Raw genomic sequence first — 72,089 nt, forward strand, 5'->3', positions numbered from 1 at the left:
ATCTTTCATTGGGGCAACATTTTCAAACTTTCTCAAAACCTCTTTCATTCATTCATTCACTTGAAAAATCATTTTTTTGAAAGAGAGTTTTTATTTAGGGCATTTACTTCATCAAAAGTATTTTACTCTCATTATTTCTTTCATTGTTTTAAAATCATTCTTGAGAGTAATCTTGGTTCTCTCCATATGACTTCTTGAAAAACATTTAAAGGAGAATATTTTTTTTAGGGTCAAAACCTTTGAGTGATCATTATACAAATTATTTTCAAAGGTTAAAATATTATTTAAAAAAAAAAACTTACTCTACTAAGCATATATTTCATATCATACTAGAGTGTTTGTATTGATCTTAAATGTGTACATTTTTACTTGTATTTTTTAGAAGCATTTTCATGCACAAAACTATTTTCAATGTATCGGTTGGGTTCAGCCTAGAATTGAACTGGGGAGTCTCAGCCCCATAAGTGCAACCGGTTTGGTTAAGTTCGGAAATTGAACTGGGGAGTCTCAGCCCCATAAGTGAGACTAGTTCGACTCAGCCTAGTAATTGAATTGGGGTTTTCCTTGCCTCGTAAGGAGAGGATGTAAATGGCTTCTGCTCCACCCGTTTAAGCGAGCAGGTATGGTGTAATCCTTGGGGGGTATGCCCAAGGTGGGGACGTAGGCTAGTTTGGCCGAACCTCGATAACAAATATCGTGTGTCACTCTCTCCCTATCTCATTTACTTTCCGCACTTTAATTTCAATATGTGTATGTTTGTTCATGTTTTGTTATAACTATCTTGCATGCAAACAAAACTAATTTAAATGAGATATGTAGCACAAGTGTATGTATGTACACACTAATAACTTAATCGTTGTACGTACACGTTTTCAATATTGAATGGGATATGAACTGTGGTGAATTGGCATAATTGTTTAAATTAGCAAAAAATATTTTAAAACCCAATTTACCCCCCCATCTTGGGATCACACCAATTTCAACAATTGGTATCAGAGCCCAGTTGTAATAAGCTTAACCGCTATTTGCATAAAGATTGCAACGGCTCATATTTCGGTGTATCCCTGTTTTGAGGGTCAAGTCTTTGCAAATCCTCCCCTAGTTTTAGTGTGTAGATTTTATGGTTTGAAATTTGAAAATGATTTTTGTAAAATCAATTGATTGGAGGATTTGGGAAGTATTTTTCAAAATTATCATATCCTATTGAAAATGATTTTAAAATGCATAGTTTTTCCCATATCAAAAAATATTTTGAAAAGGCATGACATTGCCTTAATGCATATCATTCTAGTGCCATGCATATTTTCTCACTCTACCTTAGTTACTAATGCTCTTATAAAGTTTATTCTTTTGAGTGTTAAGGTCCTTTGGTAAACATAAGAGGTATAAGAAACCAAGAGAGAGAGAGAGAGAGAGAGAGAGAGAGAGAGAGAGAGAGAGAGAGATGAACACCACTCCGAGCTTAAATGACTAAGAAGGAGTAAAACTCAAAGTTATATTTGTCCTCCTTCTATTTTATTAATTTCTCAATGACGTGATTCATACTGTTTATGTTGTGTTATATCTTTTTATGAATCATGTATTTTGATTTTATGACATCTTATGAGAAGCCATATAGGAATACTTGTTATACTCATAGGATGTCTATTTTAAATGAAAAGGGGGGTTATGAACTTTAAACGCCCAAATAGTGTTTTGTGCTTAAAATTCTAAATTTTGTATACACTATTATCATACTAAAGAAAACCAAACCAATACATGAGTTTGTGTGATCACATCCAATCTATTTTCCTAATATATGTACGTCACTATATTTGGATAATTTGAAGATATTGGCTACCCCCTTCGAATGGATGAAATGTTTTAAATTGCTAAACCTTTTTAAATGCTATACATTTGCTTAAAGTTTAAAACTCTTGAATATAGCATGACTTGTCCATCACACAGATTTTAAGTTTAGGGAATTAATATTTTATATATCATATAGTCCTAAATTTCACAATGGAACTTAAAGCTCATCCCCATATTTGAAAATTTTGTTATGCCAAATACTATTATTGAATATGAAATTCTTTGATTGCATAACTGAGGGGGAGTAAGGAATTTTTGTTTAAATCTACTATTTAAGCTGAATGCCAATATCTTGTGCTTGTTAATTTTTTGCATTATTTAATGGATAATTTATATCTTATTTGATATATTGATTGAACCACCTAACTGCATGCTTAGTCTAGAATGTCTCCTGCATGGCGGATGCAGTTGATGAGAATTGCACGCTAGTAGTGGATATAGGTTCTCGCATGCCTTTAACTGAATGGTTTTTACATGATGCAGATTATTTTATATTGCTTGCTTGAATCTATCAGTTTTCAGGTACATGAATATTTGGGAAAATGTTCAATTTACATACAAAATGTTGTCGAAATTTTGGTAGAATTTTTTCCATAAATGAAACCATGGATTAGGATAGATAGTTTAATGCATGCCCAAACATTTTTGAAAGAACGAGGGAATCATAATGAAATTATTATTCTCAATCTTTGTTGAAAATGCATGCAAATTAACTATTTAGGTAAAGTACATGTCAAATCCAGACCACTATGTAAATCAAAAACATGTAACATTTCGTCATCCAAGGAGGGATTAGTTCATAGACACTATTTGGTCCAATTCTTTGGGTTATGCACTTTCACTCAGGACTCAAATGGTAAAGCATCATCTTTTTAATTAAATATACCATATTTTGATGATGGTCCATAAACTTGGTCAATCGCATGACTTGGGGGAATTTTTCATTTTGCACACTCTCATCGTGTTTTGAGGTGTGCCATTCTCTTTGATCCCCTATTGCATTAGCCTTGAGTATAGCCTTGATTGGCTATTATGTATTTAAATTAAAATGCAATATGCCATGTTGTGTGCTAAATGTTCAATATTTGCTGCATACTGAAATCCTTAGAAAGGATGAAAATATGAGGAATGTTTTTAAATGATTGTCATCCTTGAACTTTAATGCAAGCATGTGTGTACGTAAATATACAAGGGGAGGTTAAGCCCCACTTTTAGGAAAAAAAAATTAGAACTTAATGCCTATAATCTCTTGCATGCTAAGTAATATTCAGAAGGATGAACATGTGGAGTGTGCTTAAATGAAATTCATCCTTGAGCGTAAATGCACTTATGCATGTGTGAGACTATACTAGGGAGTTTAAGCCCCGTCCTTGAGAAAAGGATTAGAAATACCTGACCCATGGACTCTCGCTATTATTGTTTCTACTTTTTGAGTCTGAAGCTTTTTAGGTACCTCAAACATTATATCCTGTCTTTATTAAATCATCTTTGATATGGATTGTTCCTGGTACGCACGAACACTGCACATAACTTAATGTTTGCATTTTCTGGTGCATGTGTTATCCATAGTATCTAAGCACAAACTCAAATTGATAGGGGGAGCATCTAAAACTAATTGTCCATCTTGTTATGCTCACCAACACTTTAGGCTTAGATTTGTTTTTGTATTTTCTGTGGCTTATGCTTAAATATGATGTTTATATTGAAAATTTTTGAATTAAAATGTTGCTTGACCACAATTCTTTATTTTTTCATATGATCCCTATTTTTAAATTTATTTAATATTTTTACGATCTATATGGTTGTTTTCTGGTCATATCTTTTTGGAATATGCTTAAATGTTAAACCAAAAAAACATTGTTTGTTTGGTCTTTTAATTAAAGTTTCTTTTTCAGCAAGCATAGCCCTTAGCATTTATTGATAATCATAAGAGGGATATATATATATATATATATATATATATTGACTTATATACATTTATATATATTTATATTCTTATGGTAAGAAATGATTTTAAGTAATACATACCTTATTTCTTGCTAGTGTGCTTAAATGTCTTCATGGTTGTGCTTTTCTTGTATTAAAATTTTATGTCATGAAGATTTATTGTTTATAAATTTTAAAAGGGTGTTGCATAACTAGTTCATGGATGTTTCATGAAATGCATTTGAACTTGTTAGATAATGTTTATGCTTAAACCTATTTTTTTTCATATGTCGCATGTTTTTAAATTCCAATCTTTGAAGGGCCTTTCGTTGTACTTAAATTAAAATGGTTTGTGTATATTTCTTATTTGGTCTTGTTCATCATGCCATTTTCTTTTGACTAGTTATAAAAATCATTGTGTGCTTAATTGTTATATTTTTTTTAACGAGTTATAATTTCTTTTATGCCTAACTATTATATCAAAAAGGGGAGAGTTTTTTCAAAGAAAATTAAAAATTATCTTAAAAGGGGAAGTTCTCTTTGCTAAGTCAGTTTCTAAATGATCAAAATGTTTTCTACTTAGCTTAACCCTTTTGCTGATGACAAAAGGGGGAGAATGTTTTTTAGCAAAATGATAATGATCGAATGGGAAAATTTTAAGGGCAAATATTTGAGCTTGTGCTTTAACGTAAAAATTTAAATGCATAATTTCTTATAATGTCTTCTTTCGTGAATATGCCTAAGTTTTACTATTTATTTTTACATTATACATATTCTTAGAGGGAGTCTTTTCAAGCTGTACCCATTTTACTCTTAGGTATTTGTCATCATCAAAAAAGGGGTGATTGTTGACTTTTTGAGTCCAATCCTTGTTTTGATGATGACAAAGCACATATATCTTATGTGTGTGCCTAGTATTTTGAATAGGTTTATAATTAAGAATGCACACACAGAAGAGGAAGATGGAAGCTAGAAAGCCCACATCAACTGGTGTTTTCCACGAAAGATAGAAGAGTAAAGAAGAAGACATTTGTTTTGTAATTGTATTGCATTTAATTTTTTATCTTTGGTTTGTAATAATGCATGCATATTCATGATATGGATGAATGCTCAAATCGACCGCAGATTGACCACAGGGAACCAATTGACCATAGAGCAGTCGACCAACGCCGAATCTTTAGAGTGTATGCTCAAAGGACTTAGACTAACCTTAGGACCCTCATTTCTGCATAAAAAAAGTGTCCTATTGTCTTAAAATTAATCTTCGTGTGATTAGGGACATTGTATAAGAGGAAAAGGACCGAAATGCCCAAAATTGGCATGTTCGGTCGACCAAACCCTAGTACTTAGGGCCCTACGATCGACCAACCAGAAATGTAAAGCAACGCTCTGGTCGACCGAAAAGACACGTGGAAAGTCCCAACGCCCTGGTCAACCGAACCACCAAGTTCAAAAGGACTTGGTCGACCAAAGCTCATAAAGTTCAGTCAACAAAACTCAATTTGGTCAATCGAACCTCGGAGGGTTCAGAATCGCCTTTGGACGGTTGACCGAACCTGTAGTTCAAAAATCCCCTGGTCGACCGAACTTAGTGAGACGGCCGACCGAACCTTAAAAATGGTCGACCAATTGTCTCGGGTTGGAAATATTTTAAAGGACTTAAATGTCATTAAAATTTAATTAATCTTTTCCAAAATATCGAGCCTGTTCCTCGATGGTCAGATTTCCTAAAAATCTATATATGCCCTCTCCATAACTCATATTAGAAACTTTGATTAGCCAAATTTTTCTCACTAATATTTTGAGCTAATTTTTATCAAAGTTCCCCCAAACTAGTTTTTCAATGCAAAAATCTTTCATTGGGGCAAAATTTTCAAACTCTCACAAAACCTCTTTCATTCATTCATTCACTTGAAAAATCATTTTTTTGAAAGAGAGTTTTTATTTAGGGCATTTACTTCATCAAAAGTATTTTACTCTCATTATTTCTTTCATTGTTTTAAAATCATTCTTGAGAGTAAATCTTGGTTCTCTCCATATGATTTCTTGAAAAACATTTAAAGGAAAATATTTTTGTTAGGGTCAAAACCTTTGAGTGCTCATCATACAACTATTTTCAAAGGTTGAAATATTATTTTGAAAAACACTCTTACTCTACTGAGCATATATTTCATATCATACTAGAGTGTTTTTATTGAACTTAAATGTATACATTTCTGCTTGTATTTTTCAGAATCATTTTCATATACAAAAATATTTTTAATGTATCGGTTGGGCTCATCCTGGAATTGAACTTAGGAGTCTCAACCTCGTAAGTGAGACTAGTTCGACTTAGCCTAGTAATTGAACTAGAGTTTTCCTCATCTCATAAGGAAAGGATGTAAACGGCTTCTACTCTACCCATTTAAGCGAACAAGTATAATGTAATCCTTAGGGAGTATGCTCAAGGCGGGGACGTAGACTGGTTTGGCCGAACCTCGATAAAAAAATATCGTGTTTTACTTTCTCATTATTTTATTTACTTTCCGCACTTTAATTTCAGTATATGTATGTTTGTTCATGTTTTGTCATAACCATCTTGCATGCACACAAAACTAATTTAAATGAGATATGTAGCACACATGTATGTATGCACACACTAATAACTTAATCGTTGTACGTACACGTTTTCAATATTGAATGGGATATGAACTGTGGTGAATTGGCGTAATTGTTTAAATTAGTGAAAAATATTTTAAAACCCAATTCACCCTCCGTGTTAGGATCACACCAATTTCAACAAATGTCTTGTCCTCCTCCTTGAACTTCACATCAACTCACCCCAGATCACTAATAATCTAATTAAATGTGTTGATGTGCTAATTCAAGTACGAAACCCTCCGCCATCTTAAGCCAATAAAGCTTTTTCTTAAGATACAGTTTGTTCGAAATTGATTTGGACATGTATCGGTGCTTCAATTTCAACCAAACCGCCGCCGGCGAGTCCTCATCCAAGGCGTGATACAACACGTCATCGACTAGACATAACTTGATCATGGAAACCGCCTTTGCTTCAAGCTCCTTCCAACTTGCGTCGTTCATGTCGTCCGATTTCTTTCCATACAAAGCCTTCACCATTCGTTGCTGCACTAACAAGTCCTTCACTCTTCGATGCCAAAGCCTAAAATTAAAAGTTTCATTGAACTTGTTCACATCGAACTTAATCTAAAAGACCTCAGCCATTGTAGAACCAATATCTCTTATACCACTTGTTGACGTTCGTTCAACTTGAACACGCACAGCGGAAGCACACAATCAAACATGAAACAATCAAAAACCACTAATGCAATCACTCAATGATAAAATATACTCAAGAAGCAATCAAAAAATAATAAGAAGAATTTATAACACAACTAGAACACACAAGATTTACATGGTTCAATAATAACCTACGTCCACAGGAGTAGCACTTGGGTTTCCACTATGATCAATGTCAAAGCTCACACTTTTAGGTTACAAATATTATTTATATAACAATCCTATGCATACAAAAAAGTTCTAGTAAACCTAAACAACTTCTGTAGCAATCCTCCCGAGGAAAATCCTCCAAAAAAGCCCAATCTACAAGCCCCTAATTCAAAAATACATTATCTGCACTGATGGAAACCGTTGACGGTTTGGAGTAGAATAAAACACCTTGCTTCAGTCTCTTGGTCTTTCACTTCATGTAACTTTTTCCGGTGCATGTGATCCGCTTTGAATATAAGCCACATCCCCAATATACATACATACATACCATCATGCATCATTCATCTATGCTCTCCATAAATTTACATGCATTGAAATGCATACCCATGCATACTTCCATACATACTTAGATCATACATGCATGCATACATCCATGCATATCATCATGCACACATATACATGCATGCATGCATGCATACATCACACACAACCGTATACATACATTTGTGCCCTAATTCACATGCGTACATGCCCCCCCCCCCCCCCCACACACACACAACACCACTCGTACCCACAAAACACACTTACACACAGCACATACCCAAAGCACACATGCACCGATAGGGGAAAACAAAGAGGGGATAAAAACAAAGGAAGAAGAAAAGGGAGGGGAGAAGAAGAGAAAGAATAATGAGGGAGAGAGAGAGAGAGAGAGAGAGAGAGAGAGAGAGAGAGAGAGTGTGTGTGTGTGTGTGTGTGTGTGTGTGTTTGTGTGTCGGCCAGCTAAGACCTCTCCTATGGCCCAGCCCCTTCAGGGCTTAAATAGTAAGGAGAGGGGAAAATAAAGAAAAAATGAATCAACATATTTTAAATATATATATATATATATATATATTATTTTTTAATTATTATTATTATTATTATTATTATCATCGTTGTTGTTGTTGTTGTTGAAAGCCCAAAGTCTTTTGTCATTTTTGATCTGAGGGTATTTTGTACTTCATGAGTTCAAATGAGTTAATTGATTACTAATACCATGATTTTAAGATTTACTAGAGGTAGTCCTTTCCACAATATTTGCAAACAGCCCTTCATTTCCATCTTCATAATTATTGACTTTATCAAAATGACCCCAAGTCATGGATTTTTTTGTACAAGCACTCATTTGACTAACCTTGGCATCGTTACTACTAGTAATAATATTTTTCAACTAAAGAGACTTATGTGATTGGAGTAGTAACAAAATTGTTTTCTTTTCCTTTCGAGTCATCCATCATTAAAATCAAAAAAAAAAAAAGAAAAAAAAAAAAGGTAATTTGATATATATCATTTTGGGCTTTCTAGCCCTTATCTAAATATAATTTATCTATTGTCTTTATCCTAATATACTAGATTGTTTTGTCTCTCTAAAATTAATTAATTAAATATTTAAGTGGTTGTCAACGTCCTGGCTTGAGTGTTTCCTTAAAATTAATTTATTAAATATTCTGCTGCCCTTAGTCAATCTAAAGAGAAATATAAAATCAGGAATTGTATTAAATTATTATGATGTGATAGTACTTTAGCTTATACATTGCCATGTTCTCATTTCACATAAAACAGAGAGAGAGAGAGAGAGAGAGAGAGAGTTACTACTTACCAATCCTAGCTACTATGGAAGAGGAGTGAGGCAAAGCGGTGTGGGAGGTTGCTACCCTAATTCTATACGATCAATATTCAACATCAAAGGTCTCATGTATCGTGGGCCATTATTATATATATATATATATAGCAAGTGGGTTGGATTGGGTTGATGGGTTTAGATGCTAAACCCACAAATCGATTCATACAATTGGGTTATGCAAAATGGAAAACCGTCAATCAATCCACAAATCATTTAAATTTGATTTATTGGGTTGGTCTAGTTTGAGTTAGTAGGGTTAAGTAGATTGTTGTGCACCCCTAATAAGCCACACCGTAGTCATAGGGGATTCTCTTTACTGTAGATAGTTGAGCGTATAGTAGGCAAGCAAGTCTTGAGCTCTTTGTCGATCAATTTTACCATTGCCAACAGTTTTAATCTTTTAAAGAAATATAATAAATTGTCTTTCTCTAATACATTCAAAATATCCAACATCAGAGTTAAGAACTATTTGATATATCCTCTTACCTTACCAATACCATAGCTTAACGTCCCTTCTCAAGCACATAGTAACCATGGATATTTTCACCTCCTATAAGACAACTCTAATTACACAAAAGTATTGTACCATGTGTAATAAGTTCTCTAACTCAATAGTTTTGCAAGACCAACTATTTGTTATTGGTTTTAGTTCCTTTACTATCACATCTTCTACCTAAGAGCATAAACCATTAGGTTCATCTTGGTAGCAAACTCACCCATATGGTGTTGCAGGGCCTCCATCATAACTAAAAAGCCTTCTGATAATTCATCAATGGAACCTTATCTCTATTTTTAAGTTCGCTCCAATACACCAATATGTTTCATAAATTGTGCCACTTTTATGGCCACATAGCTAACGGTTTTAACATAAGCCTCTAGCAAATCGATTCTTTCTATACTAGTGCATGGCTCTCCTATTGATACTTCACTCAATCCTTAATTTAAAGATGGATGTATTATGAAGCAACTAACCAAGTTAAGATATCAATGTCACAGGTCAAACACTTCATATTTTGTGAAGAGTCATGTGGCACTAGTTCTAGCACACAAACCTAACTAATCAATGAAAAGTAAAGCATGGATGCACCATTCACACAAGTTCAAAAGCATGAAATACAAAATAAAGAAAATCAAGTAGCAACCGTGAAACAAAATACGAGTTATGCAGTAAATTGTTAAGTAACACTATTCATTTCCTTCATAGTGTATTTAGTGATGAAGGCAAGTAGGTTAAGTGCGTTTAAAATAACTACTAAGTTTTACAAGATTGATGAACGCTTACTCTCTCCTAAAGTGCTTTCTAAATAATTCCTACTCTTAACATGAAAAAATATCAATGTGCATTTCATCTACAAAAGAAAGTGCGGCCACCAAAAGTCAATATCCATGAGCTTACAAATGTTAATATTGTTATCGAGCTTAGTTTTTCTAACGGTTGGTCCTTGAAGCCTCATTATTGCATTGTGAGAACCTAAAATCATTGAGTTGATTTATTATGGTTGATCGTGTAGACATCCATATAAACAAAAGAGTCGATTATTAGAGTTATTAACAAGCTTAATTTATTAGGACTACGCAATTTTTTAGGAATATTCGATTAAATTTATTTTCTCCAAACCTTTAATCACACAGGGTTTTCATTCGACTATTCCCTACAAGAATCCCCTTGAAACTCATTAGGCTTTTACTGTTGCACTAATTTAGTGCTCTATGGATCATTTTTTAATGTTAGATAGAGGATGGAGTATTAACTCATGTGAGTAGTTTTTTTCTTTCTTCTTCTCATTTTTCATTTGTTTTTTCATTGAGCCTTCGGTCTTGAATTCTTATTTGACATGGATCACTCGTGAGATTACTTGAATATTAAAATGATACAAGTGTTTATATAGGCTTTAAAAAATAATGTAAGCTAGGTTTGTATTATTAAACCACAACTAGGATTAGTTTCGAGTTCATGAAATGCAGTATTGAGGATTCTAAATGACTACAAAAAGGCAGACAAACAAAAAAGATTAAATTTAAAAAAAAAAACACGCACACACACACCTTTGAGACTCTTTTGAAAATATAAAATTTTAAATTAATTTAAAATAATTTTAAATTTTATCAGATCCTATACAAAACTGAATCTAACGCTTGAATTTGTGACATTCAGGAAGGTTGGACAAAGAAATACTTGAGCTCATTTTCTAGATGCAAGTGATTCAAACTAAGGTGAAGGAGGGTTCATAAGGCCATTTTACTGGAACGTGCAAGTTTGACAAACTGCATCGAGATAGAACCATAGGGGGAGGAAAATAGCATAAATAGGAAATAAAAGTAGCAATGACCATGTAATGTTGTAATACATGGCAGAATAGCCACTTCAATCCTTCTTACAAATCGACCCAGTTACTGGGTATCATCAAAGCAGCTTCCCTGTTCTTACATCTGTGTTCTCCTACATCTCTTGCGTGCCTTCTCCACAGGCTAATATTGTTTCCAGAGCTTCACATCCTTGGAGGCGGCCTTTTTATTCTAATTATTCAACATCAGCATACTTCTAGGCTACTGTAGAACCCCCAAACAATCCCTCCTCCGCTCAAGAAGTTCAGTGAGAGCACCATCAATTTGGGCAAACACATCCTCCTTTGAAACGCCTCCATTTACCTGCAATGAACAAAAATGGTTCTCCAACCTTAGATTTCATGGAAGATATCCAGATACAATTTGTCTACATAAATTACACACACACACACACACATATATATATATAAGGAAGACAATAGTGACTTCAAGCATATATGGTATTATTACAATTAAAGGCTAACAAGTAGCCATCCCTTGCGTCCAAACCAAAATCAATCGGCAGGAGTTTTTCCATAATGACTACAATGGGCATATGAATACAAAGATAGCTAAAATTGAACAAATTATGATTTCCAAACAATCTTGAAAGATAGATATCTAATGCAAGAAAGCCTTTCCAAAAATTATGACCCCTAATCACGCACAACAATTCCAACATCTCACAAGGTTAGAGAGCTCCAGCCTCCAGGCATAACCCAAGCATGCTATGCCTAAGAACAAATTTCAATTAACATAGCCTCCAGGCTTGAACCAATCTTGCATGAGAAGGAACAAAAAATTAAATCACATGAAGGGAAAAAAAAAATGAACAAGGTATATTTATTTGCATTCATGACAACCATGACACATATATATAAACAAGACATGCTACCATATCAAGATCCGAATGGCAACACATTGACGTAGCCACAAAGAGCATCAGTGGAAACTGCACACACTTTTTTTTTTATACATAGAATTGATGTTATGAATGCTAAATAAAGGGCCACAAAATGGAAGAAACTGTTTTCCTCTATTTTAGGTGTTCTTGTACTTCAAGTAATTAAAGATCATATCAATTATTATGTTACCGCTAGCATTTATAGCAATTGCTTACCTAATATGCCAATATATAAAATGTAAAAAGGAATAGGAGATTCCTGTTGTTCTCCAACTTTGATCATTTGCTAGAAGATCACATCAATGGTGCAGGCTCCCCAAGCCAGTCATCTAACAGCAAACAATCCTCTTCTGCAGCTGTTCCACCATGGCAAGAAAGGGGTTCAGGTGATAAGATCTTGCCCTCACCAGAGTCGCAGCATCAACACCTCTGCCTCTATACTGATCACAGCTACTACTAAGCGCCAGGAAATTCCCTAACCAATACTTTGGGAATCAATTCATCCAACTGAGCATGCAACTCCTCATTCTCCATCACGTTCATCCTATATTAGGAAGATCAATACAATGCCAAAAGTTTCTTATAGGGGTAACCTAGACAGAATATCATGAGTAACATTACTCAACTCCCTTCTCAAGGGTTGTAGTAACAGACTTGCCATTCTCAATTCTGTTTCTTAAGTTTTCAGCATCAAGGTATTCTCCATAAAGGATTTATCAACTTCAGTGCTACCTGCCCTTTTAAATGCTTGAGAAGTTGTTCCGGATTTAAAGTAGCTAAAACAATTTTACTCTTATCTTTAACAAAGTGTAAGTGATTTTAAACCCATTGTGCCCATCCATTGGCAAGGTCTACCCAAAAGCAATAACAAACACCCGAGGGTACAAGATCAAAATAGATATTGTTGACACCCATTTTGTCTAGGCTAACTCCAAACCTTAATTTTTGAAATCCAGCAAATTAGAATATTTTGCAAGTCTCCAAGGCCCAAATTGGGCTAATGTGGAACTAAACTTTAATAACTTATAATGAATGTCAGCAAGGATTAAGTCTTCAAGTTCATTATTTGGCAATTTGGTGAAAAGATAACATTTTAAGGATATTATAGGAAACCTAGGCTACTTAGACCAAAACCCTAGCCCTTTGTCTTATAAAAGGAAGCTTGGAGGCAAGGAGAGAGGAGGTTGAATCCATATCTTGGAGGGGTTCTCACGTTGGAAAAGTGGAAGTGGCTCTAGGGTTGTTGAGTCCTCCCTGTACTCTTTTATTATCCTTGGCATTGTTGAAGGTAAACGAAGACCCAAGACCAAAGAGGAGAGGGAGGAGATTACTGCATGAATGTTAGAAGGTGGTTGGTTTCTTTGGATCTTCTTGGCTTTCTTGGATTTCGATTGCTCTTAGAAGATAAACAAGGAAAATTTTAATCTTTGTTAATTGTTTTTTGGTCTCTTCGCAAGATAAAGTATATGCTTGTTAGATATCAACTCCTTTTGGGAGCTTCATTGTTGTCCTGGTTATGTTCTCTGATTATTTCTGATGTTTTGTGAATGTTCCTGGTTGCAATTGCATCAAGGAGAGTCCTAAGATTGTTTTATGAAGTGACTACGCATGTGCAATGCTAAGAGTTCCTTTAGAGCTTTGTTTATTCTTCTTGTTATACGCATATTGTCATGGCTCCAAAAATCTGTAGATTTGATTGAATGGAGAAAACAAGTGGGAGGAAATAGGCCCAAAAAAGCTGCCGCTTTATACAGTCTCAGCATCCTCAGATTACAGTGACACCAAGGTGGTAGCAGGGCTCTGTACAGGCATGACATGGCTACAAGCGGGCAGAAGAAGAAGAAAGAACAGTCACCAGTGACTTTTCTGGCGAGCTTTGCAGGCATTCAGGACGGCTATAGGCAACATCCAGAAATCGGACGTAGGTTCAGTGCTGGCCATAACCAGGTGCCGCCATGGTTGCAGCAACAGTGCAACTATTCCTACGAGTGCCCAAAAGAATGTTGGGATACTGGAGAATAGTGCTCAGTGCCTGAGAAGCGACAAGCTGTAGTGGTCGATGTCAAGTGACAACTGGGGTGGCAAGGTGGCTTGATGATTGGGCCAGCAAAGCCAGCAACAATGTGTTACAGCTACAATTTGCTCTAGCTGCACAAAGATGGGCTTTCCCTGCACAAAGCTAACTAAACCAGTCGACCGGTTCTCCTTTTTAATTTATTTTTTTCTTCTGTTTTATTTTCTGTTATTAATTAAAATTAGTTTAAAATGCACAAAATTAATTAAAATATAGAAAAAAAAAAACCTAATTTGGCTGTTCTTGTTATTTTTTATCTCTCTTAAATTGTATTATTATTATTATTATTATTATTATTATTATTATTAAAAATTAGAAAATAAATAAAAAATAAAATGTTTTTAAGAAACTAAAATAAAAATCATCTTTTCTATGTGCTTCATTATTAGCCCCAGGTTGTTATTATTATTATTACTACTATTAATATAATTATTATTTTTATTATTAATATTATTTTCCATTTTAATTGCTTTTTAATAATTTGAAAATCCAAAATAAATGTTCATAAAAATTGCAGGAAATCTCTTGAAATTTCTAGGGCATTCTTTTTAGGTTTTTAATGGTTTCTAGGGCTTTCTTTTCATAGATTAGGATTTCCATGTCAGCTAAAAATTACCCAAAAATAGATTTAAAAAATATTAAAAAATCAGCTTCCTCAAACATAAAGTTTTGATTTTCTTTGATAGAACATTTTAAAATTAGGAATTACGGTTTAAATTTACTTATTAGCCATTTATAGATTAGGAAACTATTACATGTGACTTCATTTCTTTATTTCATGGGAATAATGCAATTTTCCCTTACATTATTTTACGTGGCTTTGATTTAATTGAATATTGGCTTTGATCGTTGGACTGCAATACTCACTTTCGACTAACCTTTTCTAGCATGATTTGGCACATATTTCTCTATTGTGTAATTTATTCTCATATATTGTACCCTAACATTAAAAACATTTAACTAAATTAATCCTCCGATGGACACCATAGGGGAAAGCACTAGTGCTCTCTATTGGTTTTCGTGTGTTCCATATCAAACTATCGTAAAGAAAGCAAGGTGGGCCGAAATTAAATGGAAAGGTAATAATACTCAATTAAAAGACAATGAATGCAATTTGGTGATTATATTTGGCTAAGTAGGTACTATTCGTGTGACGGGTGTGTGTGACGGGTGTGTATAGGGCTCTAGTACCTTCCTCCCTAATAATCGTACTCCCAAATCTTACTCTGATTACGCAAACCATGACTATTGCTTTTTAAACTTAGGTTAACTTAGAGACCAACCAATCGATAGTAATTAGGTGACCTAACCATAACTAAGGTAAATAGAAGTTTTGTGGTGACTGCATGAAACCCTTAACACCATTGAACACCCTTCAAAATCATTTTAAGGTCACCATCCTCATTGAGGCGCCAAACCCACGGGCCGCACATGTTGACAACTTGGCGACTCTACTAGGAACATTAGAGAGTCGAGTTGAAACCGCCATTTATAATCACCAATTAATTAATTGTCCTTTTACTTGTTTGGCGAGAATGTTGTTATGCTTAAAGGGTATGAGAAATCTTAAGATTCATTGCACAAACATAAGCCTTCGACTCAGGCTCATTCTTGTAGGATTAGTTAGAGGGCAAAGTAGTGATTAGTCTCATGAGATCATAGTGTCCTTACAGGCTCATGAAGTTTCATCCCCACTCAAATTGAACCCTCTCTGCATGTGAGTGAGGATTGGGGACCCTACTAGCTTATGTGGGTGACAGTAAAAGGCAATTTGGGAACCTTTATCATTCGGGCTTAGAACCTAACCATGCATGCTCGTTTCTCTCTTTTTGATAGAGTAGGCCTTTACTCACTTGAAGTTGGGGCTTCCCTTTTGAATAGTTTCTATTCATACACGCATACACTCATGTTGCCTTAGGGCACAACTAGGTCCCTCACATCATTAGGTTTAGGACTTCAGTTACATAGTCCATATCAGTTTATTTGCATCATTCCTTGAATAAAGGTTTGAGGTCTTAGTCATGCATGCATGTGTTCACAAAATAAAAACAATGTTTTCAAAATTTGAACCTCAGTAAGGCCACGTTTTGATTTATCACCTAAGCCTTTCCTTTTATCATAAACATCCATGATCAATTTTTTAAAAATAAAATTCCCTGTTTCAAAATTTTTCCTTCTGAAAAAAACAAAGAAAAATCTTTCAACCAAAATTGTGCTCAAACAAAAGCATACTTCTAAGGTCTTCTTCTGTTGGCCTAACTAAGCTTTTCAATCTTATTTTGATGATAACAAATGAAGGATATATTAACATATGTTGTTAAGTGATAATGTTTCAGGATTGAACAAAGTTATCATGGAAGGAAGCTTAGCAATTAAAGCCAATCAAATGAAAGCTTACCGGAGTATAGAAGCAATACATGTCAAACTTAAAGGTTAAAGGCACTTGGGACTTGAAATCAAGTTGAACCTCAAGAGATGGACAAAAAGCTTGAAGACTTAGTGCTTAAAGAGTTTATATTTAGAAAGTCGTTTGTAAGTACTTCAGTTCAAATATAATTTAGAATTATGAAGCTCATTAGGATGCATTATAGACTTAGAGACGGGTTTTTTTTAAAAAACCCTAAAAATGATTTTGAAAAATTACATTTGAGTCTTTCAAATAACAAGGGTTTAAAAATAAAACAAATGAAAGTTTTTCAAAAAATTGAATGGTCAGCTGACTGACCAGAATACACTGAATTTTCCCAACTGACTGACAAACATATCTGTTGAATAACTGCCCAGCCGACTGATCATTTTGAACTGAGATCAGTCAGCCGACTGACAAGCCCAGCCGACTGACTCTTTTTTAACTATGTTCAATCATCCGACTGACAATTTCTTGGAATTTATTTCTGGCAAACAGAAGGGTCTCAGCCACCTGTCCAGCCGACTGACCCTATAAAAATACCTACCCAGTCGCTTGTCCAGTCGACTAACTCTACAGGATTTTTAAATTTTGAACTTTAACGGAAAAATTCTAAAAATTAGTTTTTCAAATATGAACGTTATAAAAATTTGGTAGACACTCCAAGTAACTTGGGAAACAAGGGAACTCATCCTAAAAAGTCTATAAATACTCCTTTAAACCAAAGAAATCAAATCACCAAGCAATCACATAGCATTCAAGCATTCAACTCTCAATCTCTCACAAAGCTCTTTCTTGCTCACACTCCATCTAGGAGAAGTCATCTAAATTGCTGCTTATTCATAAGCCTGTGGTTCTAATACTGAGTTTTCTCAATCACTAAAGAGCCCTTGGTGATCTCTAATCTTGAGCTTCATACTTTCTATTTTTATATTTGATTGAAGTATATTTAAGTGCTCTAACTTGTACAAATCTGCTCTGTTTTGAGAGTTATCTTGTACACAGATTCTTGTACCTTTCCTATTGTACTTTGACGGTTCAAGACTGATTTGGATCGTTGAACCAAGCGTGGATTGATCGCTTGAAGAGGTTTCTCTTCCTGAAAAAGAGGGATTTTTGTAAAAGGTTTGCTCCACCCGGAAAGGAGCATTCATAGTGGAATCCTTTGGCGGTATTGGTCAAAGGCGAGGACGTAATCTAGGGATAAGCCGAACCTCATAAAAACATGGTGTTCTTGTTTCCCTATTCTTTTAAATTTCAGCACTTCATATATTGTGTGTGTATATGCCAAGTGCAAGATGCAGGGCTCAAACATTGAATTAAAAAGAAGACTCTTAATTTAACAAAAGTACGTTTCAATTAACCGTTTGCGGAAACCCACAAGGGAGTACGTTCGTTAATTTTCGGAAATCTTAATTAAGAGAACGCAATAAAATCAATTCAAAAATAGGGCTTGCAATTTATTTACAGGGCTGCTTACAAAAGCAAAGCTGAAATTCCACAAAGGTCTTTAAATTGTGATTGGTTTGGTATTTGTAGTTGATTACTCTTAAATTGATTGGTTGTTTAAGTTTTCAGTAAATTTGTGGATTGTTTGAGTTTTAATTGTGAATTGATTGGTTTACTTAAGTTTTGTTGTGTGTATTAAACAAGTAAAAATTTGTAAAAGGAACTTAAAGATTTCAATAACCCAATTCAACCCCCCCCCCCCCCCTCTTGGGATCACTATTCCACTTTCATCTTCTACACTCTAATTCAAATTTTTTCAAAAAAACAGACTCCAGATCTACAAAGACAGGACATTCAAATAACTGCAACACCACCAATATCTTGGAGCAAAGGGTTGAGGCCTTGGACTTGACTATATCATTGGCACCTAGCCGGACAAGAGTTTTAAGGGCCTTTGCTTCAGTCTTTGCTTCCTTTTTGTCTATTTTCCAACTAAATCAATGTATGACCAATGATTTCATTCCTATACAACAAAAGAATCCTTCCAAATAAATATGCACATTATATACTAATTTCATAAAATGATATATGGAGGTTACATTTTCATCTATTCATTGCCTTTACAATCATGCTCCTCTATCTTGATGCCACCACGTCACAGAAGAGACAAAGATTTGACAACAATAAGTCTACCTTTGGTATGAAGAACGGCCCTTTTTTACTATACACTTTATCATTGAAAGAAAAATCCCCTGAAGTCCCAATTTGAGCCTAAATTTTTTCCTTTTTAAGCCCAGGGCAAGATCACCCTCGAATTGAGGTTAGCACATCGGTTGCTCATAATTCAGATTTTTCACTAGATATCACTCTCATGGGAATTCATCACAAAAGTTGTTCATGTTTTCAACATACTAGAATTATCATGAATAAACTTTGATTATATCAAGTTAAAGAGTTGTTAGTAAAGACAAGTGGTCATCAATTGACTGACTATTTTTACCCATAAAACCCTATACATTGAGTCACCAATTGTCAATCCTTTAAGCTTTTCATATGGTCTAATCCTTCTATAACCCTAAATTCCTACATTACCTAGGTACGGGGCCCCTAGCATAGTTAATATATATAATCATTCAAAAAAGAATATGCAAAAATGAAGAAAAAAATGTGTGAGCAAGAAAAAGCCAAATATGCACATGACAATGGAAAAATAATGAGAACAAAATCATGAAATGAACATCAAATTTGAAAAAAGCAATCCAAAACCATTTTTTGAACAAAAAATGTCAACCCAATCTATGTTAGGACTTGATCCTATACTAGGTACGTAGGCAAACTTGTTTTAAACAACTTTTATCCAAATGTCATTGCTCTCAAATGTTCAAGTTACTATGAGCATGCTAGGGGCAATGAGTAAACCATCAGGTTTTTGAGCCGTCGTTCCCATCATTTCATTTTATCTAATCAAGACTACATTTTGTCCCGTGTTTGAAAGTCCACCTTGAGGTCATGACTTTAACATAAAACTTGAAAATTTTGTTTGAAATTGATAAAGGAGGATGAAAGGAGGAGGAAGATGGGAAAAAATGAAGCTCACTAGACTGAAGTCACTGAACACTAATAAGACTGCCTAAGCAAAAGGTAGAGCATGAAAGACGAGCATCATTTGAAGGCCCTATTCAATGAAGCAAAAGATCAGATGTTGATATTTCTGCAAAAATGGCCAAATATTTCATAAGGCAACCAATAATAGTGATTTTGGTCTTTGTTAACCCACACAAACAATATACTTTGAGCCAAATATATCCATTCTTTTATGACCCCGAGCTTAGCCTACATTACGTGCTTAAAAAGTCCATTTTGATCAAGGAATGACTACTTATGGTGTAGAGTCTTAGTCATAAATTCTGCATACACTATCTTTTTCATACCACCACATCAAATTGTACAAGTTTTACCTTCAAAAGAATACACATCTTTATTACCCCATCATATCAAAGTATTGTATGTTGGATATCATTTTCATAACCGTGACTGAGAAGTAACATTTTGTTTGCTACCTATAATAAAGTCATGCCATTCAACCTTGCCTAAAATAACCACTATCATGATAACTAGTCACAATACCACCCTTCGTTTCAGCATCAAAGTCCTGATCTTTACTTTACTGAACATTTCTCCTAGTCAACATCATGAGTCGTACATGGCTTTAATTGATTATACTGACAAATGGATTGCAAACAGAAACTTGGGCCTGTGAAAATCTTCGAGCATAAGCATGGGGGTTGGTATTATATGTTGGTTCAAACATCTTGATTGAATTGCAACAAGAATCTAATACCAAACTTGTGTGTAAGGATCCCGTTTGAAGGCTCTTTTGCTAAAGATTAGGTTGGACAACCATGAGATCTTTGTAGTGTCTTGCTTAAACACAAAATATATACTTTTTTTTTTAAAAGAGTTTTAAACTTAGGGGGCTTAATTTTCTTTTTATGTATATTTTTTTTTTTCGAATACAATAATAATTTAGGCATTGCACCAATTGAAAAAAAAAGATAGGGAGAGGCGGCTTAGATGGTTTGGACATGTGAAACGCAAGCCTAGTAAAGCACATGTGAGGAGGGGTGAGTTAGTTATTGTTTCTCATATGAAAAGTGGTAGAGGTAGGCCTAAAAGAACTTAGAATGAGGTAGTGAGGAAGGATTTAACAGCCCTTAATCTAATAAAGGAAAATGCTCTTGATTGGGTGAATTAGCAAAAAAGGATTCATGTAGTCAACCCCACTTAGTGGGACTTAAGGCGTGTTGTCATTGTCGTCGTCGTTGTTGTTGTATATTTCATTTTTAAAAATTTGGGATTTTGTTTTAAATTTTAGTAAATTTATCTGTTTTATAAATTTAGTTAATTTAGTGTTGTGTGTATTTAAGTATTTTGGAGTTATTTTATAATTAATTTATTTAGTTGTAATGTGGACCACGTGGTGTATGTACTTTCTTTGTATTCTATTACACAGCTATCATATTTTGAAGTCAGATTTCAGAACTAGTTTCCCTCCTCTCATATAGCCTCTCTTTTTTTCATCTTCTTCCTCCTCCTTTCTTCTTCTTCCTTCTCCTTCTTCCTTTCTGCTTCTCTCTATGTTCTGTTTCTTTATGTTCTACCCTGCAACAGTTTCTCTCTTCTTTCTTCTTCTCTTCCTCTCTGTTTCTGTTTCTTACTGTCCTACACCAATTCGCTGGCATCAGAGTAAACCCTGATGACCCACAATCTTCCACGCTATCATCCGTAACTGACCCATCATCAATCTCCTAACTCCGACAAGCTCCCTTTAAGAATCATCCCAAAATTCAAACCACAACCACAAAACAACTGCAATTCACTTCCATGGGCAGTTGCTGCAACAATGAAGTTCTCACAGAAATGTTTTATATATATTATGATTATGTTGCACATTGCATCATGAAAGGAATCCCTATGTACAAAACAGTTAACTATTGGTCCCACAATTTGCAACTTGATGCAATTCTCCTCTAAACACTATATATGCACATACATTTTCATATGCACACATCACATTTCACAAGCAATATGCTCTGAGAGAGATGAGCCTTGACCCAATGTTAAGGGTGTTACACTGAAATGGGTTGAAGTCATAGAAACAGCCTCTGCAAATGGTGAAGGCAATGGAGGTAAGGCAGCATACATCATGCCCTTCCTAGACTCCTCATATAGCATGAGAACCTTGTGTGGTGGTGGTGCATTGAGAGAGAGAGAGAATATCGCTTACTTTTACTGTTATGTCTTTATACATTGAAAGCACTGCCTCCACATTCTTATGATGAGTGTTTAAACGTAACTTCACCTAAACAAAGGCAAAAAAGGGATAGTAAATGAAGATTGTTAATGATAAAATTATACTCAGTTGTATTTGGTTGAATAATTGCACGCAAGCATAACTAGGAAAAAATAGGAACAAATAATCATCAACAAAGATGCTTATGTTGACCAACAGAACTCAAAAATCTCAAAACATGCCCAAAAGGAGTAGTTTACAACATGCCTTTTCTTCTGTATCGTCAAAGCGTTGGGTAAGTCTTGCTGCAATCTCTTCTGTTTCTGGTGGAAAATACTTCAAATGATATATCCTACCAGTAAGAGGATCTAACCTTCTTCCAACCACTCTCTCAACAACAATCTCTTCAGGGACCTGCAAACATAAGTACAAATGCTTAATCTTTTGATGGATGAACTTTTTGATGGGAAAAATAAATTGAGTTAGAAGTTATCAAGTCCATTATTATATCTGCATAAACTGAATTTTGTGCTAAAAGAACTTATTCCCATAGCTCATGAACAGAGAGGCTATGGAGAATTTGAGTAACAGGATTTAAATCACATCACCCTCTTCCCTATTCAGTGATTTTCAACATACTTGAATGATTATGAAGAATCAACTGGAACAAGATTATCAAAACCTTACATCTAAAAGAATAAAAAGGTCTGGCCGGAACCCCAATTCCATAAGGGCAATTGCTTGAGATGAGCTCCTAGGATACCCATCGAGAAGCCAGCCATTTTCTTGAGAATCTGGCTGCAACAAGCGATCCTTCACCATCTACATGATCTAAATCAAGTTACATATCACAAACAAGAAAATAGTTAAATTCATAAAACAATACTATACCTACCATGACAACTATTTCATCTGGCACCAACTGCCCTTTCTCCATGTATTCTCTTGCTCGCCTTCCATTTTCACTTCCAGCTGCAACTTCTTTCCTCAGTAAATCACCAGCAGCAACATGCACCAAACCATACTGCAAATATGAGGAAGACTTGATTCATTTTTTTTTTTCCCTTCAGAGGGCAATTCCAAATGAGAAGATCATGCAGTGAAACCAGTTCTTTACATATGCCATGAGTTGGGAAATAATATTTCAACTGAAATATATGATCAAAAAAAAAAAAATCTGTTCATACAAACAAATAAATGCAAACCACGATTTTTCTGTCCTGAATCATTTACTTTATTTACCTATCTTGGTGGTGTAAGGGAGAGAGAGTACTTCCAATTTCAATGCAAATTCCAGCTTTAGGGTTGTAAAAAAATGTAGACCACAAAGTAAACTGCGCAAATATCACACCAGCAGACAAATCTGTAAAAACATATGGTCCACAAAGTAAACTGGGCAGATATCACACCAGCAGACAAATCTAGAGACTTTCCCATCAAGCTTAACAAAAACAAAACAGTGACTTCTCTCTCTAATAAATTCTCCTTCTCTCAAAAGAAAATAAATAAACACAGTTACCTAACTATCTACGCAGTGGATCAAATTCCAAAGTACAGAATATATCTTTGCAAAAAATATTTGAAACTAGCCATCAGGAAAATTTTCATTACTTATGCATTTTTAACCCAAAGCTTTAAAAAAAATAAAGGGGGTCAGATTAGCAAGAAAAAAAAAATTTTCACCTAAACAAAAAAAAAATAGTGTACCTACGTCTAGAAAACATATGCTCTTTCTCACCTATCTTCAATTCTAGACTTAATGGGCATGTAGAGTGATGCAGCCACATGGTGTTGACGTTTGGAAGTTGATTATAAAGAGTGGGATCAGTTCTTTGCTTATGTTCGTTTGATGCAGGAAATGCTGAGAAAACTGCTTAATATTTCTACTCTCATCCCTTTTTTTCGCTGGTCAGACGAACACTTTAGTGAGATCCCATAGTTGCCCTCTTTTGGATCTTGGAATATCCCCTTCATGAAAAAGGCCCAAGATTAGGAACTGAAACTTTCTTGAATTTTTTGAGTTGGTCAAGTCAGGATGTTGGGTATGAGTAGAGAGGATATTGGCAGGTGGATGCTCAATAATGGGGGATGTCTCAATGTTAAATTATCAGAATGATCAACTGTTAGTTTAAACTTTAAACTTTAAAATAATACTCTTGCACTAGACAGCTGCAAGATTTTATTTTATTTATTTTTTATCATTTTGAGTCTCCTGTGCCACAGAAGGCGTTATAGATGAAAAAATATAGGCCAAAAGGGATATATACTTGTACACCTATAAAAGCATCACAGCTTTTGATTCCTCACACCATTTTTTAGGCAATGTGGACAGAGCGAAATGGAAAGCTTTTGGAGGAAAGAATTTCTCCTAATTCTTAAAGCTAGGAGGATTAGAATGCTAATGTTTTGGCTTAGTTTTTGGACATGCTTGTTGGTTTACCCTGTGCTTGATAGGAGAGCAAATAAAAGGGAAGAAAGGAAGGATGGTAAGTTCTCCAATGGATGAACTACAAAACCTCCTTTTTTCAAGTATCATAACCATTGGGTACACCAATTTTTGCCCCTTTATTTTTCCTTTCTGCCAGACATCATTAAATTTTGTTGATTTCCTGACCTGTAGATAATTTCCTAGGTTGGGAGTTCAACCCCTTGGTGCCTGTCAATAACACATTGCTATTAGTATTAGATACTTAAAAAATATACTGACCATGTGATAGAGAACAAATAATGGAGAAGTTTAGGATCTGTTTTAGTTGTGGAAAAAATTTTCATTTTTCAATTTAATTTTTCAAAAAAAAAAAAAAGTTCGCAAATTTTTCATTTTCACAAAATTTGTATGAAATAAATGAAAAACAATCAATAAAGTTGGCACTATTTGCCTGTGGAAATAGTTTTATTTTCCAATTCTAATTTTTCAAATAACAAAGAAATGCCACCTTGTTTTCCAATTTTCCAAATTTATATAGAAAAGTTGCAAAACATCTTCTTAGAATTTTTCTAGATTTATAACTATTTCTTTGTGTACGGGGAGCATGAAATTCTGATCTTGAACTTTAAATTTTATTGATTATGTAGGGTTTCTTCTTAACCACACAAATCCAAATTCAAGCCACAAAATCCATGATCCCAACTCCCAAGTAGCACCTTATATAATATTTGGAAAATTCAAAAACAAGCTATGCTTTTTTGTAATTATTTTGAAATGTAGAAATAAAAAATGAAAAATCGTTTTGCACATTTAAACAAACTATTTATTTTCTACATTTTTAATTTGAATCTTGAAAAACTGAAAAATAAGCTAATTTTTTTATAATTCTTGGAAAATTAAAAAATGGAAAACGGAATGAATGTAAACTTTTTTGTAATTATTTTTCGCTTGGGTGCATGAATGTAAACAAGTACAGTGGACCCAAAGACACAAAGCGGAAGATGTAAGCCAAGCCTAGAATTGGGAAAAGTCTCTTGGAGTTTTTGGAGCGGAGTTGCAAAGGATGGGACTCTACTAGGCATTCGGTTAATGAGGTATGTGGCTGTCAAAATTGAGTCACCCCAAAATTTTGTTGGCATGTGAGAGGTGAACAACAGGGCACGAGCAACTTCAAGGATATGTCGATTTTTCCATTCAGCAACCCCATTTTGTTGAGGGGTGTCAATGCAAGAGCTTTGATGGATAATACCATTCTCTTGAAGATACGTGCCCAAGGAGTGATTGAAATACTCGGTACCATTGTCAGTATGAATGATTTGGATTTTTTGTGAAACTAGGTTTGTATCATAGAGTGAAAATTCATGAAGACTAATCGAACCTCAGTTTTATCATTCAATAAATATACCCAACACAGACAAGTGTGATCATCAATAAAAGTAATAAACCATTTTGTGTGGGTCCTATTAGGAGTACGAGAAGGACCCCATAGATTACTGTGAATCAGACTAAATGGCATGGATGGTTTATACTGAGATCTAGGAAAGTAGTACAATGGTGTTGGGCAAGTTCACACACTTCACACTGAAAATCCAAGGCAATTTTATTCGAACATATTGAAGGAAATAAGTGCTGCAAATATTTGAAAACTAGGATGTCCCATCCTTTTGTGCCATAACAAAAGTTCACTTTCCCTTGGACTAGATGCGGAATTACAAACAGAAGGAGGACATGATCCATTCACATTAGCTTTGTCGAAGTAGTAGAGCCCGTCACATTCCTTATCACTGTCAATCGTCTTCCCCGATGATAAGTCCCAAAAGACACAATGATAGGGTAGGAATTTAGCCGAGCAATTAGACTGTTTGGTTAACTGACTAATAGACAGCAAATTGCACGATAAATTAGGAACGTGGAAAATAGATTCAAGAGTAATATATTCATAAATACGAATACTCCCTTTGCCAACGACAAGGGATAGAGTCTCATCTGCAATTTTGACTTTTAAATTACCGGTGCAAGGTGAGTATGTTGAAAATAAATGATGAGCATCAGTCATATGGTCAGATGCACCAGAGTCAATAATCCAAGGGGTAAAATGAGAAGTGGAACTAAGGGCTGTCAAAAAAGTACCTTTGTGGGCTAAAGAACTAGATGACATATTATTAGAGGACTGGCCTGAGGCTTGGAAATTGGAAAATAGCTCATATATTTTCGCAAGTTGGTCATAATTAAATCCCCCACTAGAAGCTGTCAGACCATGCGCTTCTGTGGGTATGTTTTTTTCCTAGGTTTCGGTGGAGGCCTGATGACCATGGGCTTTATTGGACTATCTGGGCTTCCAATCCGTAGGCTTGCCATGTAAGTCCAGCAGGTGTCTTTAGTATGGCCCGTTTTTTTGCAATGCTCACAATAGGGCCTTCTGGACTATTTTGAGCCGAATCTAGTATGAGGCCCATGGGTTACAAGAGTTGATGCCTCAGGCCTAGACTAGTTTTGCTCCTTCAACATCACGTTCCTCCTACTTTCCTCTCACAAAACCTCATTAAAGACTTCTTGGATGGAGGACAACGGCCGGCAACCTATAATCCTGCTCCTCACGTTGTCAGGCTCTCGGTTTAGCCCTACCAAAAACTTGAATACTCTCTCGTTCTCCATCTTCTTCTTGAAACGTACACTGTCACCCATGCATTCCCATTCCTCTTCACAGCTAAGACCAAGTTCTTGCCAAAGTCCGAGCATCTCGGTGAAGTATTCCATGACTTCCCGATCTCCTTGCTTCGTCTGCCATAGCCGCGTCTTCAACTCGAAAATCAAGGAAGCATTTTCAGCATCGGAGTATGTCCACGCACCGCATCCCACATGTCCTTTGTCGTCGGAAGAAACATGTACGTTTTGCCGATGGTTGGCTTCATAGAGTTTATCAAGCATGACATTATCAAGGAGTTCTTAGACCGCCATTTCTGGGATGCCACTGTATCAGTAGGAGGTGGTCGCCAAGTCTTGCCGGTAAGAAAGTAGAGCTTTCCTTTACCATTAACAACAAGCTTGATTGACTGTGTCCATTCTCTATAATTCTTACCATTGAATTTTTCAACAGTAAGATGGAGTGGGGAATTCTCGAATACGCCGGCCGAGCCCATGGAGGAGGTTATCTCCGACTCTCCTTCCTGGGTTGCCGACTGGCTGGACTCATGGCTGTCTCCTTTTTGGGCAGCCATGGCTTGCTTAGAGTTTCAGAGTAACCCGAGCTCTAATACCATGTAGAAAATGAGAATAAATCTATAGTATATTCAATTATGTATTCTCTACATACTAGGGTCCCTATTTAACATGTACGCAGAGAATAAAATATGGAAATATAAAAGCCAACCCATACAATCAGCCTAAATATAGGATCTAATTAAAGCCTCAATCTTTTACCACAAGCTTCTCCAAATCCCTTCCAAATCATTCAGGATTTCCACAATGTACAACCTTACCCTGTTTTTTATCCAAAGAGGTTGTTTCCTTGAATTCAAACCAATGACCAATTGATCACGAAGGAACAACCTTACCATTGATCCAAGGCTGACCCTCTATGGAAAAATAAAAGGAAAAAATAAATAAAAATAAAAAAATACCTTTCCTTTTCACTTCTCCATTTCCCTCTTTTCATAAATCCCTCTCAATACATTATGTGAAGAGATGCATTAATTAATAACTTGATATGAACATTAGTTTATTAAAAGAACATTTATTTTGATAATATTAGTAATCTGATTTTTCTTTTCGATAGTATCCAACTTCAAGTGTATTTTTCTTTTCAAGTTTTTGTTGTGTTGAATTTGTTACCTCATTTAATTAATTTTTTTATAGCAATCCTTCATTTACTTAATGATAAATTTTATGACTATATTATACTTTTAAAGCTTAGGTTATAACCATACAATATAGCTTCTTGGTCTAAATTTATTAGATTTTTATTACTTTTAACAAATAAAGTAATAGAACTTGTTTAATTTATCATATTATTTGTATGTATTATGTGTATAATGTATTTTGTTTAAATTAACTTATCACACATGATTAATGGACAAGTGGATATTGTCAACGAAACAGCAAACACAAAAAGATTTCTTTCCTTATTTCAGCCCACAATTATTTCCTTACTTCTCCATTCATTATTTTGTACAGTTAGCATATATTTAGTTTACATGTATAGGGCTTGACAAATTATAGTTTACACGTATAGGGCTAGAATCATGCTAGAACTTATTTACTTTCCATGTATTGCATTCTTGTAAAGTCTATAAATAATATACAGAACTCGAGGCCAAAGCATTCGGCCATTCACACAATACTTTAACATGGTATCAGAGTCTGCCGACTGCTAATTTTTTTTTCCCCTCGAATTTTGTTTCTTTTGTCTTCTCGGTTTTGGAGGTGTCTCTCGTTTATGTGGCTGTTGTGGGTCTATTCTCTTTTGGAATATTTTGGTTCTCTGTTTTTCAGTATTTCTGTGGCTAAGTGACTGTCGGACCAGCTTTCTGTTGCTGTTCCTGTGCTTCTCTGTACTTGTATTTCTCTCGGCACAGCAGGTTTCTTGGTTTGTGCTGTTTCTGGTGCTTCTCTGTCCTTGTGATTCTCGGCACAGCAGGTTTCTTGGTTCAAGATTTTTTTTAGTGCAGGAAGGTTGATCTTGGTTCTTTCTGTTGCTGTTTCTAGTGCTTCTCTGTCCTTGTGATTCTCACACAGCAGGTTTCTTGGTTCAAGATTTATTTTTTAGTGCAGGCAGGTTGATCTTGGTTTTCTTTGTACCTGCGTTGATTTATTTTTGGGCTCCTCGATTTTCTGGTAGTATATTTCTTTTGGCACAGTCTGTTTTTTTTTTGGTAGGCTTCTCAATTTTCTCCTTTATTTACCATGGACTACGTACCTGCATGTGCCAAGTTTATGGGCAACAATTATTCTATGTGGGCTTTCAATTTGAACTTTTCCTGAAGGGAAAAAATTAATATATTATATTATATTATTTAATTAATAATAATAATAATCATAATTTAATTATTTATTTATTTATTCATTTTAATTTTTTTTTTATTTTTTTTTTACACTCCCAAACATATCATTTTCAGGGGCATTACAGGATTTGGTCTGAGTAGGGGAATACAAACCTGTTTTTTGGACTAGGCTGTGAGGCAAATCGCACTTACAGACACAATGTTTTGATTTAGCCTTGGTTGGCCAACCAAGTTAAGTCCACTCTTCAGACAGCACAACCCGATCATGGGGATTAAACATGACATGCATCGGCCAAAAAGGAGTCTTTTATACATATTTGGGTATTGGGGTCATATTGATGGCACGGATTGTGCACCCAATTCTGATAAATCCAAGCATTCAACAGCATGTCTTTCATGGGCTGTGCTTGATGCCAAGGATTCAGCGGCTTGTCCTTCATGGGTTGTTCTTGATTCTCGGATTATGTCTTGGCTTCTTGGCTCGGTTGAGCCACATATTGTCCCAAACTTGCAACCTTATCGCACCGCTTAATCCACGTGGACTTATTTAAAAACAGTATATCATCAAGATAACGGTGCCCATCGTTTTCAGTTAGAGCATGCGACTGCCATGTTTCAACATGACAATCATTCCATTCAAGACTATTAGTCGGCATTTGTGACTCTTTGGAACGAATATTCTGATCTGATTACCACAAATGTTCTTGTTGCCCATAGTAGTCAGAGGCGCGAGGCGAAGGCGTGCGCCTCACCTTTATTAAAATGGTGTAAAATGTCTATTTGGGGTAATTGATATATGAACAAATGAATATCTAGTAATATTAGAATTTAAAATGCCAAAACATTCAATAACAAAATTGAAAATTTAATAAAATTGCCAGTACGAAACCCAAAAGCATCAACAATTCAACATAGTTCAACATCAAAAGAAAAGAGTACAAATCAAAAAATAGTAGCTAAATTTCAACAAAAAAGAATAAATATTATGTATTAGTTATAATTTATAAACTTACATTAATTAAACTAAATATTACAAATTAAAAAACAGTAGCGAAATTTCAGTAAAAATAAAAAATATTATGTATTAGTTATAATTTATAATCTTACATTAATTAAACTAAATATTTAATTAGTAATTACATATAAAGAAGAAAGAAGAAGAAGAAGAAGAAGAGTAGCTAAATTTCAATAAAAAGAATAAATATTATGTATTAGTTATAATTTATAAACTTACATTAATTAAACTAAATATTACAAATTAAAAAACAGTAGCTAAATTTCAGCAAAAAGAATAAATATTATGTATTAGTTATAATTTACAAGCTTAAATTAATTAAACAACATATTTAATTTATAAGCTTACATATAAAGAAAAAGAAGAAGAAAAAGAGAAGCAGCACACAGCATGCAACAAGCAGGCAGCAGGAAGAAGAAGAAGAAGAAGGCAGCAGGACGCAAGCAGCAGAAGAAGCAGGACGCAAGAAGAAGAAGAAGAAGAAGAAGACTTACGAAGGTTCGAAGGTAGGCAGACGAACTCGCGAGGGCTCCTGCTGGTTCGAAACGAAGTCGCAAAGGGTTGTGCTTCTTCAAAATGTCGAAGACGAACTCATGATCCTGGTTTGAAGCTAGAAGACAAAGTCGTGAAGGCTTCTGGCTGGTTCGAAGGCTCGCAGATGAGCTCACGCTACCGGTTCAAAGGATCGCGAATGCTCCTGCTGGTTCAAATGTGCAAGACGAGCTCACAAAGGGCTTCGAAGGGCCAAAAGGGGTTAGGGCTATGTTCGTTTGAGTCAAATGAGGGCTACAGGTCTTGCTGTGGCTATTTCTCTCCTTTAAATGACTAAAAATTCACAAGGCGCGACTCACTGCGCCTGTCGCCCCACTGTGCCTGGTCTCACCTAGCGTCACCTCGCCCCACTTGGTTTGAGGCGCAAGCCTCTTCACCTCACTGCGCCTTGCACCTGAGACGCACTTTTAACTACTATGTTATTGCCTCTCTTCTCATTATTCAACGTCTTCACGAGACTAGTCGTCATGATCAGTTTCTTATGAAACTCCGCCTCGAGTATGAATATGTTCACTCCTCTTCTGAATCGCTCTCTTGTTCCTTCTCTTGATCTTTGTTTTGGTGAGTTACTTCACGAAGAACAACAGCTTAGTACTCAAGTTACTCTGGCACAATCTCATGATAGTTCAGGATCCGTCCCTATGGCTTATGCTGCTCAACAATGAGGACTCTCTGCGCATTCTAGCACCTTGTAGTGTTTTTGCTGCAAAAAATTTGGGCATATCGCTGCTAATTGTTCCAAGAAATACTGCTCTTATTGCAAGAAGAAGGGTCACATTATCAAAGACTATCGTATCTGCCCGCAATATCGCCAAGCCCAGGCATTATAGGCTTCTGTTATTGTATACCCCACAGTGACTTTTGCGGTCTCTGACTCTTCTTCAAGTGACTCCTCTGTTCCTGCACCTCCTACAGTGAATTACTACACACCCGAAATGGAGCAACAGATGCTAATTTTGGCATTATCAACAATGGGACTCCAAGGTAACAATTCTACTAAACTTTGGTATGTGGACTTGGGTGCCTCTAATCACATGACAAATAATCCCACTATTCTATGTCATGTTCGGCCCTACGCTGGTCAATCTATTCAGACTACCAATTGTAGTTCTTTGCCAATAGCTGCTGTCGGAGATGCCTCTTCTAAGTTCATTGATGTGTTTCTTGCTCCTCAGCTTTCCACAAATCTTATTTCTGTTGGTCAATTAGTTGATAACAATTGTGCTATTAATTTTTCTAGTGATGGTTGTGTTGTGAGGTAACAAGGGATCCGATCGCGAAGGGACCTAAAGTGGGGCACTTGTTTCCACTACTTTTGCCTGTTCTAGCACTTTCTCTAGTTTCTTCTATTAAGTCTTTTGCTTGTAATAATGTTTCAGATCTTAGTATGGTGTGCCATCGTTGTTTAGGTCATCCCAATACTCATATTTTTTCTAATGTATTGAAATCTGGTTTACTTGGTAATAAAGGACATTCTTCTTTATCTCTTGAGTGAGCTTCTTGCAAACTTGGTAAAAGCAACTCTCTTCCCTTCCCTTTGCATGCTAGTAGAGCCTCTCAGCGCTTTGATCTTATCTATAGCGATGTTTGGGGACCTTCCCTAGTTAGTTCACATGAAAATTTTAAATACTATGTGACTTTCATTAATGATCATAGCAAATTTACTTGGGTCTACTTTTTTCGCTCTAAGTCTGAGGTTTTTCGTACCTTCACTGAGTTTTTAGCGTATGTTGACAATCAATTTTCTGCTTCTATTAAGACATTACGTAGAGATTCTGGTGGTGAATATTTGTCTATTGTGTTTAAGGAATTTTTGGCTTCTAAAGGTATTATTCATCAACGTTCATGTCCTTCTACTCCCCAACAGAATGGAGTAGTCGAACGCAAAAATCATCATCTCCTAGATGTGGTAGATACTCTCTTGCTAGAATCCTCTGTTCCATCCTTGTTCTGGGTTGAGGCTCTAAAAACTGCTACTTACTTGATTAATCGTCTCATGGAGTCTCCCTATTTCCACTTATTTGCTAAGCAACCTAGTTACGATAACCTCCGTATTTTGGGTTGTGTATGTTTTGTTCATTTACCTCCTCATGAGCGACATAGATTATCTGCTCAATCTATTCGATGTGCATTCTTGGGATATAATGTGTGTCAAAAGGGATTTGTTTGCTATGATCCTACATTACATCGTACACGCATTTCTAGGAATGTTATTTTCTTTGAAAATCAACATTTCTTTCTTGTGTCCTTTATACCCTCCTCTTCAACTGTGATTCTCCACTCCTTTGAGGAGCAGTTCTCAAATCCTCATCAAGTCAGTTCTTGTTTTAAACCAGGTATTGTGTATACGCAACACTCCTGCCCTCAGTCTCTTTCGGTGGTTCATCCGATATCTGATCCTACCACGCTCCAAATTCAATCAGTTGCAGCACCTCCAGAGCCTTTGGTACGTCACTCTCCTCGAGCGTCTGTACCCTCGGATAGGTATGGGTTTCCCTCTTCCAGTTCTAGAAATTTTGTTTCAGCTCTTACTACTACATTGTCCAATTTAGATATTCCCACATCCTACTCACACTCTGTCAAGCATGATTGTTGGTGACTAGCTATGCAGGAAGAAATTGCCGCTCTAGAGGCCAATCACACCTAGGACATTGAGCCTCGTCCTCCCACCATTGTTCCTCTGGGTTGTAAATGGGTTTACTCAATCAAGGTCCGATCTGATGGAAGTCTGGATCGTTACAAAGCTCGCATTGTTGCACTTGGGAATAATCAGGAATATGGTGTCAATTATGAAGAGACATTTGCTCCTACGGCTAAGATGACAACTGTTCGTATAATTCTGGCTATTGCTGCTTCCAGCAATTGGCCACTGCATCAAATGGATGTCAAGAATGTTTTTCATCACAGGGATCTTAAAGAGTATATTTATATGAAGTCGGCCCCGGGCTTTTTTCCTTCTCCGACTTCACATGTTTGTAAGCTTTGTCACTCTCTTTATGATCTCAAACAAGCTCCGAGGGCCTGGTTTGATAAATTCCGCACCACTTTATTACAATTTTCATTCAAGCAGAGCAAGTATGACACTTCATTGTTTCTTCGGAAATCAGATATGGGTATTGTTGTTCTTTTGGCTTATGTTGATATTGTGATAACTGGTTCCAATTCTACTTTACTTGCTCAACACAAGACTCATCTCTCAGAGTGCTTTCATATGAAAGATCTTAGGACTCTCACATATTTTCTTGGTCTTTAGGTGAATCATAGTCCCTCTGGCATTTCACTCAATCAAGTAAGTATGCTAGTGACTTGGTGGCTACAGTTGGCCCTCAAGAGGGTATTTCTATTGATACTCACATGGAATTAAATGTCAAGCTTCGCAAAGAGGAGGGTGACTTACTTGTTGATCCCAGTTTATACCGAAAGTTGGTGGGTAGTCTTGTCTATCTCACCATTACTAGACCGGACATTTCTTTTGCTATACAACAAGTCAGCCAGTTTCTTCAGACTCCTCGTCATCTTCTTTTGGCTGTTGTCTGTAGGATCTTATGCTATGTTCAAGGCACTTCTGCTCGTGGTTTATCCTTCCCTGCAGGCAATTCTACTCGCCTTGCTGCTTATAGCGATGCTAATTGGGTTGCTTGTGTACTTGTGTGGATACACGTCGCTCCATCACTGGTTGGTGTGTGTTCGTAAGTGATGCATTGATCTCTTGGAAAAGTAAGATGCAAGACAAAGTTTCTAAGTCATTGACGGAATCTAAATACCGGGCAATGTCTCTTGCTTGGTCTGAAATTATTTGGCTTCAAGGTTTGCTTGCTGAGCTAGATTTTTTCTGAGACCAATCCTACACCTCTACAAGCCGATAATACGAGTGCTATCCAGATCATGGTCAATCTTGTCCATCATGAGCGCACGAAGCATATTGAAGTCCATTGTCACTCTATCCCTGAAGCATTTGAAGCTCGTGTTATCACTCTTCCACACATTTCCACCGACTTATAAATTGCTGATATCTTCACCAAGGCTCTCACTCGTCATCAACATTGCTTCCTAAGTAGCAAATTGATGCTTGTTGATCAACTCGCATCAATTTGAGGGGGGTTGTCAACGGAACAGCAAACAGCAAAAGATTTCTTTCCTTATTTCAGCCCACAATTATTTCCTTCTTTCTCCATTCATTATTTTGTACAGTTAGCATATGATTAGTTTAGTTTACATGAATATGGCTAGAATCATGCTAGAACTTATTTACTTTCCATGTATAGCATTCTTGTAAAGTCTATATAATATATAGAACTCAAGGCCAAACCATTCAGCCATTCACACAATACTTTAACAGATGTGTGTGTGTGTGTGTGTGTGTGTGTGTGTGTGTGTGTGCGCGCGTGCGTGTGCGTGTGTGTTGTCAATAGTGGTTCAAAACAAATGTAAAATTTGTTGTTACACTAAACAACATTAGTGAGTTGCACTAAAGGATCCAAAATGTGTTAAACACTCCAAAAATGGATGAGAGTTTAAAACACACAACTATACCAATATACATAAGGTTGTGTGTGCCTGAAAAATGGCATTACACCTGCTTCCTGTTACGCAACATGCACTAGTCCCAATTTCCACTACACCCATTACTATTACACTATGCTGCTTACTACCACTTTTTAAGACTATGGTCATGCAATATTTTCATTTTCTATTGAAAGTGACAACTGTAAGGAGTTTAATCAGCACACGCTAACATGGACAGGATCACCCAATCCACTTCTTATAAAACCAAACAGATTCTTCCACCTCCAGAATTGACAAAGATCTAACTCTATTATAAAAACTTATCTTGGATGATTTTGAGCATCAAATGCTGCTTCAGTTGTAGACTTATTTTCTAGCCCAAAGCTTACACCAAGAAAGCGAACGAGAAATTAAAAAGAAACCAGAGTCTGAACAAAACATATCCAACAGGCCAGACTCTGTTCCCATTTAAAATGTAGCTTCTAAGCCTACCACCTTTTTTACTCCACAAAAAATAACAATTCTCACTTTTGTTTTTACTTTTTCAGATGACACTCCATAAGTATAACAAAAATTCATTCCATCCTTTTGCTAATTATTTGTTGCTTTATTAGGTTAGTGATAGCCCAATTATTTTAGAAGAAAAAACTCCAAATCAGTCCAAAAAAAATACAGGCAACAATATGTGCCTCATGGAAGAGCTCCAATAATTGTTTTTCTACAAGCTAGATGCTGGTAATGCTGAGGCACAACTTAAAGTCAAGTGCTCTTGCACATATCAAGATCTACTATCATCAATACAAACAAGGATCGAACACACCCTGTACAATATGTGTTACTTGTTGCCAATGGCATCAACCCTTGCAGAAGCCTAACAATAAAACCCAAAAAATTATGCTATAAAAATTGTACAACCATGGGTGCAAAGGTTTCCAATTCTTCAGAATTCTAATATCCTGTTCCTTTCAAATAGAAACATCACCAAAAAAGAAAAAGCAAAAAAAAAAAAAAATTGTCATCTTTCTCCAAAGCCTATCCCTTTAGTTAGATCTTTGGTTTTAACTCTCAGACCAGTAACCAACCCAGTAAAGCTGCCAAATGGTGGAGCTGGTTGGACCAATGACTCAGCCAATGGCAGAAACTGTGATACAAGGGATGACATTATATATATACACATGCACACTGCAAAGAGAGCTTAATAATGATGAAGATGATAATTATTGTAATTATTATTATTTAGTCAAACAAATATATTACAAAATTTTTTGATTCAAATAAGTTTTACTTAAGGATAAAATAGCTCAGAATTTGATTAATTCATAAATATTAACTAATAGTAAGGGAAGGGTTTCATTCAATAAAAATTTGCTTGGGAAGGTTTTTGAGTTAGAAATTTAATTAATCCATTTATACTTAGATATATATATATAATTATAATTGTTAGAAGAGAATAGCTTATTTCAGAAATTAGGTTATGTGAGTGGCAGCATTTTTTTTCCTTAAGAATTATATTATCATTAATATATAAGAGGGCAGACCTGGAGCTGTATGTAACTCACCTAGATACTGCTGCCTCCTTTCTCTTACTTTCTTCTTCCTTTCTTCTCTTCTCCTCTTTTCTTCTCTCCTCCATCTCTAACTTTACAACATGGTATTAGAGCATCAATCACCTCTAAATGTGATTTATCACAGTCGTTACGTTACATACTCCGTTTTTCATTTCTTCCCTTATCTTTTCCTAATTAATTCTCAAATCTGATTTTCTGGTTGGTTTGAGAGTCACCTGGGGACCTTTTTCCTCGAGGTTATGCTGTGCAGCATCCTTGATAGGATGCTGTCTGCTTGCGGTGGTTTGGTGATGTGAAGCGGTTATGCTCTGTTTTGGGTATACTGCCAGAGCTGTTCTGCTGTTCTGGCTGGTGTTGGCATGATTAAACTGTTTAATTTTACATTTTCATGATTGCTTGCTTGCTTGCAATCTTGTTTCAGTTACAGGTGGTTGCAGTTGGTGTTCAGTGACTACACACTTTCTTCTAGTTGCTGCCAGCAACAATTCCTGCAGCTGCTGTGTTACCACGTAGTTTATTAAGTGTCCATTGTGCTTGTGTGTGCTGCCTGATTCTCCGTAGTTGCTGATTCATTCTTGACTCTGGTGTGTACTGACTGAAACGTATAAGGGGTGGTTTTACTTACTCTATAGAGAGAGTTTCGGATGATACTATTAACGTACAGATCACAGCCATCAAATTGGTTGGATCCTCCAACTACCTGTTCTGGTCTCAGGTGGTGCATGTTTATATTAACACGAAAGGGAAGTCCAAGTATTTGTTGCATTCTTCCCCATCTCCAGACTCCAAAGTTTATGAAGATTGGATGAAAGAGAATTAATATATAGCTTGTGTGGTTGTGGAATAGCATGGAGCCACGAGTTGCTGCAAATGTGATGTTTCATAGAACAGCCGAGGATGTATGGGATGATCTTCGTGAAAGCTTCTCTCAAGATAAAAATCAAAGTCATATTTTTTACCTATATGAAAAGTTTTCCAAATATGACCAAGGAGGTAGGTCCATTAGTGAGTATTATATCACTTTGAAGGGCATGTGGGAGGAACTAAACATCTATCAACTAGTCAGTTCCAACATTGAGATGGCTAAGAGGCGCAGGGCAGAATTTTTGGCTGCCAAGGTTTTGTCTGGGTTGAGTTCCAAGCTTCAACACAACGATCATATTCTTGCTAGTGAATCCATACCACCCATGAATGAAGCATACACGTGAATCCAATGGATCATCAAAAATGGCTCCCAATCTTCTCCTCAAGCTTCTTCCCATGATAGTTCAACAATGTTCAGCACCACCTCCAACCATAGTTAGGGAAGTGTTGGAGGATGAGGATGGAGTTTGGAAGGCAGAGGTAGTGTATTTGGACAAGCAGCCTGCCATGGCAATTCTCACATTTGCACACATTGTGGCAAGCGAAACCATACTGTTGACTGCTGCTGGGATCTAGACAAGAAACCAAATTGGGCTAATACGCCTGTTGCTAAGGATGACTCCATTGTTTAAAGTTCAAGTGCAGCTAGCCACTCCACTAGGGAGTTGAGTACATCATCTACCATGTACCAAGAAGAGTAAAACAATCTTGTCCGCATGGTTCAACAACTCTAAACTCATTCTTCTACATCTAATGCTACTATTGGCCCATTCAGGTACAACCAGGCGTCTTGCCTCTTCATACTCTTCACCCTAGGTTATTGACTCTAGTGCCTCCTCCCATATGGCAGGCAGTCTTAATTTATTTAAGTTACACTCTACAGTTACTCTTGCTGAGGGTTTAGTGACAACGGTTTCTGGTTGTGGAAATATTCTCTTATTTCCTTCTATGCCTCTTTCCTCTGTCGTATATGTGCCAAAATTTCCCTTGAACCTATTATCAATTAGTCAAATAACAAAATCTCATTACTATTTGGTGCCTTCTTTCCTTCTCATTGTGTTATTCAGGATCTCCAAAAGAAAAGAGGACCAGTGGAGGGCTTAGGAAGGACAACTTGTACCATTTTGATGATGAACGTGGTCGATCCAATTCTTGTCATACCGCATCCTCAATTTCTACTCATGGTGTTTCTCTTGATCAATGGCATGCTCACTTGGATCATCCATCCCTTCAAAAACTTCAAGAAGTTTTTCCTATGTTCAAGTTTGTTTCTTGTTTTGAGTGCACTACATGTCAATTAGGAAAGCATGTTAGGATATCTTTTCTATCAAGAATTGAGTCTCATGATAAATAGTTGTTTCCTCTTATTCATTCTAATATTTGGGGCCTAAGTAGAGTCAAAAATTTGATTGGTCATCAATATTGTGTCCTTCGTGGATGATTTTTCACATATGACTTGGATTTTTTTGTTACAAGACAGATCATAATTTTTTTGAATGTAATACTCAATTCTACCAAGAAATAAAAACTCAATTTGGCAATGGTATTCAAATTATTCTGATGCAAATACGTGTAGAAATAGGACAAGAAATTTAGAAATAAATACTGAGAATTCAGGGTAGTGTTTTAGAAACCTTTCTTGACTCAATTACTAAATCTGTAAACTAATAAAGAGATGACGGCTGTGAATTTCAGTTGAGCAAATAATATAAATTTTAGTCATGCTGAATAATAGGTGAAAAATGGAAGACCTAACCTCAATGATAGTTCACTCCCTCTATTTATAATATATGTCAAATACAATGCCAATGACCATAATACCCTTACTAACTCACACTTATTAACATAACTCTTTAAAATTTAATAATAATAATAATAATGCAAAATTACTAAATTACCATTAACACTCCCCCTGATGTTGGAGCATATATATCATATGTTCCTAGCTTGTTACAAATGAATTTGACACGAGCACCTCCCAAGGCTTTAGTGAACAAATCCGCAAGCTAAAACTCAAACTTCACATAAGTGGTTGCAATTAGCTTTTGTACAAGTTTCTCCCAAATAAAGTGGCAATTAGCTTCAATGTGCTTTGTCCACTCATGGAAGACTAGGTTGGAGGCAATATGAACAGTAGCTTGATTATCACACATCAACTCCATAGGTTGAGAATGTGGAAAACCTAGTTCTTTCAACATGTTCTTCAACCAACACTTGACCTAGCCACCACAAACAAAGTTACAGTACCCACTTGTGGTCTTCGGTCGGCAAGCAACCAGCTCAATCTACATCTATATATCCTTGAATATGAGTGTGGCCTTGATCCTAATATAAGAGACCTCTCCCTGGTGCACCTTTGAGATATCCCAATATACGAATTATTGCATCCCAATGACTTGTTCTCGCAAAATCGAGAAATTGACTCACAACACTAGTGGCTACGGGTATATCTGGTTGAGTGACTATAAGATAATTCCTTTCAAACAAGTCTTCGATAACCTCTGGGTTAGGCAACAAATCACTCATATCTGGTGCTAACTTACTATTGCGATCCATGGGTATATCAACAAGTGTGGATGCCAACAGCTCTGACTCATCTAAAAGATCAAGAACATACTTATGTGACAGAAAGTTCTTTTACGAGATCTCGATACTTCTATACCTAAGAAGTACTTCAATAGTCCCAAGTCCTTTGCCTGAAACTTAGTCTACAAGAAATGCTTTAGACTTTGAAATATCTTGACCATCATGACCAATAATCACAACATAATCCACATCCACTATAAGCAAAATCAATCTAGATGGAGTATGACGATAAAATACAGAATGATCTACTGCACACCATTGAAGGCCAAACTCAAGTACTACAACATTGAAGCAACCAAACCATACCCTTGAAGACTGTTTAGAATCATATAGTGACTTCTTGAGCCAACAAACTAAGCATGACTCCCTCTGACCAACAAACCCATATGATTGCTCCATATAGACCTACTACTGAAGATCACCGTGCAGGAAAGCATTCTTCACATCTAATTGGTGTAGAGGCCAATGATAGGTGGTGGCTAAGGAGATGAAAAAGCATATTGAAGCGAGTTTGGTTACAAAGGAAAACGTTTCCGAATAGTCCGGACCATACACTTGAGTATGTCCCTTAGCAACAAGGTGGCTTTTCAATCAAGGCAGGGAACCATCTAGATTAACCTTCACAGTGTACACCCAATGAAAAACCACAGACTTATCAAGAGGAAGACGTACCAAGTCCCAAACATCATTATACTGTAAAGCATACATCTCTTTTATCATTGCATTCCTCTACCTAGAATGGGACAGGGCTTCAAAAATAGATTTTGGAATAGCAACAGAAGACAAAGTACTAACAAAACAATAATATAAGGGTGACAAGGAATCAAAACAAACAAAATTAGAGATTAGATGTTAGGTCCAACTATGTTTGCCCTTTCTATCAACAATGGGCGGATCACAATCTTAAGAAATAGGATCATCTAACGAGGAAAGTAAAGGCGTAGAAGTGGAAGCTAAAGGAGGCTCTCCTCTCCCTTGAGTCGTCATGTGCATACGTACAAATTGGGATGATCCAAGCGATGAGAAGGACTCAAACTGGATGAAGATGTTGGAGGATTGGGCACAGATATTAGGTTAGGATCGGGAAGACAAGGCAGAGGAAGGGACTCATTAAGGTCAACAAAACTCAAGGAATTAGAGTAGTGTGATGTAGACTCAAAAAGGTGACATCAACGGAGACAAAGAATCAATGTAAAGTAGGACTATAACATCGATATCTCTTTTGAGTATAGGAATACCCTAGAAAAAAAATATTCAATAGTGCAAGTACCCAACTTATAAGATCCTAGAATTAACTGATGGACAAAAGACACAACCAAATTACGAGGGGGTAAGAAGAACAAAGGAGCCTTAAGGAAGATAACTGAATATTAGATTTTACCACCAAGGATAGAGGATGGCATTTTATTAATGAGAGAGCAAGCAGTGAACACAGATCAGTCCAAAAACTTTGGAGACATTCATTTAATACAATAAGGTACGAGTGGGTTCAAAAATATGTCTATTTTTCTATTCTGCAACTCCATTTTGTTGTTGAGTGTGGGCACAAGATGACTAATGGATCATACCAAAATTAGTTATATAGGTACTAAACTAGGCACTAAAGTACTCCTTAGCATTATCACTACAAAGTATCTTGACTGGCATATCAAAGTGAGTCTTTATTTGAGAACAAAAGGCACAAAAGATGTTAAACTCATAACAGTCTTTCATTAAATACGACGAAGTCATCCTAGAGTAGTCATCGACAAATGTAATAAAGTAGCGAAACTCCAATTTTGACACGACATGACTCGGACCCCAAACATCAGAATGGATGAGCATGAAGGGATTATCTACCCGTTTTTTGACTCGAGAAGCAAAGGGAACACAATAATGTTTTCCCAACTAACGAGACTCACACTCAAGAATAGACACAAAACTCAAGGTAGGAACTAGTTCTTTCAATTTGTTCAAGGACAGATGACCAAGGCAACAATTGATTTGAAGCAGTGTAGCAACAACTATGCAAGCAATGGGAGAAAAGAGCAACTCAAAGTAGTAGTGTCCACAAGCCTCACATCCTCAGCCAATTGTCTTCCTCATCATCAAAATTAGGAAAGAAGATTACAAAAAAATTTAGGAAAAGAATATTACAAAACAATTTAGTGCCTTTGAAAGCTTATTAGCTGACATGAGATTGAAAGCGGACTTAGGAATGTATAAAACAGATGAAAGAGACATGGAGGGAGTAGGATTTGCTATTCCTATCCCTTTAACTATAATTGTCATCCCATATGCAAGGGTAACTTAAGGTTGATTTTCAGGATAATGGAAGGCATAAAAGAAGTTGGTTACAGCTGCACATGATCAGTATCAGTAGAGTCAATAATCCAAGTACTCGTGGGAGAGATACCAGATGACATACAAACTATAGGATTACTCTTCTGAGCAAAAGATGTAATATAATGAGATGCTTTTTGGGATGTTTGATATTGTAGGAACCTTGAATACTCTTCCTCCAAGATAGTTGTAGTGCGTTGTTCACTTGAACAAAATGTCTGACAATGGAAACACACTTTTGGAGTTTGAGGACACCATCCCAGCACACACAACCTCGATACAGCAGCAAATAAATGTTCTCGGAATTCCAAAAGTGAACTTCTAGACCAACCAAAACAACCACAAGTAAACTTCTAGACCAACCAAACCAAACAAAAACAAGTCAACTGCTGATTCAACCACGAACGAGTCACCAACAACTGCACATAGCACTGGCACAACACAACAAAATCAATGTATAAATGCTGCCACTGCTTCAAGAGACATAGACACGGCCCCCAAGAAACCAACACACGGTTCAAATAGTACCAAACAGCGTCTATACAGTAGAAAATCTGAAGTACACAACAAACAACATCCTCCTAAAATTCATGGACACCATCCTAACACACAACGTTCAACAACCGGAGCAAACCACAAGCACACAATGAACAAGAAAGATAAAAACCAAATCAAGAACACAGCAATACCACTGTTTCAGGCGTCAATGAACTCTATAATTATCAACCAACAGATTCAGGCATTAGCAAGCAATCATTCCTGGAATGCCACACATAAGCAACTAAAAAAGGTGATAACTTTGGACAAAAAAGTTGACAAACGACTTGGAATTATGGTGTGAGGAAGGATTCAAGACATTTGGGAGGAAATCGGAGCAAAATGGCTGCTCAAAAGTGTCACACACACCAGCGCATGTGGTCAGCACTGCTGGCCTTTTGGCAGGCGCGCAGTGGTGCATGGAGGCTTCTCTTGCTGTGAAATTTTCAGGGCTGGCAGATCGGCAGGTTCTATGGCTTGCTGTGTGGTTAATTTTGCAAAATATTTGGTATTTCTTGAGGTGTTGAAGAAAACAGCAGGGTCCAGCATTTTTCCAGTGACTGCAGCTTTTTATGGCAACTGCTGAACCTGCTCCTGGACTTTGGAGATGCTGATGACCCTTCAATAGCAGCAGGTTGCATGGTATTATATGTTTAGGGTTTGATTTACCAGTGGTTGCGCAATTAGGGTCTAGGTCAGATATTGCTCTGATACCATGTTGAATAATTGGGTAAAAATGGAAGACCTAACCTCAATGATAGGTCTCTCCCTCTATTTATAATATATGTCAAATACGATCCGAATGACCATAATACCCTTACTAACTCACACTTATCAACATAACACATAATAATAATGCTAAATGACTAAATGATCCATTAACAAGTCACAACAGCAACTAAATCCTCAAATCAGTACCTGTCTTGGCACTCCTCAAAACCCAAGCCTCCAAATCTTCAAACCCTAGTTGGTCTTGAGCTGAGCTCTGGAGAAAAATCTCCTCAAAGATAAAATGCCAAAAAACCCCCCAGCAAAGTGGCTGAAGACTCCTACTTATACTCGTGGTCTTAAATTTCCACGAAATTTCCAATTTCCATCATCCTCGAAATCAAAATGGCAGCCAATTTCCATCGAAATCTCAACAAATCATCCGAAATTTATCGAAATCTCAATATTTTTGCAAAACTTATCGAAATTTTAACTATGCAATGAAATTTCCTCGGAATTCAAATGAGAAATTTAGGAGTGAAGTGAAATTTCTACCTTAATTTATTTTATTTATTTTTATCGAAACAAAAGATTATTATAAGTGCTTTTTAAATTATATGGAAAAATAAACTTCCAACAGCATTTTATTTAACCATTCATGTCTAAATTATCATTATTTGTATAATAAATAATATTCAAACAATTTACGAATTTCATTTGTATTAACTAAGTTTAATGCACATTATCTTACAAGTAAGTTGGATACCCATACTATATTACAACTTTTCCACCTTACACACGATATAGATGTATTTAACTTGCAATATATTAGTCCTAAAACATTATTATGTAATACATTATTATGTCTGTTAACCATTTCTAAAGTTTAACAAAGAATGTAGTAACCCGATCAAATATATATATATAAAATAAATAAATAAGAAATATTTTGGAGGAGATATTTTGAAGAAGATATTTTGAAAGGAGATATTTATTTTGATTACTTAAAGGCTAAGTTAGGTTTTTCTTTATAAACTCTCTCTCTCTCTCTCTCTCTCTCTCTCTCTCTCTCTCTCTCTCTCTCTCTCTCTACACGAACTCCACTCTCTCTCTCTCTCTCTAGACACGAACTCCACTCTCTCTTTCTAAGATTTCCGGGCCGTGTGTTTTCGGAATCGACGATTCGACGTCGCTATGTGGATCAGGGAAGGAATCTCTACAAGTTCTATAGATCAGAATTTCATTTCGGAGATTTCCGAATTTTCCCCAAAAATAGAGGTAAGGGTCGGTTTTTGCTTTTGGTCCTGTAGATCTGTAGTATACGAGATTATACTGAAGTGTTGTTCTTCAAGTATTAGGTTTCGGGGTTTTCATGCCGTTGTTTTGAACCGTTTAGGTTCGGGATTCGAAAAGCTAGGGCTTGAGTTCTAGGTCGTTTCGAACTCTGATTCACATGCAAGTAAGGGGGTTATGTTAATATAGTGATTTATACAATATGAATCGACTGAAATGTTGAAATAACTTTTAGATATCGAGTTACGGCGGTTTTAGGATTTTCGAGCCTCGATTCGGTAAACCGGCTTTATTTTCAAAACCAACAGGTCAAATTTAAATGTTATATTTTTAGAGTATTATACTTGTCATTCTGGACCTTTTCACCGGTTGGAAATGTTGTTTTCGTTGTTTAAAACCCGTACTGTGAAATTAACTGTTTATATTTACTTTCGGGTTGTTTTCAAATGTGGAAAACTGTGTGGCAGGTGTTGATGTTGTGAAATACTGGAACTATTGTTAAAATGCAGGAAGTTTATTTGACGGCTACAGGCCGGATTTCACGTAATGATGTGTTTTGTGAAATGATTTCAAAAGAGTGTTTAAATTGCTTAAATTGCACAATATGCTTTAGGAACCCTAGGGACTGATAGTGTAGGCACGGATCCGTTGCCAGTGAGGGCACCATACTTTTGATCTATATGAACCCAAGTTGTATTGAAACAGTAGGGGTGGTCTTAATGTGAGTTTGCCTCTTGATCATGTACCCAGGCTGTATTGAGACAATAGGGGTAGTCAACCCTGATTGTGGGGATTTATACATGGTATAGAGTTTGAGGGCGTGTCCTATCCTGCATATCTCTACATTTATGTAACTGTTGTTATATACTATGGGGCTATTCATATGATGAAAATGGGCTACATATTTTACAATTATGGAAACGATGATTATATATGTTTATGTTTTTGTTAAACACATAAAGCATGCTGGCCACACACTATTATTAGCTTAATCGTACCTTACTGAGAGGTGTCCCACCCTATCATACAAACTATCTTTTCAGGTCCTTATTGAGGTTAAGATTAGCAAGGACTAGGGCAAGGTAGCGATCTATTTTTGAGTGAGCGTCTCCACGAGCTCCATTTTGTGGGTTATGTTATAGGTTTTTAGAACTTGTAAAATGTTGTAAGACTCGAGGATGTGTCGAGTATCATACAATATTGTATATGGATGTTGGAATAGTTGTATGTATCTATCAGGCGGTTAGAACTCTAGTAATAGTTTGATGGATGTTTATGTTTTCCGCTACATATATATCTGTTGAGAAGTATATCAGGTACACAAACGTCACTACAGTAACACCCAGACCGTAAGTTGGGGCCGGAGCGTTACAAAGAATTAAATTTTTTATTACTGATTTCCATTATTTTTTCAAATCAAAATTGAAATTGAAATCGAAATAGAAATTTCTTTCAAAATTTCCTTACCTATGGAGCTTCGAAATTTGAGTCAAAATCTAAATTTAAGACCCTTCTTATACAAGGCTTAAAGCTTCCAAGAGAAACCAACTCCTATTTTGCACATAACCCCCCTCTAAAAACAACTTATCTTCTAAAGCCCTACTAAAAATAACTACAATCGCAAAAATACCCCTAAATATTACAAAAATGGCCCCCCAAGGCTAATTTGACAAAAATAAACCCCCAAAATTTAGGAAAAACAAAAATACACTAGCACCCACAAATAGAAACTCTTGATATAAGCATAAAAGTAAATAAAGGCTACTAATTGCATCATTTTCAATCTGAAAATGCACTTCAATTTATTCAAAATAAGCTTCAATCTTTTTGCTTGGCCAAAGGAATGATTCATCAAACATCATGTATACGTACCCCTTAGCAGAATGGACTTGTTGAAAGAAAAAATAGATATTTACTTGACATAGCATTGTCTCTCATCCTTCATATGCATGTTCCTAAAATTTTATTGATTGATGCTCTTCTTATAGCTTGTTTTTTGCTTAATAGGATGCCCTCAAGTGTTCTAGGGGAACAAATACCCTTCTCCATTGTGTTCCAAAAACACCCATGTTCTCTACTATGCCACGTGTCTTTGGTTGCACATGTTTTGTTCCTATTCCACAAAATGGATAGGACAAGTTCTCCTCTCGTGCTATTAAAAGTGTCTTTGTTGGGTACTTGAGAATTCATAAGGGTTATAAAAGTTATAATCCCCACACTCACAAGAAATATGTTAGTGTAGATGTTATAATTTTTTAAGGGACACCTTATTTCTCCAGTGCAGGGTCCTCAAATGAATCTATTTTGAGTCCATCGACAATTTTGGATTCCCCCTCATTGATCCTCTGGTTCATCTTCTTCCCATCACTATTTCAATTTCTAATCCTGGGGATCCATCCTAGTGCAAGTTGGATTTTCCCACTGCTCACCAGAGATGAACTCAAACATGTACACGGTCCTTAGTTATTTATCCTATTGCTCATTATGTTTTAGGTCTTCACCTTCCTAGTCCTATGTATTCTTTTGCCTTGTCTATTTCCATTGTATTATTCCTTCCTCGCACGTTGAAGCGCTTGCCAACCCTAGGTGAAAATAATGCAATGGATGTAGAAATGCATGCTTTGACCACTAAAGTGACATGGGACTTGGTAAACCTTCCTTCTGGTAAGGAGTTGGTAAGGTATCATTGGGTCTACAATATTAAATATCTTCTGAACGGCTCTATTGAACGACTTAAGGCTAAATTGGTTATCATGGGGTACACCCAAATGTATGGTATTAATTCTTTTGAGACCTTCTCTCCTGTTGCTCAACTAAATTTTATTCGTGTGTTGATCTCATTGGCAGTCAATTTTGATTGGCCCCCTATACTAGTTGGATATGAAAAATTCCTTTCTAAATGGAGATTTGTAGGAAGAGGTATGCACAAAGCAACCTTCTGGGTATGTTGCTCAAGGGGAGGATGATAAAGTATTCAGGTTGCATAAGGCCATTTATGGTCTTAAGCAACCTCATCGAGCCTAGTTTTACAGGTTTAGTGTGGTGGTCTCTACATTTGGCTTCATTTAATGTTATTCTCATCATTTGGTCTTCACCGCAAAACAAAGACATGTGGTACTTCTAGTGGTTTATGTTGAAGATATCATTATCACTAGCAGTGACTAGAGCAGGATTGCAGATGTTAAGCAACGACTTCAAACTAAATTTCAAATCAAGGACTTGAGTACTCTACGCAACTTTCTTGGTATTGGGATTGTACGGTGTAGGAAAGGGTTGAGTCTATCTCAATGAAAATATACCTTGGACTTGCTAAGTGAGACTGGTCTATTAGGAGTTAAACCAACTGATACTCCTATCGATACCAACTGATACTCCTATCAATCGTAACAAGAAGCTGTCTAGGGATGTTGGACCGGAATTTGAGGACAAGCATCAATATAGGTAACTTTGGTTGGCAAGTTGATTTGCTAGAACGTCACTAGACCTAACATATCATTTGCAATAGGGGTGGTGAGTCAATTTATAAAATCCCAAACAACCACATTGGGAAATCATTTTGTGGGATTTTGTTGTGTCTCAAAGGCTCTCCTGGCAAAGGTTCGATATATAAATAGAATAAAAATAGTGAGGTCATGGGATACTCTAATGCGGATTGGGCTGGCTTTGTTAATGATTGAAGGTCTACTACTAAATAATGTATACTTGTAGGAGATAATCTTGCTTCCTTGTGTGGAAAGAAACGAACTACTATGGCCAAATCTAGTGCTGAAGCAGAATACCAAGCTATGGCTCATATTGTGAGTGAGCTTAAATGGCTGGAATCTCTAATGTCAGAGATGAGGTTTTCAGTGACAAAGCCAATGGATATGTTTGTGACAAACAAGCTACCATTTATATCACTAGCAATCCAATATTCCATGAGAGAACAAAGCACATTGAAGTTGAATGTCATTTTGTGAGGGATGTGGTATTGAAGGAGGTCATGAGGACTACTTTCATGAAATTAGCAGATCAGTTAGGCAATGTTTTCACAAAGCCTTCACTTGAGCCTGCCTTCTCTAATGGTTGTGACAAGTTGGGGTTGGGTGGTATTTATACACCTCCAGCTTGATGGGGAATGTTAGAAGAGAATAGCTTATTTCGGCAATTAGATTGTGTGAGTGGGGGTATTTTTATCCTTTAAGAAGTTTATTATTTTTAATATATAAAAGGGCAGATCTGGAGCTGTATGTAACTGCCAGGATACTGCCGCCTTCTCCTTTCTCTTAATTTCTTATTTTCTTCTCTTCTTCTCTCCTTTTCTTCTTCTCTCCTCCATCTCTAACTTTACAAAAATAATATTACACACAAATAAGCATACACATACACACATCTGTGTGCTGTGTATGAATGTACATGGGCATGTACATTCAGAGTAGCTATACATTCAGAGTAGCTAGCTTATGTATTTTTTGTTCAATTAATGATTAATGAAAGTCACTATGGTTATATTAATAAGTCTCGTCCATGTTCTACAGCTGGTTGGGGATTATATCCTCCTTGGAAGCAAAGGGTAATTTTTTGTGAGAGCTTGGGTACCAACTTCAATGGGATAGGATTGAGTTGCTTGGAGCTGTGCAGGTTGACCTTGTTCGCATTATTTTCAGTTTCAGGGCTTCACCCAAACTGGTAAGGTGGCAAATTCCAACACCAATTGGTTGGACCAGCCTAAAAATTGTGCTTTCAATCAGACTAAATAAAAATTTACCAAGAATGAAAATGGGAAAAATAAACAATGTTAAGACGAAAATGCCCCAGCAATACCCACCCCATAACTAAGCTGACCACTAGAATTGTGATGGTTAGAGGGGGTACCGTTGCCTAGGGTTCCTACCACTTGGGATGTTATGGTTGATGAGAACCTTATGTCCTCACATAGGATAAACCCTAATAACTCAAATTCAATTCATAATAATCAAATCTGAATAAAAAATCTCTTACAATCATATAGGGCTAATAAGATTGGGAATAAAATAGGAAACACTACCAGGATACTGCTTTCCTAATAAATAAAACCCTAGAATCCACTCTTCTATAACATAATAAACTATCACTATAAAAAATGGCGGGGAAAAGGAAAAAAAAATCCTGGAAAACAATAAAATCACAAGATTGCCCAAAAGTAATTAAAACTCCGAACATGATGAGTTTGCATTGCAGGCCTCGAAGATCACTCTGCATCAATGGTTTGAAGTAGTGGCAAACACTGATTACAATTCCTACCACTTGGCTCCATGACCTATATAAGTGGCAATCTGACATTAGTTTCCAAAAAAGCTAAGTAACAAAATTTCCAAATCCTTTAAACAAAAGATCCCACAAAATATAATCCAAAATCCAAATTTACCTTTTAGAAATACTTTTCTACAAGAAACATAAAATATATAATCCTTTTATGAGGCCCCCTAACAAAAACAGGTTACGGATAGTCTGTTTATGTCAGTTTATCATCGGTTTAGCTGGCTGGCACATATTTACCAGAAAATACTAGCATGGTAAGATTTTGACAATGGATAATTTGCAGAGAAGGGGTCTGTTTGTTGTCAATAGATGTCCCCTTTGCACGGTTGATGCAGAATCGGTTCAGCACATCCTCCTTTATTGTGCTTGGACAACAAATCTCTGGAATACAGGACTGACTTTTATCGAACAAAGCTGGGTTATGGCTAACCTTGTGGGAGGGTAACTTTGGGCCAGGAAAGGGATTTGGGTCACAAAGGTGAAGAGAAAGGCTATGTCCCTCATTCCACTTTCAATTTTCTAGTGCGTTTGAAAGAGAGGAATGAGGGAGTATTCAAAAATTCATCCTCAAGAATCGAAATCAACAAAGAACACTGGTTTACTGCAGTCAACAGCTGGCATAGTGGGACTGTTATTAATGATTTTGATGTAATATTTGATTTGTGTGATGTTTGATTCAGTGTACCATGGGCTACCATCTCCTCGATGCCTCTTCAATAAAGTTTCCTTTTTTTATCGAAATAAAAAAACAAGAAGAAGAGGTGGGGGTCTAATGCAGAGAGGAGAGGGAATCAAGGGAGATTCTAAACCTCAATTCAAACTGCAAAAAACTAACTCCAACATAACCTACAAATTGTATTTATACCTTGCAGTTAACTAAGACATAATTACAAAAAATCCTCAAGAAAACAAAAAAGGTACAAAACACTATCAAATGAATGCACCCCAGTTTCCTATATCTATCCCTAAAATACGTATGCTGAATAAGCAGCCTAAATAAAATACTCAAGGTTGCTAATTGGTAACTCAATGCGCGCAGGGGCAGGTAGCCTATTTTATCATCAAAGAAGGGAGTTGGATAGGGGAATATGCCTGCACTCTGGGAGAGGGTACCAATCATGTAGCAAAACTCCGGGGCATTAGAAGGAGACTATTAACCGGCCTAGGACTCTAGAACTAGAAGTACAATTGCGGATTCTGATTCGACTGTGGCTTTACATCTCCAAGAAGTCTTACGAGAATGAGCTCCATCTGGAGTGCACTGTGCACCAATTTAGGACTACAAAAGCCTTATCCCGTGAGATTGGCTATGCCTTCAGCAAAATACACTAAGAATGTTCTTGGGAGCATGGTTTTCAAGCCTTAGATTCGGATTTGTGTGGATTTGGACAACACTAAGTAGAACTTTGTATTGTATTTTAATTCAAATCAACACAAATCCAAATCCAATTCCAAATTCAGAATCTAAATTTCCAAACATGGGGTAGGGAGGGCAATGATTATGCAGATTGATTGGCAAACCCTGGGGCTCTTGGTTATATGAAATGCTAGTAGCTAGCCATGTTTGCATTTAGTTGCTCTTTTATATATTTTCTATTTGAATCCATTGGGCCATAAAAATGCAACATCCAGTAGGCTCCCAAATTCAAATTCCCTGCAACCATGCAGACACCGTCAGCCTTCCTTTGAAAAGAAAAATTAAATTAGGAACAAAAACATGAGGAGTGCTCAGTTCAACAACATCATGCAAAATGAGAAAATAATAGTAGATAAAAGATTTAGAGCAACAAAGAGATAATAGAATAGAAGTGTTACTTTCTTAGTAATAAACTCGCATTGGGTTCCTTTACCGGAAGCAGGAGCGCCAGATATCATCATCTTCATAGGTTCAGGTTTCTTAGCACATGAAACAACCTGCTCATGTTCGAAATCTAAATTCACCTTCAAAAAGTTTACAAATTATCTCCTTTTGTTTATGTAAACAACAAATTACCATCAACTCCCATTTACACTACCCTAAAACAATAATAAGAAAATTTGAAAATACAAAATAAAATAAAATTACTCCATTTTCTGGAAAAGGGGAAACAAAAAAAATATACAAGGAAAGCAAGAGAACATAAATTAATTTCCACGTGTTTAAAATACCCGAATCGGGATCCATTAAATGGAATTTAGCAATATGCATAAATTTGCCATGCAAATTTTGTCAGTGGTAAAATAGAAATTCAGAAAATTCCAAAAACCCCTGATACTTTGATTTCTTTTCCCAGACATTTCTCAGCAACTCAAAGAAAAAATTGAAAGGAAAATATCACGGAGAAACTAATTTATGACTTTCTACCACGCAAAACTGAAAGCGAACTCAAATTTTCACTTGCCTGACACTTAAAGGTAAAGAGAGAACTGCCCCTACCATGGAATTTGGAGCATTGCGGGACAGATTTTGACGGACACGATGTCGGATTAGTGTTTCATCGCGAAGGAGAGAGGGCGTAGTGGTGCCTGATATTGATGATAACTGTGAAGAGAGCAGCCGCGGATGCTTCGCAGAGGAAGACGGACAAACACATGGTTGAGGCTTTGGCTTTGCCGCTACTGAGAAATTCAGTTGACAAGCCATTCCTGATGCGTCTCTCCCTCTCCTTTCTCGTGCAATCCAAGAGACACCAGAGCGCTCACAACAGAGCAGGCAACCTCCTCAGCAACAATTAGATCAATGTTCAAACAAAAACAAACAATAAAAAAAAGAGTAAATTAAACTACTCCTCGAAATAGCTAATTTTCAACCATCATAAATTCTCTGCTACCCTTATTATCTTACAAAAGGACTTCTTCTCTCTTATTTTGACATACACTTGCTCCACATAAGTAAACATATTGAGATGATGAGAGAAGATGAAAAATAATGAGAATAAAAATATTTTATATGAGATCGGTTCTAAATCATCTTATAATTTCTCTTAAGATAATAAATTTTTTTATTTCATCCGCCATGCGTGGATATAGCCAAAGAACGTAAAATTTATGTCTCATCTTTATTTATTTTCCTACATCTTTTATAACACATTATTAGTACGAGACTTTAACTTTATGAGATATTTTTTTAAATCTTATTTAATTTATTTTTTGTAAGTTTTACTCTACAAGAGCATAATATTTCCCAGAAAAGAATATGTCTTTTAACGTTTAAAGAGTACCAATCCCTAGAACAGATGGTAAGATAGACCTCCTAAAGAGGCTATATATATAATTTTCTGAAGAGATAGACCTCCTAAAAGTATTATGTATCTAGTTTTCAGAAAAGATGGTAAATATTTACCTCTTGAAGAGGGTATATTTTTAATCATCCGAAGAGATGTTAAAATTGACCTCCTGAAGAGGTGAGACTTTTATCCTCAAGATGAGGTAGTACATTTAACCTCCCAAAGATGTGGTATTACTCATTTCCATATTGTAATTAAAGTCATATTCCTAAAAAGTACAAATTGAGGAAAAAAATAATGTTCCTGAATAAACATATTTAAGTACCCCCGAAAGGATGAAAGTAATATTGTATCTATTATTATCTCAGTTTTTTTTCTTAGTTTTTACATTTTATTTTTATAAATTTCCTTATTATTATTAATTTATTCAGATGTCAAACCTAAGTAAAGTTGAATTTGTTCCCCTTGATATCAAATGTAACAATTATTTATCATGGATTCTTGATGTTGATATCCATCTAATTGAAAATGAACTTGAAAAACACTATTTTAGATGAAAATACTGCATCCCTACAAGATCGCGCAAAAGTTATGATCTTCCTCCGTCATCATTTAGATGAAAAATTAAAGACTGAATACCCCATTATCAAAGACCCACTTATCTTATAGAAAAATTTAAAGAATAGATTTGATCATCAAAATACTGTGATTTTACCAAATGTTTGACATGAATGATTGTACCTGAGGTTACAAGATTTTAAAATAGTCAATGAATATAACTCAGCTTTGTATAAGATTAGATCGAAACTAAAATTATGTGGTGAAAATATAACTGATGAAGACATGCTTGAAAAGACATTTACTACTTTCCATCCCACTAATGTGCTCCTGCAGCGGCAATATAGGGATAGAAAATTCACTAAATTTTATGAACTTGCATCATGTCTTCTTGTTACTAAGTAAAATAATGAGCTTTTGATGAAAAATCACCAAACTCATCCAACTGGTTCAACCTCATTCCCTAAAGTGAATATGAATACATCTCGTGGTTGAGGACAAGGCCGCAGGCATTGTTGTGGGCATGGTCGTGACCGTGGTTGAAATAATCACTGGCATCGATGTGAGGTTGAAATCCCCTAGAAGAGGGATGACCCCCAGAAGCAGGATAATGATCATGATCAATGACGTCATCATGAAAATAAATTCTACAGATTCGGAGGAAAAGGTCATTGGTCGTATACCTGCCATACGCCCATACACTTGGTAGATATACACCAAGTCTCTATAAAAGAAAAATAAAAGAGTAAAGAAGTTGAAACAAATTTTGCTGATAATGTTGTTCCAATAGACCTTGATGCTGGACCATCCAACTATGTTTATCTTGATATTGTTGATTTTCTTGTAAATCAAGATGAAAATAATGATGTGATATTTTGAGATATAAAGTGAGCAATATTGTATTTGGATTTTAATAAATAAATTATTGTATTTATTGTTGCTATGATCAATTATAATAATGAGTTTTTAAAATATGTGTTGTAGCGTGAATTGTCTTAAAGCTTTGATCGATTCTAAAATGTCTATAGAAGAAGTTTGTTTAGTTGATAATGTTACAACACACACAATTCTTCGATATAGGAAACATTTCCATTACTTGAATATATCTTCAACAAATGTTAATACAATATCTAATTCCACAAATTTGATTGAAGGCTATAGAAGAACTAACATAAAGTTACCCAATGGTACTTTATTACAAATTGATGAAACTTTATATTCCAGCAAATCCAGAATAAATATGTTAAGCTTTAAAGATTTAAAACTCAATGGATATCACATTGAAACTACAAATGAAGGCAGTAAAGAATTCCTTTATATTACTTCTATTTATTTTTTTTTTTTGAAGAAACAATTTTAGAAAAACTATCAACTTTATCTTTTGGATTGTATTATACAAAATTAATGCAATTGAATCATATAATATATTGCACTGGAAGTTTAATGACCCAAAGTTATTTACACTTTGGCATGATCGTCTTTGACATCCCGGAGATGTAATGATGCAAAGAATCATTGAGAATTCATATGGTCATCCACTAAAGAACTAGAAAATTCTTTTATCAAGTGATTTCATATGTACTGCTTGCTCTCAAAAGAAATTAATTGTCAAACCATCTATTTTAAAGGTAAATCTTGAATCTCCTAGTTTCTTACAAAGAATTCATGATGATATATACGAACCAATACATCCACCATCTGGACCATTTAGATATTTAATGGTCTTAATTTATGTATCTACTAGATGGTCACATGTTTCTTTACTTTCTACTCGTAATATTGTATTTGCCAGACTTCTTTCTCAATTGATTAGATTATGAGCTCATTTTCCCAATTATCCAATTAAATCAATTCGTTTGGATCATGCCGATGAATTTACATCCCAAACTTTTGATAACTATTGCATGTCATTTGGAATAGATGTTGAACATCATGTTGCTCATACTTATACACAGAATGGTTTAGCTGAATCTTTTATTAAAAGACTTCCACTCATTGCTAGACCTATGATTATAAGAATCAAATTTTCTGTATTTGTTTGGGGACACGCTATTCTTCATGCTATATGTTTAGTTCGTATAAGGCCAATTGCTTACAATAAACTCTCACCCATGCAATTAGTTTCTGGGCAATAACCTGATATTTCTTACTTAAGAACTTTTGATTGTGCAGTATATGTTCCTATTGCCCCTCCTCAAAGAACTAAAATGGGTCCTAAATGTAAGCTTGGTATCAATGTTGGTTTTGATTCCCCTTCTATTATTAGATATCTTGAACCTTTAACAAGTGATTTGTTTAAAGTACGATTTCAAGATTGTCATTTTGATGAAGCAATATTCCCTACATTATAGGGAGCAAAATTAGTATCTAAAGCACAACATGAAATCACATGGAATGCTATGAGTTTATCTCATTTAGATTCTCATACAAATCAAAGTGAACTTGACTTTTGGAAGATTTTACATTTGTAAAGTATTGCAAATCAGTTATCAGATTCTTTTCCAGATACCAAGGCCATACTAAAATCTCGTATACCTGCTGCAAATATTTCAACATGTATTGATGTCCTTGAAGGACAACAACCAACTAATATACCTAAACCACAAGTTAACCGTGGAAGGCTTGTTGGTGCAAAAGGTAAAACTCCCAGAAGGAGAAAACTAAAATTTGTAAACACTCTAGAAGAGGTTACAAAGGTGGATAATCCATTCGACATTCACAAGCCTGTTTTTCCTGAATATGAAATCTCTATTATGGAACTTCCTGAAGAGGAACCTCTTGAAGAGGAATCTCTTAAAGAGAAAACTCCTAAAGTGACATCTTTTGAAAAGGGGCAGGTACCTAGAAATAATAATGAGATCTTAATTCATTGCACAAGAGAAATGTGGGATAGAAATAAAGTTGTTGTCAACAACATATTTGCATATGTAGTAGCTACTGATGTTGACTTTTTTAGTCCTATCCCATTTTGATTATGACAAAACACAACATCTCATTTGTGTGTTTAGTGTATGAACATGTTTATCTTTCTAAAAGCACAGATAATGATGTAATATGGGAGCCTTGAGAGTACTTAATCGACAACATCATAAGGCGTATTCCATGGATTACTAAAGAGCAGAGCTTGAAGACTTTATGCTTTTAAGTTGTAATAGTAATTAGGTTTAAATTGTGCATGCATATCATATAATTTAAATTAAAACTCTATCATAACCATAGATTGACCCTAGGAACCCAAGCTTTTTATAAAACCCTTTTACACTCATAATTAAACATTTACCAAAAGGTCTAAAATATTTTTGAAAAAAAATCAAGGCCAAAAACTCATTTTTGTTAAGGGCCAGTCAACCGGAGTGTGCATAATGCCAAAAATGAGGTTTTATAAAGGCTCGGTAGACCGGATGGTTCAATCTGATCGACCAGACAATATAATTGGCCAAATTATAAAGGGCCCAGTCGGTCGGCCTCTTAGGCCCAGTCGACTGACCTTCATACGAAGGATGATTCTGCAAATTGGATCATAACGCTTAGCAGACTGAAGCTCGCGAAAAAAGATTTTGCCCTTTGGTCGGCCGACTGGACCTCTCGGGTTCAGCCCATTTTGAGCTTCCAATGGTCAAAAAAATTTGAATTATATTATTATTTAAATGCCCAATGGTCATATAAATTTCATATTTCAAATTTGCCTATAAATATTTGGCCCAATCACTTTGAAAATGTTAAAGAAATACATTGAAAGCTTACTTGTTTATTCTTTGATTCTCTCTCTCACATTTTTTACTCCATTTTGAAGTTCAAATTTCTATTTCTCCAACCTTCATTTTTGAAAATACTTTTTGGAGAAAATTTTTAAGGGTTTCTTGGAAAAGGCTTGAACTTATATCACATTCATATATTATTGTTTGAAAGCCTTTGTTTTTTGAGTCTTGTGATATTTTCAAAAATTAATTTCTTCCATACTCTTAATTTTGAAAATTCTATTTGGAGAAAATTCTTAAGTTATTTAAAGAGAGCTTTGAGCATATAGTCATTTAATATATATTTGCTTGAAAGGCTTCTCTCTTTTGATTATACAAAAGGTCATTCATTGAGGAAAATCATTTTCCATACTCTCATACCACTTGCAAAATATTATGAGAGGAAAACCCTAACTCTATCGAGCTTCATTTTATAAATCATTTGAGAATGCATCTAGTTTTTCAATTGTACAAATTAACTTTTAAAGGAGTATTTTGTTGTACAAAAAACCGTTTTGAAAACAAGCTCTTCGCAGTTTGGGTTGTGAATTGTGGCCAAGTGAGGGTACATCACTTTGAGAGGTGGCTCCACCTAGAAGGAGTGAGTTACGGTGTTATCCGTATTGAGCGAGGGTACATCGCTCAAAGATACGTCTTCGCCTGTAAGGAGGGAATACGGTTCAGATTGTGAACCGTATCGAGCATGGGGTATAGCTTGGAGAGGAGGGTTCCATCCTATTTGAAGGAGTGTGTAACGGTTTGCTCCTCCCGGTTAAGGGAGCGGTTTAGTGGAATCCTTGAGTGGTTTGCTCAAGTCAAGAATGTAAGCGGGTATAGCCAAACCTCAGTAAAATCTTAGTGTCAATCTCTCTCTCTCTCTCTCTCTTATCTCATTTAATTTTCTGCACGTATATATTTATTTATTTATTGTTGTGATTGTTTCACATACACAGATTTAATTTTAATTGGGATATTGTTTGGTGAATCGGCAAAATAATTTAGCAAATGTTTTTAAAATTTCAATTCACCCCCTGCTGGGATTACACCATTCCTTTCAATTGGTATCAGAGTCTAGTTGCAATAAGCTTAACCGTTTTTACAAAAAGATTGCAATGGCTCACAATGGTGTATCTCAATTTTGTGAGAGTTGTTTCTCTTCAAGGCCTCCATTGTTTTGCGGTAAAAATATACTGTTTGGAAACAAAAAATGATTATCTTTATTCAAACTATTGATTGGAGGGCTTGGAAAGTAATCGATCAATAGACCTATATCTCAATGAAAACTATTCAAAATGCAGAGTTTCCTAAGATAGAAAGTGAAATGAAAGAGCATGATTTCAATTTATTGCAAATCAATTATAGTGCTATAAACATGATTTATTGTTCTTTAGATACTAATCTTTTTAAAGATATCATGTCTTGTACAAGTGTTAAAGCTATTTGGGAGGAACTTGAAAAGAGATATGGAGAAACCGAGAAAGCGAAGGAAACCACCACTCTGGATGCTTCGAGCTCAAGTGATCTCGAAGGAGATAAGTGTTGTTTTATTGCACTAACCAACGAAAATGTACATTCCTCTCCTTCTACTTCTTTAAATGATTTATGTATAGATTCATGTAGTGTATCTTGTGATAAATGTGAAAGTGAATCATGTGATGAATCTAGTAGTGAATCTATGCCAACTTATGAGGAATTACAAAAAGAATATATTAAGACTCATAAGTTTCTTGTTAAAACACATAAATGATATACTGCTTTGAAAAACAAGAATGAGGCATCAATAAAAGATTTAGAATCTAAAATTCTTGTTGAAAAGGAGAAAGACTTGAAAATCAAGTCATTGGAAAACAAGAATGATAAGCTAGTAAAAGAACTGAAGATTTAAGATCCCAGATTTCTATTGAAAATGAAAAGAATCTTCATATTTCTTGTTGGTCTAACAAGGCTTAATCTCGTTTTGATGATAACAAATCAAGGTTACTAAACATGTCTATGCAAGTTTGAGTTTCAGGACTTAAGTGATCTTATGATTTCAAGTGAACATACTTGAAGAATCTGAATGGAAAATTACACTTAAGGCAATAAGACATGATAAACATGAAGGTTCAACTTATGTGAGACATGAAGCTCATTGAAGCAGTGCATAAAGCTCAGAAGACGTATTGGAAGCTTCACAACATGAAGACTTAGACACTAAGGTAGGAAAATCATATGAAAGTCTTAAGTAAGTACTTCAAAACTCTATACTGATTGGTTAAAGCTCCTAGGAAATGTCATTGGACTTAGATATCTGATTTTATTCATGGAAAATATTTTCTCATAGTCCAAAATGAGTTTTCAAATATATGAATTAAGTTTGGAACCAAAAATTATTGAAACATAGGTTTGCTGAAAGGACAGGCGACTAATGATAAATCATCAGGCGACTGTGGTGCTTCTATGTTTGAAAATATTCAAATAGAATAGGCACATGCTACTGACCTATCAAGCACAATCGAATGACCTCATTCAGACTTTCAGAATACACTGATTTAAAGGAGCATAGACGACTGACCCTTCAGGGATAGGCGACCGATGTGAGTGTTTAAACGTTAAACAACGCTGATCTTGTTTCCAAATCTTGCGTGAATGGTTTCCAAATTAAGAGAAAATTCAAGGGAAAGTTTTTTAAACCCTAGTCCTCTATTTAAACATATTATTCTCGCATATTAGGGTAAGAACACGAATTGAAAAACAATGGCACACACAAACTCTCTTGTATTGTCTTTGCTGAAAGGCTACTACTGTGTTCTTGATTCTTTCACTTGGAAAAGATTGATTTGATCTTCCAAACTCACATCTTTTAATCAGTTCTGGTGATATACTTTGAGCTTCAACGTTCATATGGTTTTTGAAGTATTATTTTTGAATCTAACGTGTACTAATCTGCTCGTTTAAGGAGTTTTTTCTTGTACAAGCAAGTATTTGTTGTTTCTTGTGTTTTTGACGGTTCAGGGGATTGAATCGTTGCCTAGCGGGAGGGGGATTCTCGTTAGAGAGGCGAACTCCACCTTTTAGGGAGAGATGTTGTAACTTCACCCGATAACAAAGTTGGTAAAGGAAATCCTCACAGTTAGGACCCGTGGAATCTGAGACAAAGTAAACAACTTAAGCAGTGAGAAGTAGAATACGTACCACCATAACCATATATACAATACCAGAGTGTCAGAATATTTCCCAAAATATACATATACAACAGTACTCAAAATACTCTCATCTGGACCTAAGGACTACTCAAAATAACTACCCAAAAATACTCATCCTATAGTCAGGGCAGTACTGTGGTCCCCTCTATCTGCGAGTCTGATCTACTTGTATAGCTGGATCACCTAAAAAATATTAAATCACTGGGATGAGACAATGCTCAGTAAAACGAAATATGCTATTACTAGTGTGTAGCAGGTGAGTTTACATATTATAAAACTGATTTGGAAATACCATAAATAATTGAATCTACGAAACACATATAATATTTCACTATAGCTTATACCTATGCTACTTAACATAAACTGTTTTTTTGAATTTTCTAAACATAATACTTCTAATATTTATAGGTATATCTATGGTTTCTGTAAACTTGAATATACATATATATAATAACTGAGAAAATTTCCTTGGATGGATAACTGAAAGTCATGATTTAACCCTTCATGACAGGGTTGTGCGGCCTGAAGACGGGACCTATCCTGGCTTGCTGATCAGGGTAAGTCAACTGAACTCTGAAAGTCAGATCGGCCTCCTCAACCTTTATCTGATGGGGAGCTTGTCCACAATGTAGGCATGATCGACTGCTGAATACCACATACTATCTGAGTAATGTGGTTGCACTCTGAACTGAATATAGCTACGGTATTGTGCTCTGCTGACTGAATCTAGTCCATTAGGGTCTGATACTATATGCATATGTAACTAATATATCTATATTACTATTTTTCCATGATTTTATAATAACTAAAATATTGCAAAACTGATATGCTAAACTGAATAACTAGCTGAAGATTTAATGTCTATATATCTGATTATCTAACTAAAATCATGGTATTCTGAATATGCTGTAAATATATGTTTCTATACATATATTGTAAATCATGGTATCATGGAAAATAGATAAATCATGGTATTCTAAATATTCTGTAAAATTTCTATACGTTACGTATACAAAAAATCATCATTTTATAAAACATATATGTATTTCATGATATTTTCTACCTAGTACACTGTGAAACATGGTATTTATAAACTGTATAAATATTGTACTAGTTTGCTATAAACTCATGCCACACAATTCAAATAAATAAATTCACTTTTTCTAAAATCTGTATTTTCTACTATATAAATATATTATAATTTGAATAATAATAATCTCGTAAAACATATAATTTCTCCTGACTATCATATTAAAATTTCTAGCATAGCATATTTCCCTTACCTAACTATCTGAGTACTAACTATTATTTCCAATCCCATGTGTGCAGCATTCATAATTTCAACATCTTGAGATAACACATGTATATTTTTCAAATCAAACAATTAAATTAACCTAAATAATTATCATACACATACTCCCCAAATCCACACATGCACAAATCCTAAATTATAATTCATATATCATTTTACCTGTATTCCTGAAATACCATCCACTGGGGTCCTCAACCCTTATCCATAGAGTCCCAAAACACCATAATCCTGAAAATATAATATCTTAATTTTACTTCACAAAACCCCAGTATTTTAGCATATAATGCAGAATCTGACTTCAAATGAACCGGTTAATACTAAAAATGCTCAAATAATCTACTCACCCTGGTTTTGGGATGGTTCCCAAGTTGGCCTAACCAAGGGATTACTCTAGTAGATTTGAAGAGAATCTTCCCAGGAATAACATGGCGGCTTTAGATCATTGAGCTGGTGAATAACCAGGCCAGAAAGCTAGAGAGAAGGTGGAGAGGACGAAGTTAGAGAGAGAGAGTGACAGAGAGAGCTGCATGAAGTTTTCTGCTTTGAAAATCCGATTTTGGCATAGTTATACACCTGCCTTCGTCGACGAGACACATCACTTCGTCGAAGAGGTCAAGAAGGGAGTTCATCGACAAACTCATAACCTTTGTTGACGAATTTTAGGCCCTGAAATAGCCATCTCGGTAACTCCTCGTCGATGAGAAACGTTTCCCTGTCTACGATCCCAATAAGCCACTTCATCGATGAACGCAAACCTGCTGTGACCCCCGTTACAATTCCCTTTTTCTCCCTCTTTTATTATTTAAATACCATAATTCTTCGGGTCTCTACACGTAGCGTGTTGCTGGAGGCAAGGGCATATGCTGCAGTCAAACCTTGTAAAAACAACAGTGTTCAGCTTCTTCTTCCCTGCTCTTTTTATTTTCTACAAGTTATAAACTGCGCACATGATTTTATTTTTATAAGAACTTGCTGAATATTATCTCGTGCTCAATATTAAATCTTGTTGAATATTTGAGGTTGAGCTAAATATTTGAAAATTTGTTGAAAAGATGAATCTTGTTAAACATAGTGAACTTGCTGAACATATTTTGTTTGAGATCAAATATATATCAATTGTATGAGCAAAGCATTGATTTGACCATTCAGAAAAGTTTACAACTTTGAGTTTAAAAATAAATAATCTGAGGATTAACTTGTTTGTGAACATATTTTCTAAATAAAGTATACGTACTGAAGCTAAACAAGCATTTTACAAAATTTGTTTTGAAAGAAAATTCATGTGCTGAAAGTTAGATCTTAATATTGATTTTTATTAAGTCATAAATCAATCACTGAATTTATTACTGAGTACATTGTTGTAAAATTTTCTTGAATCAAGCTGAAATTTATAATACGAAGAAGTGTTCAACTGAATGTGTTACCTCATATTGTAAATTTAGTTTGTATATCCATATTCATATCTAAAGGCTTGTAATTAACATAGTTATGATTGCTGTATATAGACATATATACATCTATATATACTGGAAGGTTGAATAGTTACGGGTTAAAGTATTTAAAATTCCGTGAATAATTTTTAAATAACCGAATTCACCCCTCTCTTGGGTATACATCCTAATTTATTTCTAACCTTGATTGTAAAGCAAACAAGATGACCAAAGAATTCGTAAAATTACAAGCAATTTGCAAAGGCTTAATAGATTTAAAAATTATAAGCCTACAACGAAAAATAGAAGACCAACCTAAGATCATCTATACATTTATGAGAGGCAAAGAAAATTTTGATAAACTCTTAGGCTCACAAAAATGACCTTGACAAGGAGGGTATAGGATAAAATGGAATTGAAAGTAGAAAGAAAAATGGCCTATACATGGGGTACTTTGTAAAAGCCTCAAAATTCTATACTAGTACCTCGTCTAGTGCTTATGCTCATACCACCTGCTTCTTATGTAAAAAGAAGGGGCACATCAAATTTGATTGCCCATTTAAAAGAAAGGGTGTGAAACCCAAACAAGTTTGGAGAGTCAAAGAAACGTCGGGTTCTAACCCGCCAAGTCTTGAAGAAAAATCGGTACCTAAATGAGTCCCATTGTTCCCACCTCACATCTTAGGCTTGAAAACCTAAAAGTACCCTTCACATGGTGCAAATTGGTTTATTTCATTGAAGGGATTTTAATTGAAAAATCTAGATAATTTAGTCTAAGCATTAAAAGCCAAATTTCACTTATTGAAAATTTAAATTTCTTGGCTTAAAGAGTTATATAAAAAAAGGGTGCAAAAGAGGGCAAATTTTCAAAATTTGTGAGGCCCAGTCGACCGGACCAGCACGTCAAGTTGAATGAACCCTCCTAGGGCCAGTTATGACACAACCTCAGTCGACCGGACCAGAGGCCAGTCGACCAAAACTCTCTGTTACCCTCATTAGCCTATCCAGTTTCCCATCAGTTGACCGGACTAGAAATCGGATGTTTCTATTTGTGCTCCAGTCAATCGGACCAGTTTCCTAGTCGATCGGGCACTAGAATTTGAAGCGTTCATCAAGCACCACTTGACTAGACCCTACCCCGAGTCGACCGAATAAAAACAAAATTGACATGTTTTAATGCAAGCCAGTCGACCGAGACATGCCCCAGTCAACCGGATTGTCGAGGTATATAAAATTTTGTGCGTATGACAGCCTCATTTTTCATCCATTCTTGAGAGCAAAAATTTTTTCGTCTCCCATTTTCAATTCTCTCCTCAAAATCCTTGCACTCCCTAGCCAAATCCTATATTCCAAATCCCTATTCCATCATGCTAAGGGCCAATAAAAGAAAAGCTGCTCAAGTGACCGAAGAGACTTTTGGTAAACGGTTCGTTTCGGCAGTAGAGAGGATGCGTTACGAAACACACTTCAGGTTGAAAGATGCTCTAATAGGTAAGATTCTTGACATATCTTTCATGGAGTAAATATTTTAGAAATATATTGGATATGTTTAGATTCCAAGGGTGGTACCCAGTCATAGCCTTCTAGCCTAAGGGAGTGTACCAGACCTTAGTTAGACTCTTTTATTCTAACCTAGGACATGATGACTGGGGATACTAATCTAGGGTCGTAGAAGCACCCATCAAATTTTACGATGACCTGATAGCCAAGACATTTTATATTCAACGAGGAGAGTTTACCTATCCTAACCCCGAAACCACTTAAAAATTAATGAGCAAGGCTTCACAGTCGAAGCCTTTGTTAATCGGGTCCAGGAACACCCTGTGGTGAACCTAAATCACACCCTCGCCTTTAACTCATTTACCTCAGAGGCCAAAATCATACACCATCTGATTTCCTACAATGTCCTACCCAAAAGGGGGTCCAGGGTTTATCTGTTTTACCTGGACTGCTTTATTATGTGGTGCCTCATCATGGGGAAGAAGGTAGACTTGCCCAGCCTTATTATTAAATGGATGTTCATAAAGAACACTAAACACATGATAATTATACCATACAAGGGCATACTAAATAGGGTCTTTATAAGATTGGGAGTCACAAAGATGGGACAGTCACTGCTAGTAAAGGAAGACCACATACATATTCTCCTCAACTACAGTGAAATAGATGGGGTATGCGCTTGTAGGCAATATGTGGTTACCTTAGGTCGCTCTTTAGATGAGGATGAGAGATAAGCTAGGAGCTCCATAAGACCAACCCCGCTGCTAGCATAGCCTTCTAATGCCGAGATTATGGCAGCTATTGAGAGACTCTCCACGTATTTCACTGAGTTTAGGGAATCCACAGTAAAATTCATGGAATCCATAGACACTCCCCTCACCTCTATGTAGAGAGAATTCAAATAACTTGCAATTTCTTTAGAGAATAGGTCCATTGATATTTATAATAATTACATTGAGCTGGAAGATATCGTGCAAGCAAACTTCACCGTGATCAATGACCGCTTTAATGACCTAGAAGGGAAGCACCCTATGGATATCAATGGTGACGAGGAAGGTTCATCTGATAGAGGGCACGACGATGGGGAGGCCTAGTCTACACATTAGAGGGGGAGCAACTACTGGTAATTGTTTTCAACTATTGATCATTTTTAAATTTTTGGGCTGTTAAACACTTTTATATTTGGTCTGTATCATAAAACATCTTTATCTTAACTTGTTTATGGTTTAAGAACATTGCACTAAACACTTACTATCCATTTCTGCTAAATGTTTATATTATCTGATGGATGACTTATATTTTGACATGAACTATTATTGAGCTACTGGATTGCATGCTTGGATTAATACAAATTTGTGAATTGCACGCTGGTAGCTAATTTAGGTTGTTGCATGCTTGGATTGAAGGCCATCTACATGGTTGATTTAGAATTGTGAATTGCTCGTTATTGAAACAACCAAGTTTTTGTGCATGTTTGTGTGGATAGCTAAATTGAAAATGAACTATTTACAAGCAGCATGCTACCCAAATTTTTGTTAAAACTAAATTTTCCTCAATGATCTAAATTATATACATTCTATGTTTTCAGGAAAATCAAGTCCTATGGACTCATCTGAATCATAATTGTTTTTGTTTTTGAATCTTAAGGCTTCTTCTGATTACCCTAAACATCATATCTTGTTTTTATGAAATCATAATTTGATATGGATTGTTCTTGGGGCATATGAACACCTTGCATGACTGAATGTTAAATTTCTAGTGCATGTGTGTTCCATAGAAATGATTTTACTTGTTGGATAAAATGCCTTCATCAATATCCAGTAAAATCATTTAAAGACTTAAACCAGTTGCCTATACTGTTTGACATTTAATGAATTCTCAAAACTAGTATCAGTATAAGTGATAAATTATATCTAAGCTTGTATTCAAATCAAAAGGGGGAGCTTTTGAATTTAAAATTCTATATTTTTTATGCTCACCCACATTTTAGCTTATATTAGAAGATTACTATGGCATGCAATATGGTAATGATTTTTTTTTTGCTCACGGTACATCTTAGGTGGAACTATTGCACCAAAATTTGCCGTATGAACTTGCATTAAATTGTCTGATATATTTAGGATCTATATGGTTGCATTTTTTTGGTTAATATATGAATTGTTCTTAATTTTTTACCAAAAAACAACATAGCTTGCTTGACCATTTATGTTAAAGTTTCTTTCTCAGCAAGCATAATCCCTAAGACTTAATGATGATATTAATAGGGGAGATTTTTTTTTTTTTTTCAAATTCATGACTTATGCTCTAATTGTTTAAATGGTCTTTGTAGCAAAGGAGATTTTTTTAGCCATTTTACTGATGACAAAAGAGGGAGAAGCATTATGAGCAAAGTTCTTAATTCTTTTCTTACAAAAGGGGGAGAAGTTTTTTTGAGCAAAATTATTAAGTCCTTTGGTTAATTGGTAGCCTCTTGCCCTTTTGTTATTTATAAAATGATAAACATGATACATATTGCAACATTGAAATCATTTGTGTATCATGTATTTAATTGAATATTCATTTTCAAAGACAACTTCAATACAAACTGCACATTTGAATCAAATTGAACTTAAATTCTCAACTTGAACAATTTTGAAGTCTTCATTTCAAATATGCTTGAATTATATTGACTATTCTTTGAATTATGTATATTGTTAGGGGGAGCCTTGTCAGGGTAACCTAATTTTGCTCCTGCGTTTGTCATCATAAAAAATGTGGAGAGTGTAAACTTTTTGAGTCCTATCCTATTTTGATTATGACAAAACACAATATCTCATTTGTGTGCTTAGTGTATGAGCATGATTATCTTTCTAAAAGTACAGATAATGATAATATGGGAGCCTTGAGAGTACTTAATCGACAATATCTTATATCTATGGATTACTAAAGAGTAGAGTTTGAAGACTTTATGCTTTTAAGTTGTAATAGTAATTAGGTTTAAATTGTGCATACATATCATATGTTTTAAATTGAACCTCTATCATAATCATAGATTGACCTTAGGGACCCCAGCATTTTATAAAAACCTTTTATACTCAAAGTTAAACATTTATCAAAAGGCTTAAAATATTTTTGAAAACAAATTAAGACCAAAAACTCATTTTTGTCAAGGCCTAGTCAACCGGCTATTAAGGCCCAGTCGACTGAAGTGTGCATAATGCCAAAAATGAGGTTTTATAAAGGCCCGATAGACCGGATGGTTCAGCTCGGTCAACCAGATAGTGTCATTGGCCAAATTATATAAGGTTCAGTCGACCAACCTCTTAGGACCAGTTGACCGGCCTTCATACGAAAGATGATCAGGAAAACTAGATTATAAGGCCTGGCAGACTGAAGCTTGTGAAAAAGGATTTCACCATTTGGTCGGTCGATCGGACCTTGGGCTCGTCGACCAGACCTCTCGGGTTCAGCCCATGTTGAGCTTCAAATGGTCAAAAAGGTTTGAATTATATTATTATTTAAATGTCCAATGGTCATATTTCAAATTTGTTTATAAATATTTGGCCCAATCACTTTGAAAATGTCAGAGAAATACATTGAAAGCTTACTTTTTTATTCTTTGATTCCTACTCACATTTTTTACTCCATTTTGAAGATCAAATTTCTATTTCTCCAACCTTCATTTTCGAAAAAAATTTTTGGAGAAAATTTTTAAGGGTTTCTTGAAAAAGGCTTGATCTTATATCACATTCACATATTATTGTTTGAAAGCCTTTGTTTTTTGAGTTTTGTGATATTTTCAAAAATCAATTTCTTCCATACTTTTAATTTTGAAAATTCTATTTGGAGAAAATCTTTGAGTTATTTAAAAAGAGCTTTGAGCATATAGTCATTTAATATATACTTACTTGAAAGGCTTATCTCTTTTGGTTTTACAAAAGGTCAATCATTGAGGAAAATCATTTTCTGTACTCTCATACTACTTGCAAAATATTCTGAGAGGAAAACCCTAACTCTATCGAGCTTCATTTTATAAATCATTTAAGAGTGCATCTAGTTTTCCAATTGTACAAATCATTTCTTAAAAGGAGTATTTTATTGTACGAAAAACTGTTTTGAAAACAATCTCTTCGCAGTTCGGGTTGTTAACTGTGGCCAAGTGAGGGTACATCACTTGGAGAGGTGGCTCCGCCTAGAAGGAGTGGTTTACGGTGTGATCCAAAATGAGTGAGGGTACATCGCTCAGAGAGGCGTCTCCGCCTGTAAGGAGGGAATACGGTTCAGATTGTGAACCATACCGAGCGTGGAGTATCGTTTAGAGAGGAGGGCTCTATCATATTTGAAGGAGTGTGTAATGGTTTGCTTCACTCGGTTAAGGGAGTAGTTTAATGGAATCCTTGAGTGGTTTGCTCAGGGCGAAGATGTAGGTGGGTATAATTGAACTTCATTAAAATCTCGGTGCCAATCTCTCTCTCTCTCTCTCTCTCTCTCTCTCTCTCTCTCATCTCATTTAATTTTCCACACGTGTATGTTTATTTATTTATTGTTGCGGTTGTTTCACATACACAAATTTAATTTTGATTGGGATATTGTTTGGTGGATCGGCAAAATAATTTAGAAATTTTTTTAAAAAAATTCCAATTCATCCCACTCTTGGGATTACACCATTCCCGTTAATAGACATTTCCAGAAGTAATGAGGATCCTGAGCCTAAGTTTGTTAATGAACGTCGATATAGAAGTGATTGGCCGAAATGGAAGGAGGCTATCACATCAGAATTAAATTCTCTATTAAAAAGAGAATTTTTTGGATTTGTAGTCCATGCACTAGAAGATGTCCAACTTGTTGGATACAAATGGGTATTTGTGCCCAAGAAAAATGAAAATAATGAAATTACTCTATATAAAGCTAGACTTGTGGCACAAGGTTTTTTGCAGAAACCCGTAATTGATTATGAGGAGACATATTCTCTTGTAATGGATGGAATCACTTTCAGATTCTTAATTGGGCTAGCGGTCGCTAAAAGACAGAGAATGCATCTTATGGGTGTAATGACATCATACCTATATAAATCGTTGGATAGTTAAATTCATATGAAAGTTCGTGAAGGATTTAAATTGCCTAAAGCAAAATCCAAATATTTATATTCAATAAAACTCCAATGTTCTTTATACGGATTAAACCAATATGGATGCATGTGGTACAATTGATTAAGTGAGTACCTCGTGAAAGAAGGATTCATAAATGATCCAATTTGTCCATGCGCTTTTATTAAAAGATCGGAATCTCGATTTTCTACAATTGTTGTTTGTATTGATGATTTAAATTTAGTTGGGACCCCTAAAGAGCTCACTAAAACTGCTAATTATTTAATGATGGAATTTGAGATGAAAGATTTAGGAAAGACAAAATATTGTCTTGGTCTGCAAATTAAACATGTAAATGGCGGAATTCTTGTTCATCAATCTAAATATATCAAAAAGATATTAAGGCTGTAGTGGTTATTTTCAAACTTGAATTTTGAAATTCAAATTTTAAATTGGATGATGAGTGCATAAAAGTGCACTCTGAACGTACTTTTTCATGTTTATTTGCTAATTTATAAGGACAATTTTAATATGTTAGTGGCAAGTTTCTGACTTGATCTTTATTTTATAAAGTTTTTAATTCTAATTAATTTTTAATGATTTTTATCATAGGAATGAAGTTAAGAAGATATAAATAAAGAAGATCAGCCACCTAGATTGGAGGAAAGAATATTGGATATGATAGAATCCCATTTTGGAAGAGTCTTTGCGCACCATTCATTATTTTCATCATAACTATCTCATCCGATATTGGTTTTGAGCGATTCAAGTTGCCTTGAAAATCTTACATAATGGGCTACAATTTATCCTAAAATAGCCTTTTGCTAATTTAGACTTTTACTAGGTCAATAATGGGTCGCAATTTGAGCCCAAATCCTGAAGTTATTTATTCCAAATTTCTTTTATTATTCTATTTTTGGGGTTTTGTAGGGAGAACTATATATAAAAAAACCATTATTTTGAGTGGCCGCTTTGATTTTGTGAAGGTTTTCTTTAGAGTTTATTTTTATTTCATCTTATTATGAGGAACGAATTCCCTAACCTGTGTTAGGGATGAACTTGATCAAATAAGTGTATTTCAATTTGTTTTTAATCCATATTGTTGGTCTTCAATGTTTTTATATTTTCTGTCTATTGTTCATAAATTATGATTTGTTTTATTTCGCGCTTGAATATTCATATATCTGAATCTTTTCATGGATTCAGTCATACTTTTTCTATAGAATTGTAAGGATCCATGAATATGTTCAAGGAAAACTATTAATTTTGTTAAATTACTCCTCTGTTGTGATATTGTCTCCGGATATATTGTCGTCATTAGATTTTTGTAACAAAGTTAATTGATTTTGAGTTTTTAACGAGATGAATAATATTTAGAAAATTTACTTTTGAATTTATCAAAGATTTGCAATTCTACATCTTCCGTTTGAGGATTTGGGATGTGAAATCCCTAATTGAGAAAACCAATGGGTTAAAAATAGATTGATTATTTGATTTGTGAGAGGGATTCTTGATGCCTTGGCTTTTGCAAACTTGATTTTTGATCCACAAAAATAATCTTAGTTTTAAATATTTCTAAAAAGAAGTCAGTTTTTTT

General features: G+C 35.5%; 1 protein-coding gene across 5 annotated transcripts; it reads right to left on the reverse strand.

The window, feature by feature from the left end:
• Positions 1-11,097: 11,097 nt before the first annotated feature.
• On the reverse strand, positions 11,098-53,339 carry LOC131161994 (adenylate kinase, chloroplastic). Of its 5 annotated transcripts, none has more exons than XM_058118079.1 (7): positions 52,915-53,339; positions 52,314-52,412; positions 22,735-22,863; positions 22,527-22,661; positions 22,107-22,253; positions 21,834-21,908; positions 11,098-11,536 (listed from the first exon to the last, which is right to left on the reverse strand). In XM_058118079.1, exons 1-7 carry the CDS (start codon positions 53,119-53,121, stop codon positions 11,435-11,437), a joined length of 894 nt encoding a protein of 297 aa, XP_057974062.1. In that variant the 5' UTR covers positions 53,122-53,339; the 3' UTR covers positions 11,098-11,434. The 5 variants fall into 5 exon arrangements, with proteins under 5 accessions (XP_057974062.1, XP_057974059.1, XP_057974060.1 ...); XM_058118076.1 differs by having other exon boundaries at positions 22,735-22,881; positions 52,314-52,439; positions 52,915-53,276; XM_058118077.1 differs by having other exon boundaries at positions 52,314-52,439; positions 52,915-53,273.
• Positions 53,340-72,089: the final 18,750 nt, after the last annotated feature.

This window comes from Malania oleifera, chromosome 8 (assembly GCF_029873635.1).
Source record: "Malania oleifera isolate guangnan ecotype guangnan chromosome 8, ASM2987363v1, whole genome shotgun sequence".
Lineage (NCBI taxonomy): Eukaryota > Viridiplantae > Streptophyta > Magnoliopsida > Santalales > Ximeniaceae > Malania > Malania oleifera.

Bases quoted from the DNA above. Each gene is read 5' to 3' on its own strand.
- LOC131161994 (XM_058118076.1), bottom strand. From the start codon at position 53,121: ATGGCTTGTCAACTGAATTTCTCAGTAGCGGCAAAGCCAAAGCCTCAA. The intron at 22,662-22,734 runs GTAGGTATAGTA...TAGATCATGTAG, and splicing joins CAGATGAAATAGTTGTCATG to ATGGTGAAGGATCGCTTGTT. The intron at 21,909-22,106 runs GCATGTTGTAAA...GCCTTTGTTTAG, and splicing joins TTGACGATACAGAAGAAAAG to GTGAAGTTACGTTTAAACAC.